General features: G+C 42.6%; 4 protein-coding genes across 5 annotated transcripts in view; 3 read left to right on the forward strand and 1 right to left on the reverse strand.

Moving 5' to 3' along the window:
* Positions 1-4401, forward strand: part of syap1 (synapse associated protein 1) — a 5942-nt gene extending 1541 nt beyond the window's left edge. The window contains exons 2-9 of the mRNA XM_080501541.1: positions 1-23; positions 95-161; positions 932-1005; positions 1086-1225; positions 1305-1447; positions 2556-2602; positions 2713-2863; positions 3490-4401. The exon at positions 1-23 is cut by the window's left edge and continues 96 nt beyond it. Of these exons, the coding sequence (XP_080357667.1) occupies positions 1-23; positions 95-161; positions 932-1005; positions 1086-1225; positions 1305-1447; positions 2556-2602; positions 2713-2863; positions 3490-3620 (776 nt within the window). The 3' untranslated portion in view covers positions 3621-4401. The remainder of the gene's footprint in view (positions 24-94; positions 162-931; positions 1006-1085; positions 1226-1304; positions 1448-2555; positions 2603-2712; positions 2864-3489) is intronic.
* Positions 4402-18233: 13832 nt separating this feature from the next.
* LOC308139222 (adhesion G-protein coupled receptor G5-like) lies at positions 18234-50271 on the forward strand. Of its 2 annotated transcripts, none has more exons than XM_080508572.1 (15): positions 18234-18507; positions 34917-35000; positions 38368-38639; positions 39319-39505; positions 40686-40731; positions 40875-40953; positions 41647-41760; positions 42494-42610; positions 43189-43231; positions 43412-43518; positions 43627-43742; positions 44601-44863; positions 45020-45119; positions 46126-46400; positions 48528-50271. In XM_080508572.1, the coding sequence occupies exons 2-15, from the start codon at positions 34949-34951 to the stop codon at positions 48656-48658; spliced, it is 1902 nt and encodes a 633-aa protein (XP_080364698.1). In that variant the 5' UTR covers positions 18234-18507; positions 34917-34948; the 3' UTR covers positions 48659-50271. The 2 variants fall into 2 exon arrangements, with proteins under 2 accessions (XP_080364698.1, XP_080364699.1); XM_080508573.1 differs by having other exon boundaries at positions 42494-42601.
* A 13315-nt stretch (positions 50272-63586) lies between these two features.
* slc7a6 (solute carrier family 7 member 6) lies at positions 63587-67844 on the forward strand (the record flags this gene model as incomplete). Its single annotated transcript, XM_080501306.1, has 9 exons — positions 63587-63995; positions 64078-64203; positions 66442-66586; positions 66682-66805; positions 66876-66979; positions 67046-67142; positions 67279-67428; positions 67509-67692; positions 67777-67844. 9 exons carry the CDS (start codon positions 63587-63589, stop codon positions 67842-67844), a joined length of 1407 nt encoding a protein of 468 aa, XP_080357432.1.
* A 1388-nt stretch (positions 67845-69232) lies between these two features.
* slc7a6os (solute carrier family 7 member 6 opposite strand) overlaps positions 69233-71859 on the reverse strand; it is a 9510-nt gene continuing 6883 nt past the window's right edge. Inside the window, exons 3-5 of the mRNA XM_080496148.1 lie at positions 70921-71112; positions 70639-70771; positions 69233-69872 (exon numbers count right to left, since the gene is read on the reverse strand). Of these exons, the coding sequence (XP_080352274.1) occupies positions 69742-69872; positions 70639-70771; positions 70921-71112 (456 nt within the window). The 3' untranslated portion in view covers positions 69233-69741. The remainder of the gene's footprint in view (positions 69873-70638; positions 70772-70920; positions 71113-71859) is intronic.

Below are 71859 nucleotides of genomic sequence, written 5' to 3' on the forward strand. Positions count from 1 at the left end.
ACATCGACGGCATCATCGACAAGGCGAGTAGCTCTCTGCACGACACACCTTGACATTTGAACTTTACTCCTTTAGCGTGTGTGTGTGTCTGCAGACGTTTCTCGGAGACTTCCAGAAGGAGCAAGAGAAGTTTGTCCAAGAGAAGAAGGCAAAGAAGTCGGGTAAGAAGTCAGGCACAATAGATACATGGAACCTTTTCACTGTCCTGACTCAGATATACACAGAGATCTAGAATTCTATCAAAACATGATGAAAACTGATGTAGAGTCTTCATCTTCACAGCCTGAGTATGAAGGGAGTCTGTCGTCTCCCTCGCTTGCTCCTCCTCTTAGCTATCAGTGATTTTCCCTTCATGACATCATGTGGAGAAATAACCCTTCCCTCTAGTAGAGGGTATTCACTTTAACCCTACCGCAGGGAGATAAAACCTTATAAAGCTTACTGTTATACTGAATACATTTGGTATAATATCAGAATAGCCTAACAGTTAGTAGGAGCTAGCGTTGGCTGCTTGATCGTAACAAACTAAGTCACGAATTCAGAAACACAATATTTTAAACTCCTCATTTAATGTCGTCTCTCCTTCTGGGTTAGATTCTGGTTGAAACCAGTTGAACGATATGAGTCATAGCGATAAATCCACAGTAAACATTATGGCGCTGTACCAGTGTTTCGGATTAACTGGATTCCCTGTTAGATGGTGACCGGCTCCCTCTGGCCTCCATCCTTGCTGCTCGTAATGACATGTATTAAAATAAGACTCACAAAAGTTATGACACTCGAAAACGTTGTTGTGAAAGCTGTTAAAATGCTCTCGTCAGGACGGCTACGGATTACTGTGGGGTTTATTAAGGTGATGCTAAAAGGTCACCAGTTAACAGGGAAGCCAGTGAATCTGAAACACTCTTGACTGTGTTCTCTTGCTGTGTAGAAGCTGCAGTTCCTCCGTGGGTGGGTTACAACGAGGAGGAGACGATCCAGCAGCAGATCCTGGCTCTCTCTGCAGTCAGTGCACACGCCAACTACTTCCTGTTTCTATCACCATGTCTGCTCCTGACCTCTGACCTCTGACCTGTGCTGGGCAGGACAAGAGGAACTTCCTGCGGGACCCCCCCGCCGGGGTGCAGTTCCTCTTCGACATGGAGCAGATGTACCCGCTGGCTGCAGTGATGCTGGAGGAAGACGAGCTGCTGAACCGCATGCGCTTCGACCTCGTCCCCAAACAGTGGGTGCTGCTCTGACCTTTGACCTCTGACCCCTGCCTGTCTGTTCTGCTGCTCATGTGTGTGTGTGTGTGTTGTCAGAGTGAAAGAGGAGGTGTTCTGGAGGAACTACTTCTACCGCGTGTCTCTGGTGAAGCAGTCGGCTCAGCTCACGGCGCTGGCAGCGCAGCAGCAGGACGGCGACCGAGGGAAGGAGGCTTCACCGGAAGACGTCGTCGTCGCAGGTCGGTGGAGGAACGACGGAGGTTTCAGGGTCTGGGTGACGCTCCGTTTACACGACAGCGTCTCGCGTGAAAGCACAGCGTTTCTGTGTTTTCGTTTCACAAAGGTTTCATGTTTAAATGACAACATTTTGAAAACTGTCCATTTCCACGGCAACGGCTGGAGCACTGAAAATAATGGAGTTAGCATGTTGGGCTTTAGGGGTTGTTAATATTGTGACTGTCAAAATAAAACTACCAATTCCAGGGGAATGTGAACTGGGAGATATGACACGACGGAGGAAACTTTGTTTTTATTGTCCAGCTACTGAGCATGTGCAGTAAGTGAGCAGGATACTAATCCTTTATTTAGACAACTAAAAACACTGAAATTTAAAGACTTAGTGGAGTGTAACCTTCTAAAAACCATGTTTAAAGCTCATCTGGAAATTTTGCCGAACAAATTGCAAAACAGATTCGCCAAGAGAAAAAGTAGATATGAACTGAAAGGAACTGAGGTTTTTACAAAACCCAGGTTTCAATCGGCCGTAATGGAAAAATGGATCTCAGTGGAAGGAGTCGGTCTGTGGAACAGTCTTGATTGTAAAATTAAAACTTCTAAATCCATTGATGCGTTTAAGAAACTTGTTAAATTATCAATGTTACAGAAATACGACACTGCGGAGTAGCAGATCAATCTGATTTATTTATTTTGTGTTTGATGTTTTGGAAAAAAAAACGGCTGCATGTGACACTGAAATAAACTGAACTGGAACTGTAAACGATTTTGTGTTGATACGGGGCAGACATAAGTTTGACTTCTTTCTGCTCCTTTTCATTCATATGAAATGCTGTTATTGCTTTGTTTTAAATGAATTAAATAAATAATAAAATGAAATGAAGCAGGACCAGGAGCGGCATTTCAGAAAAATCTGTGGCATTTACAAAAAGCTTTTGCTCATTTCCATAGAGAGAGATTTGGAGGGTTTTCGAAAAGTTGCGTTTTCAGTGGCTCCGAGCGCCGTTGACGTGTAAACAAACACCCAGAATGCAGCCAAAGTTTTGTTTTCACTCCAAGACGAGGTCTGAGGCTGCTGCTCTGACTGAACGTGAGCCTGTTGTTTGTTTGCAGACGTCAGGCCAGTGACTCCACCCGTTTGTATCGGAGACATACAGCAGGTGAGGAACCAGCATGAGCTCATGACTCGCATCATGCAGATTAGTTACAGGTCAGTATCGTTAAAATGAGAGTAACCTCCGTTTGTCTCCTGTGTGTGTGTGACTCTCAGCCACGTCAGGATGAAGAGGAGATCTCAACGAGTCCCGGACTCTCCGAGTTCATCAGCGATGACTTCGACTCTGCCGCCATCAACCAGGAGGACCTGAGGAACGAGATGAAGCAGCTGCTGGACCAGGAGGACGGAGAGATTTCTGCTGACGGTGCGTCGAAACTCGATACTGTAAACAATCCCAGCAGTCGTGTCTGAGAGCCACTAAAAACACAACTTTCTGAAATACAACCTTCAACGCTTCGTCTGCGTCTGTGGAAACGGCGGGGCGGCGTTATAGAATCCCCCCCACTCTGGAGCCGTGTTAAAAAATAGAACTTTTCCAGGCTCCGTGTTGTTGATGGGGGGAAAAAGAAAAGAATTTCTGAATGCAGTTTTTCTATATATTCTGCAATGGCCTGCACACAGGACTGTTATATCCCACATTTGACTGTAGAGGGCAGAAAAGCCCATTTTACATTTTGTGAGTTTTTCAATGTTCCTCAATGTTTTCTCAGGTTTCGGCTCTATTATTAATTAAAACGTATTTATTGCACATTACTGACCAATAAATGTAAAACATAGAGGCATCCTGGACTTTAACATTATTGCAAATGGCTTGTTTTTTTTGTCTTTTGCTTCTCATGGTTTTATTCTTTAGCGGCCTCCAGTCTAATGTTGGCTTCCTAAATTGGCCCTCAGATATGAAACCTTTGAGATCTGCTGCACTCGCAGCCCAACATGCTGACTGCATAGTGTCTCATGTTTCTGCCATCTCCTCCTCCTCCTCTTCCTCAGACGAGTCTGCCGACTGGGAGAAGGAGCTGCTGGAGGAGCTGGAGAACAGCGGCTTCATCCAGGTGAAGTCGGAGAAGGAGAAGGAGCTGGACCAGGAGGTGGAGGAGATGCTCCAGGCCATCGACGGCTAGAGGAGGCGACGAGCCGTCGGGCTTCAGACATCGATGGCGAAGAGCGGCCGTGACGCTGGGCGGAGATCAGGCCGGTCTGGGATTAATGATGACGTGGTGGAGGTCCAGTTAGAGCGACGCTGTCAGCTGGAGGCAGCGTGTTAGTGAAGTACTCCTCCGTCACTCCTTCTGTCAGTTAGGTTTACTCCTCTTCCTCCTGCTCCTCCTCTTCCTCCTGCTGGAGACTCCCACATCCTCTTCCTCCTCCTGGAGACCCCACATCCTCTTCCTCCTCCTGGAGACCCCACATCCTCTTCCTCCTCCTGGAAACCCCACATCCTCTTCCTCCTCCTGGAGACTCCCACATCCTCTTCCTCCTCCTGGAGACCCCACATCCTCTTCCTCCTCCTGGAGACTCCCACATCCTCTTCCTCCTCCTGGAGACTCCCACATCCTCTTCCTCCTCCTGGAGACCCCACATCCTCTTCCTCCTCCTGGAGACCCCACATCCTCTTCCTCCTCCTGGAAACCCCACATCCTCTTCCTCCTCCTGGAGACTCCCACATCCTCTTCCTCCTCCTGGAGACCCCACATCCTCTTCCTCCTCCTGGAGACCCCACATCCTCTTCCTCCTCCTGGAGACCCCACATCCTCTTCCTCCTCCTGGAGACCCCACATCCTCTTCCTCCTCCTGGAGACTCCCACATCCTCTTCCTCCTCCTGGAGACCCCACATCCTCTTCCTCCTCCTGGAGACCCCACATCCTCTTCCTCCTCCTGGAGACCCCACATCCTCTTCCTCCTCCTGGAAACCCCACATCCTCTTCCTCCTCCTGGAGACTCCCACATCCTCTTCCTCCTCCTGGAGACCCCACATCCTCTTCCTCCTCCTGGAGACTCCCACATCCTCTTCCTCCTCCTGGAGACTCCCACATCCTCTTCCTCCTCCTGGAGACTCCCACATCCTCTTCCTCCTCCTGGAGACCCCACATCCTCTTCCTCCTCCTGGAGACCCCATATTTTATACGTCTCTTTGTTTTTACTGCTCTGTGGAGGGATGTACAGTCGCATCTTAAATATAATCACACTGAAGTTTCATGTAAAATGAAATCTATGTAAATAAAGAGGGATCTAATACTGTCGGCTGTTTACTGACCAACGTTGACACACACACCCACACACACACACACACACACACACCCACACACACACACACACACACACACACACACACACAGTTTTCCTACAGAATTTCTCTGGGTCCACATTCTTTCGTCCTTCAATTGCAACCAGTCATCCAGTGCCTGCAGCTGGAACACTCCCCCGCGGCGTGACGCTGCCGCCGCCATGCTTCCCTGTGGGGACTGTATTGGGCAGGTGATGATGAGCAGTGCCTGGATTTCTCCACACATTCAGATGAGAGTTAAATCCAAATGATGATAGCTATAATCTTATTTTATCCTCATCAGCTTGTAGTTAGCACCTGAAGCTTCCTGTGGACACCCTGAATAAATTCACCTTCGCCCGCGTCCACCGCCTGGGTGGAAGACGACAGGACAACCAGCGCCCGCGGCCCATCGTCGCCAAGTTTGAACATTTCCAACAGAAAGAAGTGGTGAAGAGCCGCGGCAGGGAACTACGAGGGACGCGCTTCAGCGTGAACGACTAGTTCCCGAAGGAGATCTTAGACCGTCGCCGCTTGTTGTTTCCTGTGAGGAAGGATCCCGAGCCGTCATCACAGTGGAGAGGCGCTACGCCAAGGGCCAGCTGCACCGGGGTCCTGCTGTCACCCCCTGGCTCTACTGATGGTCCTCACAAATGAGTAACATCCCCTCTAACACACACACATCACATGTTTACTGAGGTCCAGATAAAGATCTAACGGCAACATTCGTAAGCATCATGATTGATTAAATAAGGCGAAAGTAATTAGTATTATATTGTTAAAATACACGATGCTTGCAATGTTGTTTGAAGCTTGTTTTTTCTTTTAAAAAAAGAAGAAAAAACCTGCAATCCCACAGTGAAATTCATGCCCGGTTACAATGTGGACACGTACTTATAGACACGTGTTTGTACTGTATATGTACAAATATATTGTTTTCTTTTCAAACATGGTGGGTGCAGCTTATGTTAAGTTTTTTATAGTGTAGCCTGTACTGTCTGTGGTCCATATTGACGTGACCATCGACAACATCAACATTTTTCACAATTACGCACTTGAATCATGCAACACGTTATATTACTGTCCAGGCAGAACATTTCCTAAAAACTCAAATCAATGTGTTTCCAGCAAACTGCACCATGATCCTGTCCATTGGATTCACTGCAGCACTTGTTTTAACAACCACACACTATTGCTGTCTCATTCTTTCCTTTTATTGTTTTGGGGTGGAATTATTAAAAGTCTGCCAATATTTAAATAAATATGCAATTACTTACAACATGTATTGTGGTTTATTTTATCTCCCACTACTATAATAAAGCAACCGGTGGATCCACATGCTGCACAAGGTGCCTTTATTTTACACTGACCACCTGCCGCACAAAATTTCTGTACACTCAGCTGAATTGGACCGATGATGATGGTGATGATGAAGTGAGGAAGCACAAGCGAGAAAGGGAGAATAAAACTAAAACAGGCAATCTGAGAAGAAGGCAGCGTTTGTTTGGAACTTCGGTCTCTCATGTGGGGAATAAAAAACAATTTCATGTTGATTTATGTCTCTCTCTGCCAACCGCTCGTTTTCTCTGGTTTCACAGTGGAATCGGATCATTGGGACCCATATCAACAACTTTAAATCGTTGTTGATATGGGTCTGCACAGAATTAAAAATAAATAGATAAATAACAAAACAAACAAGCACGGATCATTTCTCCTCAGCAAAGCACTCATCAAATGTATCAGATGTACATCTCATAACCACAGCGTTGAAGAATGTGGAGTATTTAATTTCACAGATAAAGACAGAGCAACAAAGACACATTTTAATTGTTTTATTCATTCATTAGTAATTGAGAGATGGAAAAATGTCTATCTTCTATTTAGGAGAATGTGAGCTTCACACTGGGAAAGTTGTGTATTTGGAGTACTACCAGACACAGGTCCGAGATCAGTTAATGCTGCCGTGGTTTTGGTGAAAGTTAAAAAATGTACTATGCCTCCAAATAGAAAATTTTCATCACATGGATCATTCTTATTCCCATAAATCAGACTTGTTTCTCATTGAAGCTTGGCGCCTCGGGTCGAGGCCTGGGGCTTTGCGCCCTGTATCCTTCTCTTGTGGGCCCCTCTGGCCGGAGGGGGGGGGGGGGGGGGGGGGGGGGGGGGGGGGGGCCTCTCTGCACGCTGTTTATATTTATATTTATACACACACACACACACACACACTTCCACTCCTCATTGATGAGATTTGCTGCTGATTTTTCTTATTTTCTGCTATTGTTTTGTCAATTATCAAAATCATGTTTTTTTTTTGTTTTGCTTTTATTATCATTGTTGTGATTGTTTTGGTTTTTGCTCTGTTGTTGCTCAGGCTGGTTTAATCTCATGGTAGTTGGAAAATATTTGGATCACTGTGATTGCTGTATTTTAAAAAAGAAAAAAATGTATGTAGCACTCACGAGGGTATTGTATGTATCTCCCTACCAAGTCTATCTCTGTCTTTCCTCTCCTCTCCTCTCCTCTCCTCTCCTCTATCCTTTCACCCCAACCGGTCCACAGAATGCCGCCACCTCTGAGTCTGGTTTCTGCAAAGGTTTCTCCTTGTTGAGGGAGTTTTTCCTTTCCACAGTCGCAAACACACCTGCTTGCTCATGTGGATATGTTGGGCTTTTCTATTTTCTCTATAAAAGCACATTGGAATGACTAATGTATTTAAAAATGTCTTTTTTTTAATGATTAAAAAAAAAAATTATTCATGCCTTGTGTCAGGGTACATGCATACATTATTTGAAGACTGCACACCTTATCATTTCTGGCTTATACTGTACAGTTATGTACAGTTAAATCTGTTCTAGTTTCACATTATTTCAGTGTGCAGTACATAATACAGTGAAATGGAGGGAGTTCATTTACACTCCAGGGATTTCATTTTATAGTTTCCACATCACTGCATGATTTGCAATAAGGACGAGGAAAGGGGAAAAAAAAGATACGAATTAAACCCAAATGATAATAGCATTAATCTTATTTTCTCCTCATCAGGTCATAAAGCAGTTAATGTCATCTGTTTCAGCTCAGACTCTGCAGAACGTCCTCTATGTTCATCAAGTGGTTTTCAAAAAGGCCTCATGAGTTCACGGTGGAGGGGAAATTCTGTTTTTACCGCCCGTACAGCAGTTTGACCACTAGATGGTGGCAGCAGAGCAAAACTGCAGGAATAACGATCAACGTTAAGGAAGCTCATCCAACTTTTCTCTGAAAAAAAGAGAACAGGTTTGTGTTAAAAATCCAGACTTAATTCATCTGAGCGCACTGACCACGTGCATAGAGATCAGCTTGATCAGATTTTCATCACCACAGAGAATCTTTCATTTACATTAAAATCATAAAGGAATCAGAAGTTAAACACTGAAAAAGTGTGTAGAGCCTCCTACCCACCACACACACATGCACGCGCACCCACGCACACATTCCATTAGCTTAAAACAGCCTCAATCACACCTGTTTTTTTTAATTCACATTCACTGTACTGTCCTCTGAACAGTGTTAGATTTACCTCAGAATAGTAATACTTTGACTACAACATTCTACCAAACGTTCTGAAATTATTTTATTTTATTATGTTCTTACAGAACCTCAACAAGTTCAATCATATAAAGATTAAATTACATTTCTGCGTGATGCTGTAGTTAATGAAGCAAAATAATGTTAAAAACCCTGGAATTCACATAATTCACATCACGATTGTATTAAACTTTATGGGTGGAAGATTGAGATGTGCAGTCTCATTCCCAACAGAGAAAACATTTAGTACAAACATACCAATCTACAATACAGACATAAAATAGAGAAGAAGTCGTTTTATAGTCTTTCTATTGCAGGAGAGTCAAACTGGTTTGAATTCAGGGGCCACATGCAGTCTAATTTCATCTTGAGTGGGCCAGACTGGTCAAATAGGACTTTAATAACCTTTCAATTTAAACTGTAGGGTTTTTAATTGTTGTGGTGCAGAGTATATGTGACCATTTCAATTGTGTATATTTTCTCAAAACTGTCAGGTTTGGGTCGGGAGATGTGGACTCAAGAGGCCAAATGCCATGGGTGTTGGTGAAAAAAATGATTTAATAAAAAAATCCCCAAATGAAAGTCCACCTGTTCAAGGGAGTGAAGTCCAAAAAAGAGACGCTGGAGCATAAAAGCACAGAAAAGCCCATTATATACCACCGCCACCTCACACACTGAGGCAGGTGAAACACATCAGGATGGGGAACAGTAATCAGACACACGAAGGAGAAACCAGAGACACAGTTAGAATCTCACAAGCATGAACCCCAACACTAAACCAAACCGTTGCTACATGAAGCTGATTTTAGTGAAGCCTTCTACATGTACAGTGAAATATCCAGTAAAATTCTCCTTTAGCTGTTGCATTCTGGGTGTTTTTACAAACTCGCCTATCTGAAAGGACAGCAATAATATATAATATGTATATAATGGCATAAAATATTTAATACTTCATCACAATGTATGTATGTATGTATGTATGTATGTATGTATGTATGTATGTATGTATGTATGTATGTATGTATGTATGTATGTATGTATGTATGTAAATATGTAAGTAGGTAACCAACCAACTAACTATTGACCCAAACTGCATTAAATTTTCAGGAAAGATTTGTCTTCATACAAGGAGGGATTCCATTACATTTTGAGAGCAATTGGGTCAGAGGTCAAGGTCGAGGTCACAACAAGGTCCAAAAAGTATTTCTGTCATAACGCGGTCAGTTTTAATCCCATTGATGTCAAACCAACGCCGACATGTTTTCAATTCCTCACCGCCTGCATGATGTGCAACATGATGCAGTGATGTCATTGCCCTATTTTGCATTGGTGGGGGGGGGGGGGTCAAAGGTCAGGGGGTTGAAGCAATTCAAACAACAACGACAAACAAAATGGAAGGACTGGTGTGGTGGATCAAATGACTTTGGAATCCATTGGTTTGGTTTCCATGGTGACAAATGTGGCGTTGGTGAAGCTGTGTGTTCTACCAAGTGTCTATTCTATCTTTTGTAGTGAAACCACCAACACACACATGTGGCACAAGCTTGGGCAGTCGACCCCTTTTGATCAACATGTGTTTATAGATGTGAGTTCCTGCAGAGGAAAGTTGTTGGAGGGTGAGTCAGCGTGTCAGGAATGATGGAAGAGAGGTCGGCGTGTTTGGCAGGTAGAAAGTCTGTAATCACGTCAAGTGAGACAAACACCGAACACACACACATCTCTAAAACCTGACGGCAAGGCGAGTCCCAGCTCGTCCTGCGGGAGAGGAAACAGACGTCTGGGTCTGTCTGAGGAGTGTGTGTGTGTGTGTGTGTGTGTGTGTGTGTGTGTGTGTGTGTGTGTGTGTGTGTGTGTGTGTGTGTGTGTGTGTGTGTGTTGTGTGTGTGTGTGTGTGTGTGTGTGTGTGTGTGTGTGTGTGTGTCCATACATTTAGTGGAAGAGAGCGAACACCAATAATCTTGATGAGAAGGTGTGTCACTTCTTTGTGTCTAATCCCCCCCTTGTGGTCACCATGGAGACAGAGCCGGAAAGATGAGGACCGGTGTGTGTGTGTGTGTGTGTGTGTGTGTGGTGTGTGTGTGCGTGCGTGTGTGTGTGTTTTACTGCTTGTGTGTGTGATTAGGGTTTAACAGGGTTTAATAATGCATAGAGAGGAAGTCTCCAGTGTGTTCAGAGTGTCTGGAGCTCATCGACTCACTGGACCATCAAACACACAACGCTGACCGTTTACTGACCCGGTGGGACTCCAGCAGGGAGCCGATGACCTTCGACTGGACATCAGGACTTCTTGATGCAGGTTTCTCACCTGAGCATCCATGTAGAGCCTCTGCTGGAGGTCTTTGGAGTCCAGTTCGCCATCGCCATGGTCCAGAAAACACTTTGAGATCGTTTCATCTCTGTGAGCTGGAAGTTAGTAACTACAAGCAAAGTTTATTCATGAAGTGCTTTTTATAAATATCACAACGTGATTCGCATAAAATGGCAGCACTAAAATAACAAACACATTTTATGAAATACTTATTCATGACATATTCAGGCAAATGAAGACGTACATGTAGATAAATACGTAGAGGTTGCTGAAAGTTGAAGCAAACTGAAGAGAGGGCAATGTTAAACAGGACGACAGCACAGATTGTTCACGTTTAGATATTGTCGTGTCCATGTGCACTAATGTTTAAAGTTGGTAGGAAGCATATTTTATTTTCAAATAACAATTAAAGATCTTTGATTGAACACCCATTGTTTTGTTTTTTTAATTTTGTATTTGCATAGATTTCTGTGTTGTAATCAACATTTTGGATATATTTATTTTTATATGCTGATATGTGAATATCTATATTCTGAAGTGTATTACGTAAGTATACTACATACATTTCAATATATATGTTAATATATTCATCCTCATAAGTTCTGAAGTGTATTGAATACATATGACCTAATTTTGATATAAAAGAGAATATGTTTTCATATATTTTTCAATACATGAAAAGCAGCAACTCTTTATGTATTTTTCAATATATTGTAATATATTAATACAATACATAATTGCATATCCTTTCAACAGAATTTTAAGATGCATGCTTGTTGATGTGTCGTTAATTATGAGTCGTAATCAGGTTGTAATGCCAAGACAGACATGAGCTTTCCAATTAAACAGTAAATCAGAATATGAAATATTTCAATACATTAAAATCAAATATATATTAGAATATATTTTCTTTGCGTAAGGGCAGGCGGGATGGTTCCAGGTTTTTGTGGTCTTCACACCAAATTCTACAGAAATGGAGGCTCCTCAGATGTTCTCGGGTCCAGTTGTGGCCCAGTTGTGGTCCAGTTCTGGTCCAGGTCTGGTCCAGGTCTGGTCCAGGTCTGGTCCAGTTGTGGTCCAGTTCCGGTTCAGTGTGACTTGTAGCTTGAGGTTCCTGCAGGGACTCCTGGTCTGGTCTTCATCAGCTGTTGGAGAAGCTCTCAGATGTTCTTCTGCTCACTGCAGGTTGGAACAGGGTTGTTTGAGTTCCTGTTGTCTTTCTATCTTCTCCAACCAATTTGACCTTTGACCTGCTCTTATCCTGCAAACCGCTGCGCTGAGATCTTTTCTTGTTCTCTACTTTCTCTGGAAACTCTGGAGATGGTCAGAGTGAGAATCCAGCAGATCAGCAGTTTGTCAAAAACTCAGAATGAAGGCTCAAGGACACTGAAATCACCTTTATTGGTCGTGTGTGTGTGTGTGTGTGTGTGTGTGTGTGTGTGTGTGTGTGTGTGTGTGTGTGTGTGTGTGTGTGTGTGTGTGTGTGTGTGTGTGTGTGTGTGTGTGTGTGTGTGTGTGTGTGTGTGTGGTTTTGCTCTTCTTCCACCCTGCAGGTGTTCGTCTGTCAGTTTAACTGCTGTTTGTTCAGTGTTTGACGACCACAACTTCACCTGCTTGGATTATATTCAACTCAGTTTTATTAATGTCAAATGAAACACAGTCACCTCATGAGGAACTTACAGGAAACAGAAGGGGAAAAAAACTAAACAATTCCACATGATCAGCAGAGGAGACGACATCACAAACAGAGCAGTGTTTCATTGAAGCTATTTTTTTAATTTTATTTTCATTCATGCTCTCAATTCCTCCATATTTTCATTTATTGTCACTTTCCTGCTTTCCTTTGTTCACGTGTGGTGATGAGAATCAATAGGAGCAGTCAGGCTGTGAACCCCCCCCCCCCCCCCCCCCCCCACCCCCCCGCCAGAAAAAACGGGAAAAAAAAACCCATCTGCTGAATTAATCAACTCGATCTGCAAATAATGAAGTGCCGGAGGACAAACCCCCACACAGGGAGGGATCCTCATTATTATGAAGATACAGTGCCGTTTAGTCGAACAGTTTAATCCTGCACATGTTTCCTTTAATCACCATTTCTCCTCAAAAATATAAACAGAAAAAAACATGACTGAAAATAGACAAACCGATAATATTTCATTAAACTTTACGAAACGACATGAGGTGATTATTTTTGCAGAGGTTTCTCTGTTTCTTCTTTACTTGTTTTAATGCATTTCTTTCATCTCTTTTAAAGCCTTGATGTTTTTCTTTTTATTAATATATTTCTTTTTAAAGCTCTACTGTATTTTTTTTAACTTACTTTATTTCTTTGTAAAGCATTGTGAATTGACCTGTGTCAATTACAGTACATCACATATGTTCCACAGCAAAGGAAAATTTTAAGTTTTAACTTGACATGTTGTATAAATGCGGAACCTTTTGGAAACGAAGATGCAAAATGGATGCATTTTTACTCGAGCAATTGTGGAAACACACAATTTTTAGAAGAGGAAAACTCAAAAACTATACTTTTTCACTTGCAGTGTTGTTTAAAGTCTACAATTTGCCACATTTTGAAACAAACACAACGGCGACAGATGTTTTCAAGACCTTTCACTGTCATATGCTCCAGAATGTTTTATTAAAATTGGCTTAATGTTGAGATTGCAGTCATTTCACATATATTTGTTTGGTTTTTGTGAAGATTTGTATTTTTATTTCATATAATCTGCACCACAAGAAAGAAAAACGTTTTATCGGTCCGGCCCACTGAAGATGAAGTTGGACTGTATGTGTCGTCTGAACTAAAATGTGTGTGAGACGAACGTGAGCTCGGTCTCTAGACTGCGTCAACCTTCAGTCTGTGTTTTGAAACGTGGATCTGAAGAAACAGAGGCGCCTTGTTGACTCGTCTGAATGGATGAGGGGGAAACTGCACAGTAACCCACACTGAATGAGTGACAGGTGCAGAGCTGATTTAAAACCTCATAAACACCTCGTTTTTTGTTGGTTTTTTTTTTTTTTTTACTGAAAATAAGTTCCCTTTTCACACGTTTTATGATGGTGCTGTAAAGCAGTTTTGACTGTGGTGAATGTGCAACTATTGTGGCTCAGTTTAACAGGCGAGAGGCTCCTGTGAAAAACAGTCGAGTGTCTTTCAGGTTTCCAGTGAGAGTCTGATTCAAACTCAACCCTCGGCACGACATAGAAACATTTAATAAGGTTTTATATGTTTAATGTTTCATTTCTGTGAAACATTAACTTCAATTTGTAAAAAAAAAAAGTGTCCACAATAAGAAAAGACAATATAACGATCCAAGAAATCCATTATTCCTTCAGTATGAAATGTAGAAAGTTGGACATTCTCACAAACCAGAATCAATTTTATCTGAACAGAGGCATATAAGAAGCCAAATCAATCTTTACTTTAAAACTAAGACATTAGAAAATATGAGAGAACTGTGAAACTGAAAGTAACGTGATGCTGCTCCAGACGAATAAAAGCTAAATTACTGTTTTGTACAGAAACGCTGAAGCTTAAGTTGCTTACCAACTACAAAACAGACATTATCTCATATGTGTTTCAGCAGGTTTCTTTTGTCAACTGGAAAATGGAACAGTCTGAACTGGTAAATTCCCACTTGACAGGTAATTGAAGGTGGGAGGAAGGATGAAGGTTAAAGTGACTGTAGTGATTATTAAAGTGCTGCTAAGAGGCTTAGCGTGTGTGTGTGTGTGTGTGTGTGTGTGTGTGTGTGTGTGTGTGTGTGTGTGTGTGTGTGTGTGTGTGTGTGTGTGTGTGTGTGTGTGTGTGTGTGTGTGTGTGTGTGTGTGTGTGTGTGTGTGTGTGTGTGTGTCCAGATAGCTTAACGATGAAGAAAAACCTCCAGAGTCCGTTATGGTTTTGTGCACCGATGGACAATAAGATAACTTTCCTTCTTTATTTCCCCCACATCACTTCTTTTAGCACAAATAAAAGTTGAGAGAAATCATTTTGAAAGTTTTATTGAGGAAATGTGTTGAATAGTCTGGCAGTTGCAGACGTCTTTCTGTGGGTTTAATCATTGACTCACCTGCGGCAGGTGTGTCACCACCATTATTGTGCAGGACTGATTGAAAAGTAACTAGACTTTGACCCCGTTGACCTATGGAATCACAGGAGGGCCAAAATTAAAAGGAAATAAATGTGGAAATACAAAGAGAATCAATAATACAAAAAAATATACAAAGGTAGTCATGTTCTTTTTCTATCTTGTCTTTGTTTATTCCATGTTGTCAATGCTTCTCCTGTTTTGTCTTTGTCTTTTCCATTTGCTTTTTGTCGTTGCATTTCCTGGATGAGTCAAACTGTCTGGAAAAGACAAAAGCAATACAATGCAAATCAGCAGGGCTGTCGGGGGGCTTCCTGTTCAGGGTGACCAGTCATGTTTCCTCTCAAGTCCCAAATGTCGTCTCTCGTTCATCGGTAAACCGAAAGAGTACGACGACGAGTGGACACGCCCACATTACACCAAAAACCAACATAACCAGCAGATTCTGAATCAAATCAAATAATTTTGTTACCAAAACAAAGAAATGATATTTACAATATTGTACAAGAAATAAGAAATGTGTAAAAGGAAAAATAAATTAAATATGTCAAATTTATTCTTAATGCAACAGGGTCATCTATTGGCAGGAACAAAAATTGCTCAACATGGCGTCTTCAAGCAGGAATCATGTGATCATGTATCTACCAACACTTTGAAAAAGTTCCACCTCGAGAGCAGTTTTCACAAAGCTGCGTTTTCAGTGATTTTCTGCACCACGATTGTCTCAACGGACCCCAAAGCGCTACAACAGTTTTACATTTTCACGTGAAGTCGTTGTCATTTAAACTCTTTATGTGTCATTTCAAAGCTGAGAGTCACTACATTATAAAAACTCTTATTATTGGAAAAGTGTTTCCCTCGGTCAGAATATAGCGACAGTCGGGTATTTGCACACAGTTCGTGCAGAAAAGTCCCGTCATTGTGTTTGTCCTGGAGGACTGAAGAGCCTTTGTTCACTCTCCGGTTGCACCACAGACAGAAATTCATTGAAGGAGGGTTTTTACAGCCACAGAGCCGTGGAAACAGCATAAACCTGCGAGGTGAACAAGTTCAGGTCTCCTCACCTCAACCACCATTCAGAGAGAAATCTTATCAGTCTGGAGCAACTGGAACAATGTGACTTACTTATGTGATTACTACTACTACTACTACTACTACTACTACTACTACTACTAATAATAATAATAATAATAATAATGATAATAATAATGATGATGATGATAATAATAATAATAATGTGTTTTATTTTTATAGCCATTTTCAAAATACTGCAAGATTTTATAGTTTCATTATAAAACCAGCAAACATTGAAACAGAGGACATCATAAAACACATTTGATAAAACCCTACTAATCCAGCGTAGCACATTTACATCAAAAGCATGCTCATATTAATCTTTTAAAAAATCGTCTCTCTATATCATAAAACACAACCACAAGGAGTTCTTATGTGGGGCAGCATGGCAGGTTTGATTCCCGTCTCTATGTGTCCACATGCTGAAGTGTCCTTGAGCAAGACACTGAACCCCAAACTCCTCCCATCGGAGTGACGGCGCCTTTGCAAGGCTGCGGCCTCCATTGGTGTGTGAATGTGTGTGTGAATGGGTGAATGTGATTAACAGTCTGAACTGTGATTAATGATAAACCATTTCTTTATTTTAAAGGCATGCTTATCTAATATTCTGCAGCCTGAATAGAAAATAATTGTTTCTTGAGACGAATTTCTTCCATGGATTTAGTGACAAAATGGACATTTGGCTCAATTCCCGTCCTGAACACGTCTGACACGCTTCCCTCTTAATTCAACTACTTCACTCATATAATCAAGCACAATTCTGTTTTTCTCCAAACAAAGTCAGCACGGTTTTATGACCTCGACTGTTTCCTGTGATTATTCTCACAAAGGGAACCAACGACTGTCCTTGAGTTTCAGTTCTGTTTGATGTGACGATCATCAGACACTCCTCTTTCTCTTTCTGTCGTTCATACGGAGGATTTTGAAAACTATTTAATCTGATGATGTGATTTCCACCTTTAAATCCTCCAGCTGCTGCTGATGTGGTCTGTGGGGATGAGTGAAGTTCTGTCTGAGCGGTCCACTGACCTGACGGAAGGAAAAAGCTCAGAAAATTGTTGAAATGTTGCACAACTGAGTGTTTAAAATGACTCTACCTGAAAAAAAAAATCTTTAAATTATATTTCCTATAGAAAATATGACTTCTGCATAGAGAATAAACCAAAACACCAAACAAGACCATCACCACTCATTTCCAACCCTCGGTTTCCTAAATCGATCACCAATGTCAATATGTTTACAAATAAACAGGAATTTGTAGCCATCAAACTGTATTTTTGCCATGAGAAACAGTCTGAAATGTTGTTTTCCAGCGCAAATCGAGATCAAGTGAACAAACAAGATCTTGCTTTGGGATTCTTCAGGTCGCTAAAATGTCAACGAACCAGCGATGTTCTGCCAAATTTAAACGCAAGAAATAGATGTTTGTATGAGTGTAATGACGCGTTTCCTTCAGAAAGGTACAGACAACGTATGATATGTACATCAACCAGTAAAACTGGGTCATAGTTTTGCTTTAATTCTTATTTACTATTTCTATTTTCTCATCAGTAATGTTGGAGTCAAGACGACGGGACCAGGACCAGAGCGTTTCAAGACAAGACCAAGACTTTAAGAGGCCTCGCTTGAGTGAAAACAGAAACACTTGTGTTTAAAACATTGTCTCCAGCACAGTGGGTGTATTATATTGTGTGTATCCGTTTGAATGTTCTCATGCTGATGTGAGAACTTGAAGTTGTCCATATTTAAAGGTTTTCTTTCTCACTGGCCGTGGCTGAACATGGATCATATTGCAGTGAATGTGGCCTCTGGCCTATAAAGCATGACTGTAAATACTTGAAGTGCAGAGCTGGTGAAGTGTGTTGGTGAAGTGAAGTGTCCTGAATGTCGCCTGGATTCAGGAGGGGAACTGTTTGCTCCTCGTTCAGAGCCAGACTGGTTTCTCTTTCTGACACCTTGCACTCTCATTCAGTCAAGCACAGGTTGTACAGCTCAACTGGGAAATCACCAGGACTTCACAATAAAAGCACTACTCTGCAGGAGGGGGGGGCGGGGGCATCCCTCATAGAAAGGTGCTGATTTATACATCTGCTGGATAATGAGGTCAGTAAAAATGCTATTTATTTACATTAATGCATTTGTTGTCATCATTTTATGAAGACAACAGGGCAAAGCACACGACCATAAATGATGAGCACTACGACACAACGTCTTATCACATCATAACATTTATATTTTACTCATTTAAACAACATGTAAATATGTTCCTGAAAACGAGAATTATATTTGACTTCAGGCCGTGTAACGACGCTGAACTGAAGATTGTAGCGAATTGGATGTTTTATTGTGATAGTGCCTCCCGGAAGCACAGGCTTCAGGTCGAACCACAGTGACAGCGACTCATCTCACACTGTCTACCCGAGAACAGCGTCCTGCGCAGCGGCTGCGTCTCGTCCGTCTGCCCGGGGGATTCTTCCACCTGCCGCTGGAGAAAACTTTAAACTCTTAAAAACAATAGAAAACGCATCCTTAGGGGAAAATAGCGACTATCCATTATAGAGTTTATTTTTCGACTTTGTTTCCTTTTTGAATTCCCGGATCGGAGTGTTCCAGCCCGCGGTGTTTCCAGTGCCGGGGAGAGAGAGCGAAGTTACCCGGGAATCAGAGCCTCTCAGCCGGGTACACGCCCCCAGGAGAGCCGCTGAAGGTGAGCCGGAGCACCGCCGCTGTGCCGCCTCCAAACCTCTCAAATATACATTATCATGCAATTAATGCCGTTCATTTCCCTTCTCTTCTAACATTCACGATTCACACATTTTAACATTTAGGTCAATAAAAGGTCACAATTTGATAACAATTTATTGATATTTATCTGAATATACTGATATATTTGTATTGGTTTATTGGTTTTCTGCCGTAAAGCAGCCAGAGCACAATGAGGTGTGGTTAGGTACTAATTAATAATTGATTGTATTTTTCATTCACGTCCACCTTTTTCTATAGGTTGACCTGCATATAATATGAATTTATACATCTATTTGACTTTATTTTAACGCGAGAACCGTCCAAAAGATAGATAAATATTAATTGACTGCTGTAGTTATTTTTAGTTCTTCTCTTTTCCTCCTTTTGTGCTAATTATAATTTTTAAATTGTTATACATTTTGACAGCTTTGTTATGAAAAATAATTAGGACCCCCCCCCCCCCCCCCCAAAAAAAAAAAAAAATACGTTTTTAGAAATATTCTTTTCCAATATGAAGAATTAAAAGAAAAAAATCATTCCGATTTCATCCTTAGAATTCCAACAAAGTGAACAAAGAGACCAAGACAGTTTGTTATTATTTTTCCTTAGATCAAAGAATTTGCTGTTGATGTGTTTCATGTTGAGGCGTCTTTTATATGAAAATGTTTCAAGAGAAAACACATCGTTTTTCCATTTTTCTTTCAGAAATGTTTCTTGTCTCCATGGCAGCATTTTAAAAATGATGTACATTCACACAACAAAGGCAGAAACGCAGAAAGTTTGTGTTTGGCCACTAGTGGCTGCTGTGGTTCGATTTTGTTCATTTTAAAATTTTGTAATGAAATGCAACGAGTTCCTAACATTAACAGGGAGAGGACATTCTCGGAGAATATGGACTGGGAGTCATGACACCACGGCAGAAACATTGTCCTTATGGTCCATCTACTGAGCATGTGCAGAACTTTTCGCCTTCGCCCGTTTACACCACGATGGAGTCAGATCCATTTCTTATAGTTCCACCTTGGGAGCCGTTTTCAATAAGTTGCTTTTTCAGTGACTCCGAGCAGCGTTGTGAGCACAAGCACAAAATACAACAACGATTTTGCGTTTTCATTTGAAACCGGGCCTCAGTTGGACCGGTTTATCTCCGCCTGCCTTATATTTGACACGCCAAGTCAAATATAATTTGTCAAGACAGCTCCGTGTGGTTTTCCTGTTACTTTCTGACGCTTTCTTCTGTACTGGCGTTGTTTCTGCTTATGAGGCGGAAGACGACAGGTTGATCTTGAAAGCCTGAAAAAGGCTTTGTGTACAGCTGTCGCGTGTGGTTTCCTCTGCCGAACAATCAAAAAGCTTCACTCATTTCAAAGAAACTGAGGTGTGAATGTGAAGCGCTGTGCATCGAATGAGGATAAAGGTGAAGCAGCGGAACATGCGAACGAGAAGGGGAATGTTCAGTGGAGGATGTGTGACTCACTGCTGAAGCCTTTCTCCTTTGTGTGGACTTTATTTTTCCATAATGAGGAGAAAAGAAGCCGGTGATGGGCGATCTGATGCTGGCGACCCGCACAAGGGGGGGGGGGCCTTTGCTTTAATAACATGCTGGCTTTGCGTGCCCGTGTGTGTTGTTTTATTGATTTATTCACGGCCCCCGAGGACATATCTGCTGCATTCCACCTGCTCCTTCAATTTCCGAGCGCAGAACCAAGAGATAAAGGGGCAGCGAGCGCACGCAGCGTGGTCTGCGGCGTTATCAGGGGCTATGCGAGGTTCTCACACACTCGTGGCCTCGGGTGCATTCCTCATCCCAGTCTTCCATCTTCAACTTGAAACATTTGTCTCTGCGGCGCTCAGTCCTGCCCTGGCCGTGTGAACTGCAGACCTTTCTTCTCGACCTTCGATTACACTTTGCTGATGACTCGCAGTCTCACCCACTCGCTATGTAAACAGGATAAGAGCACACACACTGTGGGGGGGAGGCTACTTTCAGTTACTAGCTACTTCTCCAAAAAGTACAGGACTCGCTTTAGTGATTGCTCTGGAAAGTACTCTGAGTTTCTCCTCCGCTGGCTCAACTTATTCTGCGTGAGCTGCCCTACGTCAGTTATTGGAGGAAGATGCTCTATAATGTGGATGTTAGAGGATGAAGATGCTCTATAATCTGGATGTTAGATGGAAGAAGATACTCTATAATCTGATGTTAGAAGAGGAAGATGCTCTATAATCTGGATTTTAGAAGGAGGAAGATGCTCTATTATCTGGATGTTAGAGGAGGAAGATGCTCTATAATCTGGATGTTAGAGGAGGAATATGCTCTATTATCTGGATGTTAGTGGATGAAGATGCTCTATTATCTGGATGTTAGAGAGAGGAAGATGCTCTAAAATCTGGATTTTAGAGGATGAAGATGCTCTATAATCTGGATGTTAGAGGAGGAAGATGCTCTATTATCTGGATGTTAGTGGAGGAAGAGGCTCTATAATCTGGATTTTAGAAAGAGGACGATGTTCTATAATCTGGATTATTTATGATCATTTCTTACAGTAAAGAGAAGCCGAACCAAGCAGTGGAGATAAACCACCAAGACGAAGACGGCTCTCTGAAGGGAAATTAAGGGGTTTTTTACTGCTGCGAATGCTAACCACAGTTCCTGTGAATAGACGCTGATGCTAAAGGACATGGCTTTTAGTTACACAACAGTTTGAAGTTAAAATGTTTTTGTTTTTTATGTTATAGTTGCAGTGCGTTTTCTGTTTGTCTGCACTTTAATAAAGCGGCTTCCGTCTCCTGACGAGGCAAAACGTCCCTCCATTTTAACTGCACATGTGCATTAACAATGGAGGATTCAGATTGTTTGTCAGAATTTACCAGCTCTTCTCCAACAACATGAACATTTCCTACTTTCACTACAACATCATCAGTGTAGAGGGAGAACATCTCTGACATACAAGCTGAGTGGACCTCTACCAGTTTGGATTGATGCTTTATTTGTATCATAGAACCAGAATAAAGCATCTAATTAGTGCGTCACATTGCCAGTAAATATAAAATATACAAATAGCTAAACCCTCAAAGGGAAAGCAAACACCACTCAAAAAACCATGTGTGTGTCGTCGTGTGTGGTTGTATTCCAGAAACACACAAGCAATTAGCCTAGCATGCTAACTACATGTTTTCAAACGTTTCTGAAAATGATGCCAAAAATATATATATATATATATATATAAAAAAAAAAAAAGGAAACAGTTCCCAGCAGATCGCTGTCGTGTCAAAAGGATCTGAGTTCGTCTGAGAAATAATACATAACAGGAGTTTAATGAAATAGTGACCGGGCTGCTCCTCGCTGGGTAACGTTAAAGCTAACAGTCGACACAGTGAGAGAATAAAAGACAGTTTCACACATTTTCTCACAGAAATAAGTTGCCGCTTGAAGATAAAAGATAGTTCAGACTCAGCGCAGCTTCTTCATGTTTTTAATTTCCATCATTCCAGTCAGAGGAGCAGAAAACCCCCGACTTATCGGGGGATAACATTGTAGCTCAGTGGCTCTACACACACACACACACACACACACACGCACACACACACACACACACACGTGTGTGTAGGGAGTTTTACTCTAATACCGTCAGTTTGAGTCTGTTACTCGGCTACAACAAGACTCCAAAATACCAGAGACCAGGAAGAAAAGCTCAGCTGTCTTTGCTCCTCATACTTTCTTTTCTTTTTCACCCAGTGTGTGTGTGTGTGTGTGTGTGTGTGCGTGCGTGCGTGCGTGCGTGCGTGCGTGCGTGCGTGCGTGTGTGTGTGTGCATTAAACAGCCTCCGAAGCAGCAGCCCGTGCTCTTTGACCCTCATTCATGCTGGCTGTCACTAAAGCCCGACAACAAAGAGAAGCTTTTGTTCCTGGGGTTCCTCGCCGCTGCCACATTCTTGGCTGCGGTGGAAGTGAACGCTGCGGCGGCAGCCTGAACGTGGGCGCACCATAATCCCGTCTCACGTGCACGCTGCAACTTCTCCCGGAAACTGGGCTCAGTTTCGCCCTGTAATCCAGGTGTGTGATCCAGCAGTAGAAACGCACTGCAAGCTCCCGAGGAGGCGTCCACCTCCCAGCAAAGCATCTCATGCACACTTTATTTCTCATGATCGCCTGATGCAAACTCATAAATGGGGTCTTGGTGGTTCTACCGGCTCCTCTTTTACCAGATTTCCCTCACTGGTTTCTGTGTGCTTCCACGCCGGCAGTGTTTTGGTCGACCTCGTTGAGGTTTTGGTCTTTGGTGAAACTGAACTGGGGGCTGCAGTGAAGAGATGCCCTTGAAACAATCGCCGTCGTCTGCAAACCAAATATCCTGCAGGCCAAGGCCCCGTTGCCACGGCAACATTTTCCGACTCTGTCTCCATTGAAACAGGGAAAACGCAACTTTATCAAAACTCTCAGTCGCCATAGAAATGGAGAGAAAACCTTCAGACTCCATCCCCGTGGAAACAAAGGAAAACGCAACTTTTCAGAAACGCTTCGACGCTCGTCTCCATGGAAACGGGGAAAACGCAACTTTTGGAAAACACTCCGACTCCAATTCCATGGAAACGAGAAACACTCAGCTTTTTGAAAACACGAATGTGCTATTTTTAAAAACACTCCAAAAATCCTTCTACGCATGCATGAGAAGGATTGATTTGTAACAATGAAAGCTATTCCTGCCGTTAACTCATGTATTTAACAGCACTTCTCTATTAAAGTACATTTGCTTCAGTATCGTCTGGATCACATGGAGACTCATGTTGTTTTCTTGCAAACAACAGATGCCGAGTGCTGAGTGCCTTCTAAAAATAGCCACGGTATCATTTTCATTACTGTCATTAAAGAAATAAAATCAAATCTGTCATTCAAAAAGAGCTTAGAGAAGCCTTATATATTGGTCGATATCATTTCTTTATCGTCTAAATAATGTGTTTGTTCAGCGTTTATGGATGTGTGGTCGAGTTTTCATTTTAATACTATCAAAACTATTGGAAGGCTAAAATGTGTCACTGTTGTTTCAGGGGAAGTTAACACTTAAACGTTTTTGGATGTGATGTGGATAAGTGACAGCTTAGTAGTGAAAACTGAACACAGGTTTCTTGCTATAAAAATGTTTTTTTTTTTCCTTCCTACAGCCGTTTATACTTGCTCATGTCAATGTGTTGTGTTTTTCTGTAAAAGTGCCCTGAAATGACTAGTCAGTGCTATATAAATAAAGTTGAATTGAATTGAGTAGACGTGCACTCGGAGCTGCCTGGACAGAAATACTTTTCCAAAACAGCCATTCCAGATTTCTAGAATAACATTATGGTAATTCAAGGTTCAAGGTGTTTTTATTGTTATATCACCAGTAAAAGCCAGGTTTCACAGTGAATGAAATTCTTATTTTGCCGTCTACCCTGGAGCCGACATACATAAATAAGTAAGTATATACACAAAAAAAGAATAAAAATATAAAATAAAATAAAACAGAGCAGCGCAAAAATATTAGTGAGAAAGTGAGATGTGCAAATGTAAACATGTCAGCAGCTGTTCAAAAGTCTGATGGCAACGGGGAAGAAAGAGTTTTTCAGTCCGTTGGTTTTGCTTTTCAAGCTTCTGAACCTCCGGCCTGAGGGCAGAGGCGTGAACAGTCTGTGTTGTGGATGGGTGGGGCCTTTTAGTACGGAGGCAGCTCTACTGTGGACCCTGTGCTGGTAGATGCTCTGCAGAGAGGCAGTGGTGTTCTGGTGATCCTCTCTGCAGGCGACTGCGGTCCGCCACAGTAGTGTTGCCGTACCAGGCTGTGATGCAGCTGGTTAAGGTGTCTCAACCACACAGCTGTAGAAGTTCCTGAGTATCCTGGGAGACATGCCGAATTTCTTCAGCCTCCTCAGGAAGTACAGCCGTTGTTGGGCCCTCTTGACCACCTGTGTGGTGTTGAATGTCCAGGTGAGGTCCTCGCTGATGTGGACACCCAGGTATTTGAAGCTGCTCACCCTCTCCACCTCAAGCTCCCGGATAGACAGTGGACGGTGAGGTCTCCTCTCCTTCCTCCGGTCCACTATCATCTCCTTTGTCTTCTCTGTGTTAAGGGAGAGGTTGTTGTCCTCACACCAAGCCACTAGACCAGCCACCTCCCTCCTGTAAGCCGCTTCATCGTCCCCTGTGATGCGTCCAATCACAGCGGTGTCATCTGCAAACTTCAGGATGATGTTGTCCTTGTGGGAGGCGACACAGTCATGTGTGAACAAGGTGTAGAGGATGGGGCTGAGGACACATTCCTGAGGGGTGCCAGTGTTGGTGATGATGCTGGCTGAAGTCCTGTTTCCAATCCTGCCAGTCAGGAAGTCTAGGAGCCAGTCACAGAGGGAGGGTTGCAGTCCGAGTGTGTGTAGTTTGTGTGTGAGTTTGTGGGGGATGACCGTGTTAAATGCTGAGCTGTAGTCCACAAAGAGTATCCTGATGTCGGAGTCTCTGTTTTCCAGATGAGAGAGGGAATAGTGGTATCGCCCAGGAAAATGTGAGGAAGGTTTAACGGTATTAAAATGTGGATACTGCCCAACTCCAGTGTACTGTGCTATGGGAAATTACATTTCTGCAGTTTTTGTATGAATGAACATGATTTTCAAAAGGTTGCCATCTAAATGCAAGACGTTTCTGAAATGAAAACACAAAAACTATGAATTTCCACTTGAAACCTTGTGACCGAGATGTGGCATATACTGTGGGCTTCAAGGTTGAGCTGAGAAGCCTCCCAAAGCCCAGATCCCCAGACAGATTCCACTCCATGATGGAAATATATAAAATGATGGTGGAGTCTTATCTCCATAGAGTTTTATAATGTGGGAGTTGACTCATCGTTCTGCGTCTGTCACCGTCGTCTGTGACACGTCAGTGTGTCTGTGGCAGCAAGACGAGAGGAGGTCGGTGAGTCACGCGTCGGCAGCGACGGGCTCGAGCGGGAACTTTGTACCGAAACACACTGCGCTCTTTATTTCAGGGTCCCGAAAACGAGGAAATCACACTTATATCACCTCACCATCATCCTCCTCCTGTGTGTGAGGGGGAGAGTTTCACTTTGAGTGTGTTCGACCCCATTTTGGTTTTTGAGGGAGTTTTTATTAAGCTTTTATCTCAGTCACGCACACACACACACACACACACACACACACACACACACACACACACACACACACAAATACGCACCCGCTGGGAAGTGAAAGAATGGGGGAATTCTTGCTCTGAATGGCTGCCTGGTGGCTGCAGCACTAACAATAGTGAGGGAGTGGGAGGTTCCGCAGAGTTAGTTTACATCATGTGCCAGTTCAGCACGCTGGGAAAAACACAAGTGAATAAATATTCTGTCATAAGCCACACACACCCCTGTGTGTGTGTGTGTGTGTGTGTGTGTGTGTGTGTGTGTGTGTGTGTGTGTGTGTGTGTGTGTCTCTCGAGGCATGTCGTGTGAATTCCTCGGCGCTCCGAATACTCAGATCCTCATGTCGAGTCTTGTGAAGTCGTGTGTCATCGTTTCATCACCAAAACCTCCAGGGTCTGGTGGTTTGGTGGAAACTCGTCTGGAGGATGTGAAAACGAAAAGGGCTCTCTGAAAACGCAACTATTTTTGAAAATGCTCACCGTCTGTCTGCATGACGGCGACGGAAGACTGGGCAGAACATCGATTGAAACTATTTATGCAATCTGAAGCTAAAAAAGATTTTTTTATTTAGCAAATTCAAGTGACAATATATCTGATGGCTGCAGTCATTTTTTTTTTGGTGTATTGAGAAAATCATTTTTAATGAATTTAGCCCATTTAGCCCGGCCCTACGGCGATGGAAACGTCACTCCTGGTCCGCGTCACCACGCCCGGAGTAAATAGTTCTTCTGCACATGCTCAGTGGGGGGACAATGAGAACGCTGGCGACCTGAAGAGAGCCATTCAGCTGCTGAGAAGAGAGCGTGTGCGGGGGCGTGGATGATCCGGTTTCATGTTAAATGTTGGTGTGCTGCAGGCCGGATTCTGAGAACCAGTCCTGTTGGTTTGGCGCCGCCGCTAACGGTCCTCTGTCCGCCTCCGGAACAGAAGCCCCCTGCAGACCGGAACCAGATAGAAACGGTGGCGCTGCTCTCTATGAAGGAATAAATTAAGATGTTCTATTGTATCATGGATTCGAGATCGGATTTAGTTTTTCGTGTCACACAGTGATCATCAGTGATCATCAGTGATCATCACGACAAAGGAAGTGAAGACAGGACAGTGCAAGGTGATATATAATAGAGAATTTGAAAGTCGGAGGCAAACGGTAAAGTGTGGTGACTTGCAAAAGTTAAGAAGGTTCAGCGTTGTAGGTATTGTATAAATAACAAAAGACAATATAGTGTTTTTGGACAAAGCTTGTAATAAAAAGGTTTTTAAATGATGACATTAGATTAGATAGGCCTGTATTGATCGTTGTGTCTGGTTCCCTCCACTAAATTAGACTTCCAGCAACACTGCAGTAGTGGACAGGATGCAGTGTCAAGTGAAGGAGTAGATTAAAAGGTTCGGTCTTCATGTATTAAATCTTCTTTACTGGTCGTATTGATCGTTACGTTATCAGGGTGCAGCAGCAGGATGAGGTTGAAAACACACAGTGAAACTCCGTCTGCTTCTGTCTGCAGGAGTCTGGTGCTTTTTATTTGGTGCTGGTGAAGCAGCTCCATCGGCCATCTGAGGTTAGACCACCTTGTTTAACCCGTGATTTCAGAGCAGTGGCTATTTGCGTTCAAACGGAGCATTAATGCTCCTTTGTGGCGTCGTATCAGCAGGATTCAGTTCTCACTTCGCTGTTCCCTTCCTGTAAGTCGGACCCAGCGGTGCAGCGCAGCCTGGAAAACAAGGCAGCGCTCAGGTGTCCAACAGGACGCCATGTAGGCCAAGAAGCTTCCAGCAAGTTCCCACATGTCCACACGCAGCAGACACGGGGCTGATCCACGGTTGAAGCCGGTCAGACCAACCAGAGGAACAGCAATAAATCTGCTGCAGGCACAAAACTAATGCTCCAACTGTCAGGGTGGAGAAGAAGCAGGACCTCGGCAAGTCATGAGCTCAGCACACAGTCACTTTATCTGATTAAAAGTCTGACTGGAGCACGTTTGACCATTTAAAGAAAATCTATGAATGGGGAATTGAAATGTTACATGTTGACCAAATGGATTTACAGTGTTAGGATATCGTAATACATTCAGTGATAGTGCATCCATTCCAAAAAGATTGGGTTTCTTTATCGGGATTTATCTTCATGGTCGTACTTTTTTTTGAAACTCTGCTCTTGGTCCTGGTCACACGGTTGTAGTAATGACGTAGTTCTGCACATGCTCAGTAGATGGACAATAAGAACAAAGTTTCCTCCAGAGGGTCGTGACTCCCAGTTCATATTCTCCTGAGACTTGGTACTTTTATTTTGACACTCACCGTAATAACAATCCAACTTGGTCGTCTGTCCACTAGAATGTCTGTGTTCTCCTGCTCATGTTTAGAGTGGGATGTTCTGTGCTGCATGTGTGTGGTTTCATTACAAAAACAAATAACAGCACCAACTAGTGGCCCAACATGAAAATAGGCTGTCTCCATGGAGGGGTGCAACTTTTCAAAAACACGACAACAGATGTTATTGCACATTGTTTTTAGTATTTTTTCATGTTTCCGTGTAAACAAGCATCGTTTTCAATATGTTGCCGTGTAAATGTGAAACTTTTCTGAAACAAAAATGATCCGTCTTCTCTTCAAACGTTGTTAAATCAGCTCCAGGAATTGGAACAGAACTTACACAAGAAGAAGAAAGTGTCCTTTATATCCTCCCGGGGGAAAATTCCTTCTCTACATTGAACTCATCCTATTGATAGTCAACCTGAACTCCACCTGCCAGGAGCTTCAGGGTCATCCCACGGCGGTGACACGTTCTCTGTGGGATTTGAACCGGTGAACTTTTGATCCCAGGGCTGCTTCTCTGACCCCCCGAGGCCGACTCTGCCCCCGAACAACGAGCAGTGAACGTTTCATGACAGCACAAATACGTACAAGTTCACATTAACGGCGGAAATATCTGAGGAAAATTCTCCACCCTGACACCGAGCAGTTCCTTAGTCAAAACCTGCCGCTGATTTTTAAATGATCCTCTAAAATTTCACCTGATTGAATCAGAATACACATGTGCTGTTATTTTCCTCATATTATGAGTTTTTCCTCGGTGACATTATGAGTTACCAGGCGCTGCTCTGGGACGTGTGTCGTATCACTGAATTCTTGAGGCTGCACTTTCCTGCAGACCTGTCGGATGCCATGTAATTACTGGCAGCAGCCGCCCTGCTGCGGAGTTAACGCTTACACTCAATCACAAGTTTAATTTTAGACATCAAGTCGTCTGCATTTCTCTTGTTTATGCCTGTAAATACAGTCATTTTGAGACTTGCGGCCTTTGATCCACCCTGCACATGAACGCCTCCTGTGTACTCACACTTTAGCACAGGAACCACACCAGCATGTGAGTTTCACTGCTTTTCTGGTGAAATAAGGAAACCACGGCTCTGAAGCCACACACAACTCTTGTGCTCCATCTTGTCACTTTCACAGAATTACGTTTTAGATTAATCAGGCAATCTTAAAAAAGCATTTTCATCAAGATGTTGAATGTGTTGAGTTTTAAACTTGTACCTCTAAATCCAAATGTCTCTCAGAAAAAAAAAATGTTTTTTATTAATATTTTCATGTGTAGACAAATGAGCGAAACCTCATAATAAAAAAAATTCATTCAAATAACTACTAGTACAGGTAAAACCGCAAAAGTGGCAAAAAGGGAAACAAAACTGTTAAAGCAGGAAAAATAACTAAAATGGGTTAAAATGGACAAAATGAGCAAAAACAACCTGAACAATTAAAATAATTGAAAGCAGTTCAAACCAGTTAAAGAGGCACAAACAAACTAAACAACTAAAACAGTGGAAAATTATTCAAATGAAAAGAAAAGTTTATCATATTTTTTTGGTTTGTTTTGGGGTTTTTTTTGGTTAAAATGGTTGAAAATTATTAAAATGGCTAAAAAAAGGCTCAAACAAATTTTTTTTATTTAAATGGTTAAAAAGAAGAGCTTAACTATTTTAAGGGAGCTGAAAACGGCTGGGGTTGAGTTACGCGGACATCACTCGTGCTGCCTTGCATACCTGCGGACGACCTTGCTGACGCATAATGTCAGGTAATACTCACCAGATCTTATTGGGGTTTTTTTTTTTGAGTACGAGTACTCCGTACAGTATCAGTGTATCCTACCTTTTAGTTGTTTTATCTTTAGGAGTGATTTCAACCAATGTATGGAAACTCCCTCGAGAACAGGGGTCGGCAACCCGCAGCTCCGGAGCTCCTTGAGCCTCGGTCGCACTGCAGTTCATCCTGGAGCGGGGTGGTATGGGAGGTAAGGCAAAAGGTGGTATGGGAGGTAAGGCAAAGCGCACCAGAGCCAATTGCGTTGCGCAGTCCCGCTACAAAGAGAGTGGTAAAATGTAGGCGGGTCGTGAACGACGCAGCGATGTAACATCATTACGCAACAATAATGGATGAAGAACGTAGAAGTGTGGCTGCAGGTCATGACAGCGACTCAACTGGTATCTGAAGCTGGGAGCTTCCTGTACCTTTCACAGTAAAACCGCGGCGCTGCAGAGCGCCGACAGTTCCAGGAGGTTCATTACAGACTTGTTGAGAGTGACAGAACATTCTAGTGAATTACACAACAACTACAGGACAATAAAGACACAACACTCACACTCGTGGTTCTAACAATCCAGATCTCCCACATTTATCTTCCATTTTAATAATATGTCGCAATAAAGGAGCTGAGAGCTGCAATGCATTATGGGAGTTTCTGTTTGTCGTGTTTTAAATGTAATTATTGGGGGTTATGTTAGGTTTGTAGTGTTGGTAATAATTGTGTTGTGTTTTTGTTGCTTAGTTCATGTAGTTTAGTTTATTAGTTGTAAGTCGTCAACCAGCAGTGAAGAAGGTTTTGTGTGTCGTGTCCTCCTGGCATGGTCTTCCTGTGGGACTGTCAAAATAAAAGACTGATGTGCACGTCTATTGTAAAGTATAAGCATTTTCTCTAGCGTGCTTCTTTGACGTTACTCACCATAATGTCACAGTGATATTGTGAGTGACAATGTAGGCATGTGTGTGCATCTGTGAGTTGGAGTGTGCACTGGGATGTGTGTCTCTCTGGGTGTTGTGTTCAGTGGGAAACGGGACCAAATGGCTCTTTGAGCATTAAAGGTTGCCGACCCCTGCTCTAGTGGCAAGTGAGGGCAAATCAAACATGGATATTTTATATTATTTACCGTTTGAAAAATGGATACAATTAATGAAAAATGCTTACAATAGTAAAATTGAGAAACAACAATTGCTATAATTGTTGCAAATAGTTAAAAAGTAGGAAAATGGGGGGAAAGAAACTAGCTGAAATGGTTGAAAGTGGCAAAAATAACAGCAACATTTTACTAAAATAGCTAAAATTACCAAAGCGGCTAAAATCATGACAACAACAACAAAAATACATAAAAGATGTTAAAACAGACAGCAAAGATGGAAACAAGCAAAATAAATAGAATAATGACTTGAACAGCTAAACGTGGGAATATAATGTTTGTGGTTCTTAAAATACATAAATTGGAACATGAACCGCTTTTGTTTATATTGAGAGATGTACATTTATTAGCTTTGTTCCTTTTAAAGTAAACCAATTGTTTAAAAAATAATAAAACCAGGAAGTATTTTCTCTCACACTGGTCACTCTGCATTTTACGTGTGTGCGTGCGTGCGTGTGTGCGTGTGTGTGTGTGTGTGTGTCAGTTCCTTCATGATGAACCACTCAGAGCATTGAATTTGTTTCTCTTCTCCCTCAACGATGTCACTCGTGTTTGAAAAAGGGGAAATATCAAACCACAGTATTACATCATGTGAAGTACAGTTTCACACCTCTGAGTAGTTGAACCGGAGTACAGAAAAGGGCGTATGATGTTCTTCACATGCAGTTTTTTTCAGTTCACAATGATTTTTTTTCACAGCTTATACACTTCTGCATTTTGATGATCCTCCTGAGGAGAATTTCAGATTGGTAATACCACATGAAGTAGATGGATGGATGGATGGACGGAATTACTTTGTGCTAAAGCTCTTTTTAAACTGGTACAAATCTCTGGTAAAAATAGAAATATTGATTTAGATGTGCACATTGATCGAAACAGATCGTCCAGATTGGTTCTGAAAATGGAATTAAAATCAGTATTTGTCTTTAAATGTAAGATAAAGTAAAAAGCTGTCAGAAAGCAGTGATTGCACATTCAGAGTGCAGCTCTGGAAACATGTTCGAGAAAGAAAGTCGACTAAAGAATGAAGAAGAGCTCTTTAAATTATGTGTTGCTGTGTGTGTGTGTGTGTGTGTGGGGGGGGGGGGGGGGGCAGACAGGAGGAGGTGATGAAACCCTCAGTTTTCTGCCTCTGCTTGTTTGTTGTATATAAACATCAACAGCTTGGAAGCTCACATAAATAGTTTTAACGCCCCCGTCTGTCAGCAGCTCCAGTTCCAAGATACACCATCTGAAACGGCCTGTAGAGAGATTCCACAGGCCAACCGTGCTACCAAACTACCATAGTAAGAAGATTCCTCTGGAACCGTGGTACCAAACTACCATAATAAGAGGATTCCTCTGGAACTGTGGTACCAAACTATCATAGTAAGAGGATTCCTCTGGAACTGTGGTACCAAACTATCATAGTAAGAAGATTCCTCTGGAACCATGCTACCAAACTATCATAGTAAGAGGATTCCTCTGGAACCGTGGTACCAAACTACCATAATAAGAGGATTCCTCTGGAACTGTGGTACCAAACTATCATAGTAAGAGGATTCCTCTGGAACTGTGGTACCAAACTATCATAGTAAGAAGATTCCTCTGGAACCATGCTACCAAACTATCATAGTAAGAAGATTCCTCTGGAACCGTGGTACTAAACTACCATAATAAGAAGATACTTCTGGAACCGTGGTACCAAACTACCATAGCAAGAGGATTCCTCTGGAACTGTGGTACCAAACTACCATAGTAAGAGGATTCCTCTGGAACTGTGGTACCAAACTATCATAGTAAGAGGATTCCTCTGGAACTGTGGTACCAAACTATCATAGTAAGAAGATTCCTCTGGAACCATGCTACCAAACTATCATAGTAAGAAGATTCCTCTGGAACCGTGGTACTAAACTACCATAATAAGAAGATACTTCTGGAACCGTGGTACCAAACTACCATAGCAAGAGGATTCCTCTGGAACTGTGGTACCAAACTACCATAGTAAGAGGATTCCTCTGGAACTGTGGTACCAAACTATCATAGTAAGAGGATTCCTCTGGAACTGTGGTACCAAACTATCATAGTAAGAAGATTCCTCTGGAACCATGCTACCAAACTATCATAGTAAGAAGATTCCTCTGGAACCGTGGTACTAAACTACCATAATAAGAAGATACTTCTGGAACCGTGGTACCAAACTACCATAGCAAGAGGATTCCTCTGGAACTGTGGTACCAAACTACCATAGTAAGAAGATTCCTCTGGAACCGTGGTACTAAACTACCATAATAAGAGGATTCCTCTGGAACTGTGGTACCAAAACTTTGTAGTAAGAGGATTTCCCTAGAACCGTGGTACCAGTCTACCATAGAAAGAGGATTTCTCTTGAACCGTGGTACCAAAACTTTATAGAAAGATGATTTCTCTAGAACCGTGGTACCAGTCTACCATAGAAAGAGGATTCCTCTCGAACTATGGTACCTAAAGTACCATAGAAAGAGGATTCCTCTCGAACTGTGGTACCAAACCACAATGAAGACACGAGTAGAACCAGGTTGAGTTGAAAACTACCTATTCTTATTTTGTGTGTGCGTGTGTGTGGTCCTCCAGTATCAGGTGTGTGTTTCAGAGTTATAAATAACTCCAGTCGTCCCGACACCTCTCCGTCCTCCAGTCTGCACACACACACACACACACACACACACACACACACACACACACACACACACACACACACACACACACACACACACACTTCTCCTCCGTCTTTCAGACTGTCTGTCTTTTTATCTGTCTGTCTTTGTGTCTGTGGTTCTCCGGTTCCTGCCTGTCTGGTGAGAACGACCTTGTTCTCTTTCTCTTCCTGTAGAATCCTCCTGCTGTCACGTACAGCCAACAGTGAAGTCACACACACACACACACACACACACACACACACACACACACACACACACACACACTTGGTGTTTCTGTTTTTCTTTTTGGTTGAAACTGAAGTAAGGTTTGTGGCTAATTGACACGTGGCAGTCTGCACATGACTTGTCAGACATCTGTCGATTTACCATTATTTGTTTTGCACAATTTCATGTCACCACTCATTTCCCAACACGATTCACAATGTGACAAACGACACGTAAACTATTAGAATAGAAAGATGTCAAAGTATATGAAAGAAAAATATAAAAACAATTGTTAGAAGAATTTGACTTCACCTTTTTTCATAATAAATATAAATATATACAAGTATAACACTTATTAATGGCATAAAAATCTGATGTGGGATGAATATAAATATGCATATGATGTAAAAACGTCCAAAATCCTGGTCAGACTTTTATTTATACTTGTATGTACTTTTCTTTCATTCTGTTTGTATTTTGACCTTCAAAGTGGTTTTATGGTGTTTGTGGTATTTCTCTTGCCAATAATTAACACGACGCAGTGGATTATTAATGATGAATCACTCTGTTTTTCATGTATAAAACCTGTTATGTTGAATTATCTGAGCAGGGGTGTTGTAGTGACGTGTATATGACAGGGAACAATAAATTATCTATGTTATGCGGCTCTGCCATAATGTTTGCTGCCTTTTTTTCTGAGGCAGCTGTGAGAGAAGAAGACGGTAAATCAGTTGGTGTGTAAATAAAGGAGTGTGTGTGTGTGTGTGTGTGTGTGTGTGTGTGTGTGTGTGTGTGTGTGTGTGTGTGTGTGTGTGTGTGTGTGTGTGTGTGTGTGTGTGTGCGTGCGCGCGTGCGCAGGGGAAGACTGTTTCCATTGATAAGAGCTCATAAAGGTCCGTGTGTGTATTTTGGGTCTAGCTGGTTTGTATTGATAGAGAGCAGAGTTCAGATAAGAGAGCAGGCGTCCGTTTAAGAATAGTATCATTAAAGAAATGTTTTACTTGGGATGTGTGTGAATACTGGAGAAATGTTTTCGGTCTGCGCCCGTGTCTCTGCTCACACATGAACCATTTGTTCCTGTTTTCTCACCAGACTTGTCGGCCTCTGCGCTGCAGCGGTTATCGATGGCTGAGAACATGAGGCTGACCTTCCTCCTGATCGTCCTGCTCTCCGCTGGTGAGACCTCCTCCTCTTCCTCGCTCACAACCGTTCTCAACACTTCCATTGTATTGTCTATACCAGTGTTTTTCAACCACTGTGCCGTGGCACACTGGTGTTCCGCGAGATATAGTCAAGTGTGCCGTGGGAAATTATCCAATTTCACATTTTTTCTAAAAAAAACCATTTGTTCTCACAGCCGCTGTCAGCTGTGAGAGCAGTGAGCAGAATAATCATGTATAAATACTCTTCGCCACTAGATGGCAGCACAGAACTTTGCTGGTGAAATGGAAACTGACAGACGTCAGTCTGGTTAATCTCCACCTGCTGCTCCCATCTTGTATCAAAGTACTGTGTCAGTGACAGTGATGGAGAAGGTTTTGAAAAGGAAGAATGTGAACCAGGATCTCAGCTCTTCATCCATCAGGTCCAGGTTTCACACTCAGTGAGTCACAATTAACAAAAGAAATTGGGAAATACTTTTTTCTGTATTTATTTGATTCCTGTTGATAAAGCTTTGATGAGAATGACTTTATATTGTTAATAGAGGCTACATAGTTTAAAATTTTAACATTTTCGTGTGGTGGTGTGCCTCGAGATTGTTCCAAAGAAAAAAGTGTGCCTTGGCTCAAAAAGGTTGAAAAACACTGGTGTATAACTCCTCTTTGTGAATAGTGCTGTTTTTAATGTCCTTTTGTTTTTTCTTTTATAATAGTCACTGTTAAGCCTTGTCCATATTGTTTTTCAATTCTATTCTATTCTATAACTTATATTATTTGCATTTTAAGCACCTGGTGTGATTAATTTTACTTGACCTGGGAAAACTTAATGATCTAATTTTTTATGTTGAAAATGATCAAAATATAGTTTATTTTCCATTAATGACTTGACATTATGAACAATCTATTAATAGAAAATAAATTAATGTTTGGTATTTATGATTAGGGATGAACCTTAGTTAAAAAAAGTTGCATTCTCACATCAAAAACATTAAATAATATTCATTAACAAGAATAAGAGAATAAGAAATTATATATATATACACACACACACACACACACACACACACACAGTATACGTGTGTGTGTATTTGTACATTTGTTGAAAAATGTTTCAACAACAAAAGATTATAACAGCAACAAACTATTGTTGGTGTTGAGCTCGTACAGCCTGCAAAAGTTCAATTAATTCCATCGTGTAATCGTGTATCTTATCAAAACCATGGACATTGTGGTAAAAATATGTTCTTTATAGGGTAAAAAAGACAATTATTGAGTATTTGGTACCTTTATTCAGATTCAAAACTATAATTATATTGGCTACAAACATGCATGTGTTTGTTAGATTTGGCTTGTAATTGAAATGTTGAGGGTGATATTTAGTGATTCTGAAGGAAATAAATCAATCACTATAAAAATGAAGTATTGAGAACATGGTTCCTTTACAAGTCAGGCTATTTGCTGTAAACGTCACATCTATAGTATGAGTGAGAGAAAACTTTGTGCTGACGCTTGAGGAAGGGTCCACTTTGGCTGCTCGGGGGTTTTTCAGGGTCACTGAAGAATCGGGACGTTTCCTCGAAGCCGTGAACTCTTAAACTGATGATTCACATCCGTGGGCGTAACGAGCAGCTTCTCAACTTGAACAAACCTCTTCAGAGGTCGACGCCGTTCGTCCGTGTCGTTACCGTGGCCACCAGAGCTCGCCGACGCTGACCCACTGTCACGGTCACTGCCGGAGGTTTGCTTCAAGTGAGACGTTCCACGTACAGGAACTCTTGTTTGGTTTGCTACGCTCCACATCCACAAATACAAATGAATACCGAGAATCAATAACAGGAAAATGGCTGAAGCTCGATGGCCCATCTATTAGTGAGCGACGTGATACTGCCTACAAAGTTTCTGGTGAGAATCTCTTCTTCAATCAGGCTTCAAAAGACAAAATCTGATCAAATCTGGAAGAACTGGAAAAGATATAGTCTCCCAAAGTCACCATTCTTTGTTTCATTGTTGTTGTTGTTGTTGTTACATTACCCATTTTGATTGCTAATTTTTGCAATTGCTTAATTTGTAAAGTATGCAAAGTGCAACCTTTATTTCCTCTCTCATATAGCATTAAACACACCATGATCTGTTGTGCATGTTCTGCATTTGCTTTAATCATTTTATTTTGTTTATTAAAAACAATACATGCAACCGTGTGCTGGAAGAGACTGAAGAAGAACTGACATTAATTTCAGTCATCGATTGCAATAAACTCTTCCCATGATTGACCACAATTCCATTTCCATAAAAGAACCAAGTTAAGACTCTGCTGAGACGGCCTTTCTACTGAAAACACGTCGCTTTTGCGGCTTTTGTTTCAGAAACGTTTCGTGTTCACACTGCAACGTTTTGGAAACGATATCCGCCGACGTGTAAACAACAGAAATAATGTCGCGTTACGTACCGTTCCATTCACTGCTAAATAAATAAGACTGAAAGAATAAATAGCATCTATAAGAAGCACTTAACGTGAAAAAGTCAGTCAAAAATATTCCTGAGTCCTATTAAGGGTGAAATATTGTTTATTTTTTTATGCACTTAAACAAAAGTTGAAATTTCTTCAATAATGGGACATTTCTGTGACGATGCAGTTGAGGTCCAAACAAAAGGCACAGGAGACAAAACTCCACCGTTAGAGGATCAAATCCTGACTCGCTCACTTTCTTTTTCTTCTCCAAAATAAACAAAAATCTTCACGAAAATTGTGAAAACAACAAAATCATGTGTAAACACCTCAAAAATGTTTTTTTTTGTTCCAAAAAGTTGCGTTTTCCACCATTTCCACAGAGGAGGAACCAGAGTGGGTTTTTTTTTTTTAATTAACACCTTTCCCTCCGTTTCCATAGAGACGGAGTCAGAGTATTTTAGAAAACTTGTTTTTCAGAAAGTTTAGGGTGTTTTGGGGCTCCAAAGCGCCGGTGTTGTGTAAACAAACACTCAAAACTCGACCTATGTTTTCTGTTTTCACTTGAAAACTTGGTTGCAACATGATGATAATAGTCTAATAAATAATAATAGATCAATGACAGGATGCAGAACCGCAGTGTCTGTTAGTTTTGCGGTTGATTCATTATTTAAACAACCAGCTCACGTTCACACAGAGGGAAAAGCTTCTGAGGCGACAGTGGAGAAGAAAAAGTTTTCAGCAGGAAGAATCCAGCAGCAGGTCCAGACTCGTACTGCTGCCGTCAGAGGAAGAGCAACAAACAAGCTGAACCAGTAAAGTGATCCCTGGTCTGAAACCAGCTGGACGCTCGTCACAAACCCTCACTGATCCTGCAGAAAGCGTCTCGGTCCTGTTCCCTCGGAACGACCCGGTTCTGATGTGCTCCTCCCTCCAGCCTCCAGTGAAAACGACCTGTTCCTGCACTTCTGCGGGACGTGGCGTCACGGCGGCGGCGGCGGCGGCCTGAGCCTGAACGTCAGCTTGTCGCCGGGCTGCGCCGGACTCTCCGTGGCGGCCGACCGGCGCTCCCTGTCGGTCCGGGGTCGGATCACGGCGCGGTGCCGGAGGGACGACGTGGTTCCTCTGGGAACCTTCGGCCTGCGGTCGGAGGGCGAGTCGGACTTCTGCGTGTTCTGGGAGCCTCTGCTGGACACGCTCAAGCTGCAGGTACAACGTCTGGATTCATTCCTCTTCTACATCTTGTTCTCCAGCTGGGCTCGACGCTCCACACGGCAGGAAGAAAGTACATTCATTTGTACGATTTCAAGAAAAAGCGCAAAAACTTGGTTGCGTTGTTGGCGGTCCATTTACATGACAACAGCGCCACCCTGTGGCCTGGCATGCTAACTACACCGTTTTCAGTGTTTCTGCCGTTTTGCATGGAAACGGACATCGTTTGCAAGACGCTGCCGAATAAATGCAAAGCATTTCTGAAATGACAAGGCAAGAACGTTGAGGTTTTTAACTTGAAGCGCTGCCGTGGAAACGAGGCCTCAGACACTTTAGAAGGAAACACTTTGTGGTGTTGAATAACAGTAGTGACACATTTTATCAAGACATTGATCTGCTACTGCAGACATTTCCTGCTCAGGGTGCAGTAATCACTAATTTACCATTATTGCAATAATAAGATGATATATATATATATATATATATATATATATATATATATATATATATATATATATATATATATATGAGTGTGATTACAACTTCGGAATGGGCTTGCAGCTCAGACAACGTTATAATGCTGCATCCTCAGTGTTTTCACAGGTCACATGATAAAACGTGTGTGTGTGTGTGCGTGCGTGCGTGCGTGCGTGTGTGTGTGTGTTCTGTGGGGCAGATCGGGGGTAAGAACTTGACTCTGTGCTGGCCGGCCCGTCCCAGAGACTCCTGCTGTACTGACCTGTCTCACGGCTCCAACTCGCCTGAAGCGGAGTTCGGCATCAAGGACGGAAAGATCCGGGGGGATCTGGTCTCCGGTGGGACGCGGGCGGCTTACAACTTCAACGGCAATTTCACCGACTGCAGTAAGAATCAATGCTCACCGCTCATCACAGGAGAAATGGATCATTTAATGTCGTTATTGTTGGACTTTTTCACTTTTTAAAGTGATCAAAATGATTCTTATTTACTAATCTGATGCAGAAAATGCAGGAATGCAGGCAGCAGATTGAGCTTTCAGTTCAATCTCCCAAAACACTGCAGTCCACGTTGAAACAGAAGCTTTTTAGTCACTTTTTCATTCATTTCACCCATTCACATGAAAACCAGCTATGTGCTGTTGTTTGTTTTTCTAATGAAGCCAATATAACAAGGATACGGTCTGATCGTGAACAATGGGAGGGCGACCAAGTCGGACTGTTCTCCTACTGAGCATGTGCAGAACAATGATTTACTCCTGCCATGGTGCACTTAAACACAACTCAAAAAGTTGTGTTTAAGTGGCTCCGAGCACCGTTGTCATGTAAACAGACATGGTGTGTGTGTGCGTGCGTGCGAGTGTGTGGAGGAGGAAGTTATCAAACAAGAAAGAAAAAAAATGCAATACGACGCAATATAATTTCTCACAAAGTCAAAATGTAAAGTTGAACACAGAAAATGTAATGAAGTGTACAAGCAGGAGTGGTGTTGGGCCAGCTGAGGAGACGTCTCTGACTGACACGTTTCAGAAGACAAACAATCGTAAACAACACAGATGTTTTCAGACGCTGTAAATCACATTGTGTCATTTATTAACATACACTCCCGTCAGCCCTCGCTGCTTCCTGGGAGTAGATCAGCTTCTACACACACACACACACCCACACACACATTCACATTCGGGTCCAGTAGATCAGGAAACACAAACTTAATTTGCAAATAAAACACTTTGTTTGTTAGAATATGAGATGCTAATATCACGCCTGTGTTTGTGTTTATACTTGCAGCCTTTTAGTAGATCAGCGCCTGTTTAAAATGTGTCTCAACTAGAAAGAAATTCTTCTTTTTCCCACATTGAAACTCCTGAGTGTTGATGTCCAACAGTGTAATATTTTGTTTGCAAAAAAATGAGCCTGAATGTGACTTTATTCACGTATCGGGTGAATATATGTAAATCCAGTTACTGTAACTTTCATTGGTTTGATATATCACAACATGTTATTAAGTTATTAAAAGGTTCAAATCGACAGAAACTACAAATCTGTTCTTTTGTTTTTTTTCTTTCAGAGGCATTATGTAATCAGGCGAGAGGCGGAGCTCCGAACGGCAACATGTAATCAACTGTTTTTACCTCCAAGACCTCGCCTGAGGGAAACGTCCTGATTACTGATGTGAACTGAATTAATCAAAGCTCGTAAACAGGATGGTGTGTGTGTGTGTGTGTGTGTGTGTGTGTGTGTGTGTGTGTGTGTGCAGGCTGAACTGGGCGGGGCACCCGTGTGCTCAGAGGTTGGAGGTGGAGACGAAGGAGTCCGGAAACAACGTCACATCTCCTGTAAGAGAAAGACACAAATATTCCAGTTAACATGTTTTTCCTCCCGGCCGGCAGGCGAGCCCAACGATCATCACAGAGAGACAGATAATTCATATTTTCTTTAATTGTTAATTATATCTTCTTTTTTTTTTTTTGGAGGGGGGGGTGTCAGATAATTACAACTACATTGTATTTTAGTAGATAATCATAATATTTTTATTTTTTTTATTTTTTTTTCCCTCAGAGAGAGACAAAAAACAAAATAAAAACACTTTTATTATAAAGATAATTACAATTAAAAAAAATTCAGACAAATAAACATTTTTCTTTCTGACATACAGATAATCCCAATAATCGTATTTATTTATATATGTATTTTTTATTTTTCTATTTATTTAAATTAATTATTTATATTATTTTATTCTTCAATTTTTGTAGAGCGAGATAACCACCATCATTTTCTTTCTTTCTTTCATGTAGTTAGCATGTTGGGCTACAGGTTGTTTTTGTAATGTCGTGGCTCCGACACGTCGTGTCGTTTAAACTGGGCCTCAGTGCAGCTCATGTGTGCCGTCTACTGTTCTTACACAATATTTATAAAAGATGCATTTTGATAAACAACTGTAGTTATTGTTGTACTGGAGTCTTGGAGTGACGCTCTGATGGAGCAGTGGTGCCACATCTTGAAGAGCTCTGCTTGTTCTCCTGCTCCAGTTGTCTGGCGGTGGAGTTCCTGCCGTCAGCGTCCAGCTGCCTCCTGCTTTGACCGTCGCAGCCGGAGGAGACAAGGTGTCCATCTCCTTCCACACCAACAACAGCATGTTCCAGGTGAGCGGTGGTGGCGCTCTGGAGCTCTGGAGCTGCAGAGGTCCAGAGCTATAGAGCTCCAGAGCTATAGAGCTCCAGAGCTATAGAGCTGCAGAGGTCCAGAGTTCTGTAGCTCCAGAGCTATAGCGTTCCAGAGCTATAGAGTTCCAGAGCTGTAGCGTTCCAGAGCTATAGAGTTCCAGAGCTATAGCGTTCCAGAGCTATAGAGTTCCAGAGCTATAGAGTTCCAGAGCTATAGCGTTCCAGAGCTATAGAGTTCCAGAGCTATAGAGTTCCAGAGCTATAGCGTTCCAGAGGTATAGCGTTCCAGAGCTATAGAGTTCCAGAGCTATAGAGTTTCAGAGCTATAGCATTCCAGAGGTATAGCGTTCCAGAGCTATAGAGTTCCAGAGCTATAGAGTTCCAGAGGTATAGCGTTCCAGAGCTATAGAGTTCCAGAGGTATAGCGTTCCAGAGCTATAGCATTCCAGAGCTATAGCGTTCCAGAGCTATAGAGTTCAAGAGCTATAGCGTTCCAGAGCTGTGGCATTCCAGAGCTATAGAGTTCCAGAGCTGTAGCGTTCCAGAGCTGTAGCATTCCAGAGCTATAGCGTTCCAGAGCTATAGAGTTCCAGAGCTATAGAGTTCCAGAGCTATAGAGTTCAAGAGCTATAGAGTTCCAGAGCTATAGAGTTCAAGAGCTATAGCGTTCCAGAGCTATAGAGTTCCAGAGCTCAACGTCTGTCTGTTCCAGGATGGCTACTCGGACCTGCAGGTGCTCAGAGACGTGGTGGAGATCACCGTGGAAAACACAATCATCTCCAACCTTCAGGAGCCCGTCAGGATCACCTTCACACACCAGGTGGTACCAGTGAGTCCAGAACCTCCACTGCTGCTCTCACTTCAGTCTGGAACGACACTTGAAGGAACATCAGAGTTCAGTCTGAGAGTTCTACTCTGAGAGTTCTACTCTGAGAGTTCTCCAACTCTGAGAGTTCTACTCTGAGAGTTCTACTACTCTGAGAGTTCTACTCATTCTGTTCCCTCCTCAGCGTTTACAGACAACTAAAGAGCATCATTCATTCTCTGTACTCGTTCTACTGCTTTGAGAAAACAACTTGCAGAAGAAAAGAACTAGGCTGGTCCTAGTATATATATATATATATATATATATATATATATATATGATATTTGTTTGTCTTTACTCTGCTGCTCAATAATTCAGTTTTATTATGATATAATGTATTATTGTTCTACTGTTGTCTATTCATACTCTCCATTCATCGATTTGTTTCACTCAACAGTCTGAAGTGTGTGTGTGTGTGTGTGTGTGTGTGTGTGTGTGTGTGTGTGTGTGTGTGTGTGTGTGTGTGTGTGTGTGTGTGTGTGTGTGTGTGTGTGTGTGTGTGTGTAGAGTTATTTATTGACAATCCTCTGGTCTCTCTTCAGAACACTCACTCCAGGAGGTGTGTGTCGTGGGACACCAGGAGAGGTGAGAGCAGCTCCTCAGTGACACAGCGTCGCTTCTCATGGCTGACATGACTCAGTGTGTGTGTGTGTGTGTGTGTGTGTGTGTGTGTGTGTGTGTGTGTGTGTGTGTGTGTGTGTGTGTGTGTGTGTGTGTGTGTGTGTGTGTGTGTGTGTGTGTGTGTGTGTATGTGTGTGTGTGCAGACCCCTGGATGGTGAACTGGTTGGTTGACGGCTGTGAGACGGTCCAGACAGGAGACACACACACCGACTGTCTGTGTAACCACCTGACGTACTTTACCGTGCTGCTGGTGAGACACACACACACACACACACACACACACACACACACACACACACACACACACACACACACACACACACACACCCCCAGCGTGCTCATGGTGGTCCTCTGACAGGAGCTGGAGCCTGGCCCGGTGCGCCACCTGCTGGCCCTGACGGCCATCACGTCTCTGGGCTGCGCCGTGTCGTTCATCAGCTGTGTGGCGCTCAGCGTTCACCTCTGCAGGAAAAGGTCCGCAATAAACGGTTTTCACTGATTAAAAGACTTCATCTATTTAAACCATTTTAACTTTTATCCTTTAAAACAAAATTTTGTTTGAGTTTATTGAAGTTTTTATCTCCCGCCCTTTAAATCCATTGTGAACCATTGTATCTACTCTTCTAGCTTTTATAATTATTTTTGCATTTTAGTTTAGCTTCCCTCTTAATATTTTTGCAAATTTAGTTGTTGTACTTGTGCCATTTATTTTTGCTGTTTTATCCTCTTTTTTTAATCCATTATAGCTCTTTAATTAACTGATTTTAGCTCCTCTCCCTCCCTTCAGCGGGTTTGAATAGTTTTAGCTGTTTTATCTGTGTTGCTTTAGTTTTAACAGCTTAGTTTTAACAGCTTAATGTTTTTCGGCTGTTTTAACTTTTGAAATATTATGACTCTTTAGCCTTTTTTGTTGTTTTATCTATTGCTTTAATTTGAACAGTTCAGCCCATTTTAACAGTATTATTCCTTTTAGAACCATTGAGCGATATTCATTCAGCTGATCTTATTTATATAATCCAGTTTCGCTGTTTAATTGGCATTTTAGCATTTGTAAGCTGTTTGAGAGCTATTATTAATATTTTAGCTCTTCTACCACTAACTCTTTTACCTCTTTTACATTTTATTCACTGTTTCATTAGTTGTGGCTGTTAAATCCACATCAGCTTTCAACCTATTCCAGCTGTTTTTGTTCTTGATCATTTCCAGTCTCGTTGTTTTTATGGACTTTTCCTCCACGTGTGTCTCATGCTGGTGAAGCTGCTACAGATTTATTGATCCAGTCAATCCAGCAGTGTGACCTCTGACCTCTGACCTCTGCCCCCCCCCTCTCAGGAAGCGGCCCAATGAGCAGTCGGCCCTCATCCACCTGGGTCTGTGTGTGTCGGTGGGAGCGCTCAGCCTGCTCTTCTTCCTCACGGGGGTGCTGGCCAACGTGGGGGGTCCGGGGGTGTGTGTGTGGGTGGGGGCGCTGCTGCACTACGCCATGCTCTGCTCCTTCGCCTGGATGGGCATCGAGGTCTTCCACACCTTCTGGCTGGTCTACATGGTGTTCAGCCCGCCGCCACGGCCCTACATCTGGACCCTGCTGGGCTTCGGTCAGTCTGTGTGTGTGTGCGTGTGTGTGTGTGTGTGTGTGTGTGTGTGTGTGTGTGTGTGTGTGTGTGTGTGTGTGTGTGTGTGTGTGTGTGTGTGTGTGTGTGTGTGTGTGTGTGTGTGTGTTTTGGTGGGGGTCTGACGTGTTTCCTCCCCAGGCCTCCCCGCTCTGCCCGTCGCCGTCCTGGCGGCGCTCGGAAACATTTACGGCCTGGCCAAGGTGAAGGGAGCGGACGACCCAGATTCGCCGTATCACATGTGAGAGTTCAGGTCCCCGTTTCCATGACAACGTGTCCTTGGAGAAACGCATCGTCTTTCATCTCAGAGAGGTTTTGCGTTCACACAAGAAGGCTTCGCAAACGATGCCTGTTTCCACTGAAACAGCAGAAACACTGAAAAAGATGCAGTTTCCATGTTGGACCACTAGTGGCCGCCGTCGGTTGTTTTTGTTATGAAATTACACACGATAACAATGAACTCTAAACATTAACAATGGGAGAGCACAGACATTTGATTTGAACACAAACTTAACATACAATGTTTTTTTATTATTGAATCTTCAGTGAAAAGTACTTGAAAACGATTATATTCTTTATACTGTTTGTGTTTTTTTTCCAACTCATTCCATTACTGTGATCAGACAAACGTTAACATCAAAAATAATGAAAACATTTGATGCTCTTGTTGTTTTAGTGGTGAAAAATACACACATATGCTGAAAATATTAGATTGATGACATTTTGTTTACAAATCCGTTGAATAAATAGTTGTAGATTTTTGCATTTTCAAATTAAATATTATATCTTTTGTCATTTTAGCACTTCTTTTATGTGTGCTCATTAAGAGGCCTAATGTCCAATATGTATTTAGGAAACTGAGTCATTGTTAAGGACTTTTTTTCTGTTTGTACATGATTTTGTTAGGTAGGGTTTTTTTTCTTTTTAATTGTTTGTGAAAACTTTTGATTATATTTGAGGAAATAGTAAGTGAGTGACCCCAGATTCAAACCTCTAATGGTCTAGTTTTTGCAGCTTTTGTTTGAACCTCGGCTGTATCTTCACAGAAATGTCCTTCTTAAAGAAAACTTTAACTTTTATTTATAGTTCCTCTACTAGAATCCACAAGGGACAAATACATAACGTAGGACCTAATTTTAGTTGTTCGCTGTTCATCTCTAATACGTTGTCAAAACCTTTGTAGAATGTAGAAAGGAAGCATTCTCTCTTGAGACTTGGGGGATTAAAAAGGCGTGTGTGTGCTGCAGGTGCTGGTTGACGACGTCTCCAGACTCCAAACTGGCTCACCTGGTCATCAACTGGTCGGTGGTGGGCGTGCTGGTGCTGTCGGGCTCGGCCATGCTCTTCCTGGTCTACAGGGAGATCCGCACCCGGGAGGAGTGGAAGCAGAGCGGCGTGGCCTTCCTCAGCATCTGGGGCCTGAGCGTCCTCTTCGGCACCGCCTGGGTCCTGCCCATGATGACCTTCGGCCCGGCCACCGACTTCATCCGCTTCCTCGCCTGCATCCTCACCTCTTTCCAAGGTCCCACACTCATTTCTGTGCTTTGAAAACACTGTGTGCACATGTTTTTAACAACATGTTTTTAACAACATGTTTTTAACAACCGAATGGTGGAGATTTGTCCTGGACTTCTTGAAAGTCCAAATCTTTGAATATTAAAGTATAAAACTGAAACTAGGAACCGCATTCCACATGAGAGGAGCCTGAGAGCTGAAAGCTCCGCTAATAACCTGCAGGGGGCAGCACTCTGAGAACCAAGTGTGGGACTTGGGACATGTTCTCGTTCCCCTGTTTGATCCAAGCGATCTCTGGTCCCCTTGAAAACATGGGTCTCGGTTCCTTTACAAACGATCTTTCTGGAGGACGTGTCATAGTGCGCAGTGCATTCTGGGTAGTCAACAAAACAAAGCTAACTGCACAAATCAGAAGAAGCAGACGAAGAAATAAAAAGTTGGAAAATATCTCGACAGCAGACGTAGAATAATGAGGAAGACTCATTAATATCTGATCTGAAGACTTTGTATTGCAGTTGTTTGTGGCTAAACTCATTAGCTACAAGCTAATTAGCCTAGCCACCGCGGGCTATAGCGGAGGGACTTCCTCCTTCGGTCCGGTCCAATCAATAAGCCATGTTTCTTCTTCACTTCCTCTCTGGTCAGTGTCCCTTTCAGGTGACAGCGCCTCCACCCAGCAGCTGGTGTTATTGCGTCACCTTTTCCAGGCGGTTTGATCCGGCCTCTAAAGTGAATGTGACGCCACCTGAACCAAATGAAGGGGTGAAAATTATTGGCTCCCTTTCCCAAGTGAACCGAGTCCCGGACTATCAAATACGAAAGGTCTTCGTAACAGGTCTTCAACACATGATGGAGTTGCTTGTTAACGAGGATTTTAAATGCCATTCTAGTTTTAACAGAAAACCAAAGAAGAGAAGTTTACAAATGGATTAATTTCTCAGCATCACATTGAGTCAACGTGGTCAAGATTTTAGAGACTTTCCAGGTGACAGAAAGTAGTCCTGCTGATTTGTATAATGTGACAGTTGAAGGATCAGTCCTGGTCCAGAGTAACTCCAGGTTCCTCACATTGGTACTGGAGGTCAAAGTCAAACCTCCAGTGTTACAAGAAGTTTACATCATTTCTCTCTATAGAACAACTCGTGTTTTATCAGAGTTCACAAGCAGAAACGTACAGCTTTGGTTCGGGTCATTTTTTGCGTTTCTAACGTTTCCAAATAAATGGACATCCTTTTCAAAATGTTGCCAGGTAAACAGGAAACTTTTCCGAAACAAAAAAACGATGCGTTTTCACTTGGAGCGTTGTTGTGTCAACATGGTCGAGCTTCTAGTTTTAACAAGTGGATCAATATCATCTGGTTTCACTGATCAATAGATGTGTGTATCATCTACACCAGTGTTTTTCAACCTTTTTGAGCCAAGGCACACTTTTTTCTTTGGAAAAATCTGGCGGCACACCACCACCTGCAAATGTTAAAATGTGAAACTCTGTAGCCTCTATTAACAATATAAAGTCATTCTCATCAAAGTTTTATCAACAGGAATCAAATATATACAGAAAAAAAGTATTTCCCAATTTCATTTTTACATTTTTACTCACTGAGTGTGAAACCTGGACCTGATGAATGAAGAGCTGAGATCCTGGTTCACATTCTTCCTTTTCAAAAACTTCTCCATCACTGTCACTGACACAGTACTTTGATACAAGATGGGAGCAAGTGGTGGTGATTTACCAGACTGCCGTCTGTCAGTTTCGATTTCAACGGAAAGTTCTGTGCTGCCATCTAGTGGTGAAGAGTATTTATACATGATTATTCTGCAACACACTGCTCTCACAGCTGACAACGGCTCTGAGAGCAAATGATTTTTAGAAAAAAATGTGAAATTGGATAATTTCCCACGGCACACCTGACTAGATCTCGCGGAAACACCAGTGTGCCGCGGCACAGTGGTTGAAAAACACTGATCTACACAGCAATGGGAGGTGATGGCGTGTTTCCAGATAATATTCCCTACAGGGAGCATGTATAATGTGATAAGTATAGGACCTAGCAGGGAACCCTGTGGAACTCCATGATGGACTTCAGTCTGAGCTTCATGGACCTGAATGTTGACGGTGTTTTTCTGGCTGCAGGGTTCCTCCTCATGCTGAGGTTCCTCCTGCTGGACTGGATGAGGAAGCAGGCCAGCACCTCGGTTCTGGGCAGCAGCAGCAGCAGCGGATCCACGCGGCAGCACATGCTGCAGGCGCAGGAGAAGAGCTAGAGGCAGGGGGCGCTGCTGGAACCACAAAAAAAAAACACTGTCAACTGTGCAAACCCAGACGGACTGTGTGGGAACGTCTGCTCTGATCAGCTCGTCCTCCCGGGACACCGACTTCACTGTAAAATATGAAATGCTGGAAGTGTTTAAATCAGGACAAAAAGGGACTAAATACTTGATACTGCGATTACTCAGGAGCTGTGAATACCGGCCTGGAGCCGGCTTCACAGGAAACTCAGAAGGGAAAGAATCTGAAAGTTAAAGATAAAATTTAAGCTTTGATTCCAGTCTGGGATGAAAATAGACGACTGGAGGTTCATGTGCTGTAAAGTAGTTTTGTGCATAAAGAGAAAATATATATTATTATTATTATTACTGAAGCGCTCCTCAAACCTTAGATAAGCTTTTTATTTGTGATTTTCTATTTTTTTTTATTACAGCTCATTTCTTTTATACGGTAGCACTTTAGTATTGTTCTGTTAAAACGGTGTATTTATAGAACCTGTGTTTTCCTCAAAGAAACTTCAGTTTATGTTCAGTCCTGCTCACCGGTATTGGAAACCCGGAAGTTTATTTCAAGGGACTGAAGCTGATTTGGGAATTTTTATCCATTTTATTTTGGAGCATGTTTATCCAATCAGATGTAGAAGGAACGGAAGTCACACTCAGAATATTCTGGTTCAAAATGGATTCCCTCCAGCTTCGAGGAAAACTCCTCTCACTTTGACCAGAGAACCTTTCTTTGGACAACAATCCACTGCCGTTTCTCTGTCATACAGGAAGTCACATGATCTTTATAACTTCCTGTGTAGAGTTGCAGGACACAATAAAAATTCTGTTTATATGTCTGTTTGTAAATTGTATAAAGTCACTAAAAGTGTCAATCTTATGTAGTTACACAACCGGTTAATTATGTTGTGAAATCTGCCGACGACTTCACTCAGAATCAATTCCTGAAGCAATGGAGACGATGTGACACTTTGCAGATTAACGTTAATGTTTGTTTGTAAAGTTTCTTGTAAATCTATTTCAAAATATAAGAACCAACAAGGCTTACTTGCTGTATAAAGGTCACATGACTTCTGGTGTCGTGTGGAGAAGTAGCGGCGCTTCTTGTCTGCAGAAAGGTACAGCTTGACTTTGAGGCTCACTCCTCTCACACTTATACGTGGCTACTCGTCACGTCTACTCGTTTTTTCACATTACAGCAGTATAGTTGTGCTCTTCTGTACCTGATATCTGTTGTGAACAGAGTAACTCTGAAGCCTCTTTGGTGTTTTCTAGTTAGTAGTCTGTCTGTCCTTAAATCGGCTCCCAAGTGTGCCGCAGTGTCGCCCCCTGGAGTTGGAAACATGTACTGAAGACGCGAGTTATTAGAAAAGGAGTGTGTTTTCTGTTTGTGATTTTTAGTTTAGTGCTCAAGACATGTCAGACATGTCAAATAGAGGCTGAATGACCAAACTGTCTTTGAATTATGAGGTCCAATCGTCATTCCATGTTCTTATCCTGTGTTCTTTATCTCTTCATGTGAGCTTTTAGATACTGTGATGTTTGCACTTTTCTGTTTTCCAGACTTGGATTCTTGTGTATGTTGAGGATTAATAAACATTGTTGTTGTAGAGGAAAGCGGTGGTGTGTGAGCTCTGTGTTTTCCTGCCTTCTTATCAGAGTTTCCTCCCCTGTGGTTTGGTGTTGTTGTACTATACTCTCTCACACACAAACACACACAGCTCCAGTAAAGACCCGCCCTCCAGTCCGGCTCTGCACAGGCTTTAACAGATCCAGACTCCTGAATGTCCACTTTCTCTCCCGATGAACTGGGAGTCTACGTGTTCATTGCTCCGTTAATTTAAGCCTCGTGGTTTTAAAAAGTCCAGTCATTCCCTCTGTTTCACAAAATAAGAAGGAATCACCAATAAACATACTAAAACCCTTTTTAAAATGTCCCCATCAGAAACCAAGAGAATATGTTTCTTTAAGGAGACGTCCCTCTTCCGTTTGGACAGTGTCCTTACTTTTTGAGACTGGGCTTTGTAGAAAATGAGTATTTCTCAAAGGAAAGCCTTCAGTCAAGTGTGTGCAGGAAGTAGAGCAGTGGGCCAAGGACACAACCCTGAGCTGCCCCAGTTTTATTTTAAGTTCTGATTCATATAGATAAAAAGCATTATCAGCAGTTTTTATTCGAACAATGTCACACAGTAAGTGAAAACCACTACATTTCCATCAATTATTAAAAAATGATTTCTTTCCACAGAATGAAAATGAATCGTCTTGTTTCTTCAGGTGTTTTTTTTTTTTTAGGAATATCTTGAACAAAATGTTTCATCTTGTGTGCAACATTTTTATATTCATTTTCAGAAGAAGAAAAGTGGAGAAAAAATGGCAACAGAAAAAAAAAGAAATCCCATCAGTCCACAAAAACAAAAAACTCTTTAAAGTGTACTGATTGGTAAATAATACAAATACTGAGAAACTATTACCGTATATATTTCTGATTCGATGTGATAAAAAAGAAAAATATTTCAATATTATGATGACAAATAAAGCCAATTTCTTGGCACTTTTCATAAAAAGACCATTTAAATTAAAAGTCTAAACCTTTCTTAGTTTTTTTTAATGTCTGAATGCAACGTAATAGATAGTTTTGTGTCACAAAGTAAAACTATGTATGAAAGTTTATGAAAGGTTTAGTCTTTTTTCAATTCAATTCCAATGTTTTATATATATATATATAAATATATATATATATTTTTTTTTAATCATATCTAAAGCAAATACAATAGAGTCATTTTAAGATTAATTTACAGAGAAATAAAAACAACAATACAAGTAGAGCTAATAGAGGAGACAGTGTAATGAAAATTAGCCTTTAAACAGGAAGAAACCTGCAGAAACAGACTGGGAGGTCACAGCAAACAACACTCACAACCACTGAAAACACAATTCTTGGAAAATAGCTCTCAGGGTGGAACTTTTTGAAAACATCCTGGTCCTGCCGGCTGTGGCGCAATAGTAGGATAAAGACATCCAGGAGGAATGAGCGGCAGCTTGACTCAGGCTGGTCGGAGCTTTCTTGGATGAGTTGGTTGCACGTTTGCCACAACAAATGTGTTGCAGGACCTGGAGACTGCACCGCCTCAAAAGGAAACTGAGAACATTGTGAGTGTCTGCTGAAGTAGATCTGTGTGGTGAACAAATCCCGTTGTGCTAATTGGCATTTCTTCATTAGAATTCAACAAACCATCAGAATTCTGTACACAAAACATCTGCAGAAAGACAGACACAGCTGGATATGCATATTTTTAAGAGGCAGTTAAGTGGTGATATTGAATTATTTTTCCTTTTTTTCTCTTCTTTCATCATTATGTAGGATTTCTTTTAAAATCAGTTTTGTATTGTACCATTTTGAGTGAGTCCAGATTTCTTTTTCAACCTTTCAGTGTTGGAGTTGTAATAATAAGGAAAAGATATCAAATAAACCATCTGGCTTCTTTCTTTTATTGCTTGAATATTGTCTTTTAATATGTGTTTTTGGTCTTTATAACTTTGCTACTGAATAATACTAAAACTAAGATTCAACCAGCAAATGAAATGACTAAAGTTATGACACCTGGACGATGTAATGTGCAGAAGAAACTTGGAAATTCTGTATAACACATTCATTTCACACGGTACTGACAGCAGACAGTGGTAACTAGTTCTTCTGCTATTTTAATTGATCCAAAACCTCATGAATTCCACCTGTTTTACACACTTTGGGTATCAGGTGAGCGTGGTCTAGCTTTACATACAGTAAGTAGGTCTTTATTATTACTATATATAGGTATATTGCTATATGTCGGTAGTAATTATTATTACTATATTTAGAAACCATAATATTAATCAGAAATCTGCACCTTGGAAAAAAAATGCAAACTATTACATAATTTTTCAGTCATCCAATCAAACACAAGAACCTTTTGTAATGGAAAAATATACGATTTAGCTTGTAACATGTAAGAAAATAGTCATAAAAGAGAAACCAGTTCCATATTATTATTATTATTATTATTATTATTATTATTATGACTATTATGATTATTATTATTATCATTAGTGTCTTAAAATGCTGATCGTAGATCATTTCACTGTGGTTCATGTCTGAAAAGTCCTCACTAAGGGAATTCCTGTGTGGTTCAGTGCTCTGTGAGATAAAGTCGGGGTAGTAAAGAGTGACCGTCTCCCGGTATGTCCTCCCTGAACCCGAGGCCTCCGGCCCTCACATGGCGGTGGCACGCTGGTGGAGCGTCACTGCCCTCCGGCCCGCCCTCCTCACAGCACCTCTCTAATTACATGTGTGTTCTTCACACGCTGGCAGGACCGCAAAGAAAAACTCTCCTCGGCTCATCGGGCAGTTTGTATGGCGCCCCTGAGTGGCCACAGAGGAAAAATAATAATAACTCAAGGTAACAAGTCGTTCCCTCAAGTTAATAACGTGAGGGAACCAGATCCTTTAATTCGTGGCCATGTGGCTGTAACTGAAGTGAAATGACTGCAGGCTGAGGTCTGTATGCGGACAGCAGGGGGCGCTCCGCTACGAGACGTCCCACTGTTACTTCTTCTGCACAGAACGTCTTTATAATGAAGCGATACTTTTGATTACAAAACACTCCAAAGTACATAGTACTGTAAATGAAAGCTTGAGTTACCTGCCATAAAATGTGCCTTTTAATGGCGTTTCATGTGAAACAGAACTTTTGTTGCAGCCGATCAGGGCGTGTTTCCGTAGGTTTCCATTGTAAATGGCTGTAGAGCTGCGTTCTACCTTTGTACACCTCCATTCCTCCAGGATGTTGAAGCATCTGATTCAGACACATCCAGAAATAAAGTGGCGGATAGGCTACATGTTTCGGCAGGGCAGATTTTGGAGCTGCAGAGATTTACTGTACATCTTCTCTTTTTGGGCCAAGATTAATTATATATGTCTGTAATTCACAAGGTTTAATTAGAAAACACTAATATCTAATGTGGTATGCATGGTCTGATCTCAAAATGAATGAAACAAAATGAATGCAAAGGAACCTGGTAATAAGTCATTCCCTCAAGTTAATAACGTGAGGGAACGAGTTACAATCTCGTGGCCACAGATTAAATTATTTCATTCATTTGCATTAATGACTCGAAGGAAGAACTTATCTTGTTCCCTCGTGTTATTAACTTGAGGGAACGACTTATTATCTTGCTCCCATGCGCTGTTCTTAAGGTAGCAACTTATTATCTTACTCCCATAGATCCCCCCCCCCCCCCCCCCACATGGCCGCTCCAGGGCTTCGTATGTTTGATTTCTCACTTTAGTATTTGAAAATTTCGAATAAGAAGAGATAAAGTGTTTCAAGTGAAAACCCCTCATTATTGAATTTTTTTGTTTCAGAAAACAACCTTTACAACGACATTTTGAAAAGGAAGACAGTATGTGGAAAGCAAAGTCTGCGTTTCAGCAGAGCTCAGCGTTGGACAAAAGTCGACCATAAGAAAATGATCAACTGTCTTTAATGACCCTTTTAAAATATCTATTGCGGCTGCTAATTACTCTTCCAACATGGTAGTTATTTTTTTTAACTTCCGGTAGTGATGACGTCACTCGTAGCGGGCTTTTCAAAGAAATAAAAGGCATCGTATTTGTTTCCTTCAAAAAAACAAACAAATACTTTTTAATATAAATCTCAAAGTGTGCGTGTGCCTGTGTGTGCGTGTGTGTGTGTGTGTGTGTGTGTGTGTGTGTGTGTGTGTGTGTGTGTGTGTGTGTGTGTGTGTGACACACACACTGTATGGACACTGTACATGCGTCACGTGACGCGGCTCTCCGCTGTTTACTGACGCTGATGCGTTTTTGTGCGCGCACACCGCAGCCGGCCGCCGGTCAAGAAACCCCGCAGCGGAGCCGCAAGCAGCACAGGTAGGACCGCAGACACCCCCTCCCTCCCGGAGCTCCCTCTGCCGGGGGGAGGGGGGGGCTCCATGTTTGTTTCAGACAGCATCGAGCTGAATCACTGAAGAAACGAGACAAAAGGGAAAAAAACGCGTCCGCGGCGCGTCAAGCTGCCGCAGTCAGGCTGCGCAGGCGCTCACAGTGAAGGCTGCTTTTCCGAAATATAAAACTGCTCAAACTGCGTTATAAGTACCGTCTTTCGGATAAAACAGAAAGAACTGCTGATGTATATATTTTACTGAGAGCAAATGATGTAGGACCGCGTGTCCTGCTGCCGTGAAGGTCAAAACCATTAAAAGCCGAAAGAACCCGTCCATTGTTTACACGTCTTATCTTCATCTACTTTATGTCTCCAATGTTACCAAGTGTACACTTACGTTATCTTTCACCTTATTGAACTCGTACAAAAATAGTAAATAACAGAAGAAGAAAAAACATTATAGTCCTGCCCATTTCTTTCAACACTCTATTTATATTAGAAAACATTCCGTTCCTACTAATAAGTCAAATGTTTAGAGTTCATATGAGAATGAACTGCCTGGAGAATGTTTTCATCACAACAAATCCCTTTGTAGATAAAAAAAAATGTATTATCTGTTGATTTGTGTATATTCTGCTTTTAATCTCAGTATTATTGACAGATCTTTACATAAACCTCAAATCATAATCAAGCTATATGTTTAAACTAAATGAACAGTCAGCAGACTTGTGGCTTTATTGTGGAGGTCTGAACAGGAAGTTGTATTAGTCTTCTGTAACATGACACTGGGCCTTTTTTTCTTTTTTTATTATAGGAAAGCCGGCTGCTGTGTGATGGACATGTTTCTGTCTACCATGCTTGTTATTCACCATCAAATGTTGAATTTTTAAATCAATAGCTCCAGCTTTTAATAAATTAGATGAGTCTTAATTTCCCTCACAAAAGCAGGACTGACAGGTCTTCACGATGATTTTAATGTGACATAGTTTTGCTCTTTCCCTTAATTTTAGTCCTCGCTGTTCTACTTTAATATTAATAACTTGTATTTAGAACCAAAACACCATAAATTAAAACATAAAAACGACATAAAAAGTCCTCTTCAGGTTGACCTTTTTTTGACTGTGTTGACAATGTTGGCCACGCCCCTAAATCACTGTCATCTCCATGGCAACCCAACTACAAAAGATGAGCACGCTATAGCGTTGTCACTAATGATGACTTGTATATTGAAAATCAGAAAAATTACACCTCCTATTAGTTTTGATGAGTTTTAATTCTCGTGTTTTTTCATAAAGTTAATCCATAATGAGCGTTAAAAGCAAGCGTTACGCCAAAGCTGTTCCTCGCGTTGTCACTCACAAAGTACTTTGAAATCATTATCAATTAAACAATTGTTTTTCTGATACATTTATGACAAGTAAGTTAATGTTAGCGACAATGCTAAGTACATAAAACTTTGATGATACTTGCGGGAGGTGTATCAGAGGATATCTTGGAATTAGTTTGGATAACTTTTATTTGTGATGTTCACTCACAAAGTTACTCCACAATGCCATGTAAAATCTATCATTACAGCAAAGGGAATATAAGGTGGCCTTAGCATTATCGCTAACGAAGTAGCACCTAACAGGCAAAAAGTACACTCAAGATAAGAGTAATTACACAAAAATACTCTGAAACCTTTAGAAATCGAAGCAAAGATATTTGTAAACTCATGTTTTTTTCCTGGTACATTTCTAGTAAGTAAGTTTGCCTCAATGCTAAGGTGACCCTAGCTAACAAATGAGTAGCCAATGAACAGTACGAGTGAGATTAAGAGTCACATACTGCAGCGCCCTCTAGGATAGCCAAAGCACCCCCAAGAAATGTAAAAAAAAAAATTCAGTGGTTTATTTAGATTTTCTTATGTGTGAAGATTATAAGTTGTTGCCTGGTTACTTAATAAATACACCAATAAAACATATTATTATTTTAAAAATACCAAAAATCACATATTTATGTATTTTTTTAAACTAAGAAGCAGTGTAATGTGATTCAGCCAATCGCTGCAGCGCATGCTTTAACCTTTGAACTTACAACTTCCTGTTATTACGAGAGCATTTTTCCTGGTAACTGACTAGCAGTAATGAAACATGGGGGGAAAAAGTGACAAAATCACTGACGCCTTCGCTCTAATCCACAACAACCGATGTATCGTTTTATTCTGACATCTCATGGTGAGGGATGAGTATTGTCTACTTGGTGTTTGAGATCTGAAATCTGACTCCTGGTTCTCTCTATGTCGCGCTTATTAATATGCCATTAGATCCATTGAAGACAATGTTTGTCTTTCAGTGGAGGTTTTTGATGACTGACAGCAGGATTTAGTGTCTTTGTGTGTGAGGCTGAAATGAAAACGTGCTGTGTTTTGCTTCTTGCTGCTGTCGAGGCTCCATCAGTGACATTCTTGTGTTAAAGTTTACAAGTGGCAGACTTGTAAACCTTTCATCTTAATCACTTTGGCTAAATACCTTGAATATTGTGTTAAACAGCGGAGCTTTTAAGGTATATTCACGACTGTTACGTTGGCGGTGCGGTACGCATGTTGTCGGCGTTGCAGTAGAAAATAAACCAGCGATCCTAAACTCCACAGCACCGTCACTGAAAGATGGAGCTCCCCCAAAGCTGGATGATCTGTGAACCTTTCTCACTTGTCTGGTTTATTACAATCACTTTTGCACTGTCATGTGTTCAAACTGTGCAGTTTCTACAATGCACAATATATTTATTATTAATATCTTGGTGATCTCAGTCACTGTTCCTCTGATGCCTCCACCATGCAGCAGTAATGCTGGATTCTTCTCTCTAGGCTTTATTTGATGGTCAATAAACAAACAGATGCTCTGCATTTCCACAGAGGTCTACTTTGGTTTCAGGTGTCCAATGTTCTCCCAGACATGGTGGTTCTACCTGCTGTCTTCTCGTCTCTTTCTTTCAGTAGTGTGGTCCCTCCCTCCTCCCTGGGGTTTCACCTCGGCTCGCCGTTTCTCTCCATGTCCTGGTTTGAACCTTCTCACGCTTGTGAGTGAGTTGGATTGTATTTATTGAAGAGTTTCTGCAGCTCTCAGACTCGTCTTTGAGAAAAGCACACAGGTTGAATCTCACTTTATGATGGAAAAGCAGAAATGATTGATTCTTTCTGGACATTCAAGCTCAGGTGAGTCTGATCTCATTTTGGGGAGAATTGTAGAATTATAATCTATGTCAGAAAAAAAATAAACCTGTAATGTACATGGTGTCTGAATTTGTAGCAAGGGAATAGAATAGTTCTTCTTCACTAAATGTGTACATTTCCTGAATATTCTAATTCATTTAAATTGTGTTATTTGTGGTAATATGTGACAATGATGCATTTTTATACTGACTAAACAGTGTGGTCATGTAATGTATGAACACTATACTAACATACCTTGAGCCAACATACGTTACACCAGCATACAAGATTTTACACCAATACATTGTTCCAAAATACATTATATTATACCAACATACATTATTTTATACCAACGCACATCATACCAGCATACATTATATTTTACCATCATACATTTTCATGTACTTGTCTTCTCTGCTATTTATATTTTAAGAACATTTTAGTGTTATTTCGACACTGAAAACTTGTTTTCTGAACTGCAGCCAGGACACACTTGTGAAAGATTATTAATCTCAGTGTGGTTCTCCTGAGTAAATAAAGGAAAATGAAATACATGATTTCAACATACATTATAATCAGTGTTGCCACAGTTACTTTAAAAAAAACTAATCCGATACTGATTACTAGTTACTCCTTTAAAAGTAACTTAGTTAGATTGCAAGCTACTCTTTTAGTTACTTTCAGCAGCTGCCGACACCCCCCATCGTCTGAACATAAAAATTACAACCCGTTTTGACAAAAACTCCAAGAGGGTCTGGCTGCAGAATCTCCACTGTCAGACAGGAAGGGCTCATTCAAAATAAAATGCGACAATTCAAAATAAAAGGGAACAGAATGAAATGCCGAAATGCTGGTGGGAAATTGAGAATGTGTTTGTTAGTCAACAACACAACACTAAAAGCTACTTTCTTGAATGTAGTACAATATATATCTTTTTAGCCTTTTTATCTATTTCATGTGTTGCCATCATAAGGATCACTATGTTGTGTTTAGCTATTGATAATGATGAATAATTATCAAAGATAGTTATTCATTATGTTATTGAAATTTAATCTGACCTGTATCAGAACCTCGGAGCTCCACCTGTCTTAACAGGAAATGATAGCCAATTCAGTTATATCAGTCTCATAAGATATACTAAACAGTTAATGAGGAATTTGAATTGATAGTTAAATTAATTACAATTACCAGAATTAACAGTAAAGATTGAAGGATTTTGGAGTTCTTGACACAGAAGAGGTCGACATTTCATTCACCGTTGTGCACATTAATAAAACAGCAAGTATGATTCCAAAAATTATATTTATTAACAATGAAAACAGATAAACACATATTCTAACTACCTATATACAGCTTGGTGTGTGTAGGTGTGTGTGTGTGTGTGTGTGGAGAGAGAAAGAGAAAGAGAGAAAAGAGAGAGAGAGAGACAGAGAGAGAGAGGTGGAGGGAGTGTGTATGTGAGACGTGTGATGGAACTACAAAACAAGATGGCGGATCACAAGAAACTACATTCAAATGGAGGTTATCAGAGAGCAGGAAGTCTGTCCTGGGTCTCCACCATGTGCTGGAGAACAACTGGGAGTTGATGTGAATGAGACTTGATTTGTAAAACGTCAGGAGTCGTCAGATGGTGTTCAGTTACTGTGTGATGTTGTCTTTGATGTGATATGTGTAGGATTGTGAGTTAACTAGTTAGTAAAGCAAAGATTAGCATGCAGACCCTGTGTCTGTGGCAGAGCTAACGGTTTACTGGTTGATAACTGCTCCTAATATCATAATCAAAAGAACTCAATCACCGTAACAGAATCAACACATCTTCCTGAAGTTAGACAGTTCTATCATAGCATCAGGTTTAACTAATGTCAAGTAATGCCCAGTTGTTGTTACCACTTCCTTGAAGGAGTTCAGTTGTTGTCCTGCTGGAGGGAAGCTGGTGTCTTCTCCTGTAGTTAGCACCTCCTGCTAACTGTGGTTGCTGATTCTGCAGGCCGAGGAGAAGAAGATGAAGTTGACGATTCAGGAGTCTTTCTTTGCAGCTCCTGGTTGTTCCTTTTGTCCAGACTGAGGAGCTGGTCCCTCAGGTCTGTAATGGTTTTCCTGCTTGTTCAGGAAAAACACAAAGAAGTTCTGTGAGGCGTCATTTCCCTGGTCCCGTCCTGGAGGAACTGGTTGGTTTTCCCTGGTTGATGGGAGATCAGTCTCTGGGTGCTGGTCTCTGGATCAGGAGAAGGTCTGACCCTCGTGGTCTGGTCAGCAGAGGAGTTGAGGAGTGAAGGCCCCTGGTTGCAGGCCTCTGGTGTTAGCTGTATGCTAATGCTGGGTGAGTTGAGCTGCTGGAATGCAGCTCCTCCCGGGTGTTCACAGGAGAAGACTCGCTGCATGACTCTCTGCAAGACTCGCTGCAAGACTGCTTTCTGCAGGCTTTTGTTGAAAGTTTGTGGATTTGAAGGTGTCAAATCTTGAGAGCTTCAACCAATCAGTCACTGGCTGAGTTCATGGGGGAAGTGTGTTGTGAGCAGAAAGCGGGGGAGGTTCTGCTGTGACAGACGGTCCCCCCACTGGGTGTGATGGTCAAGCACATTCCTGCGTCCGAATTCATATGTCATGACTGTGTATCACGACAAATGAAAATTGTCTTTCCTTAGAAATGAACAAACTTTCTGTGGTCCTGTGAGATCCCAACACATGTTGGCACGTCACAGAGATCAACCACAAAAATGATTTCCTCCTATGGAATACATGGCAAATGTAGACACATACCCATATAAAATATTAATTAAAATATCAGAGAAAATTTAAAGCAGCCACTTTTATCAATCGCTACTGGATAGATATTACACCTGCATTTGATTTATGTTAATTTATTTACTACAACTGATTAAGGTTGAGCTATTTTTAACAACTTTAGACGTTAATCTAAACTACAGTAATGCATCATGTTGCTTTACATTATATGTTGATACTTTGGCTGTCCTGTGAGAACCACGCTTCTTTAAAACGTTCACAAGCTGAGAAAAACCTGTTTTCTATTTCATTACAATGCATGAGATACTTTGTGAAGGTTTTATCGCTTGCTGTAGTTTATACAAACTGTTTCACCCATCGGCTCTACGAACAGTTACTTTACATTATGTACTGAAAAAAGACAAACCTTGGGTGCTTTATTGATAGCCACCGTTAGCATTACTTAGCTTTAAAATGACACGTAACCTAAACAACTGGTGTAACACGCTGTTATTATCATCATCAATGTATGTTAGTTTACGGCAGGTATGTAAACGGCGAACACACGCAAGAAACCGTACATTTATAACTTTTCCGGGAAATTTCAAAGTCGCAACTTACCGCTAATATGTAGCTTGTTCCTGCGCATTCGGATTAAATATGTCATCATTTCCTGTCTGACAGTGGAGGAAGCCTCACAGTGGAGGTCCTGCAGCCAGACCCCTCTCATAAACTCTGCTGATGCCTGCCTCCTGCACCTGCTGATACATATTTAACCTTTGACCATCATTCTTTGTTGTATTTATATCTGACTCATGCTTTTATTATCACATTTTTACTATTACTGCTTTGTTTAACCAGAGATGTAGTTGTTGTCTGTTGTTGCACTATGCATTTATTTATTTGCACTGCCTGCTTTATGTGGCTTTAATTGCCCCCTCCTGGACTAATAAAGTCTTTCATTGGTTGATTGATTAATGGGGAGGGCTTATTGCAATGTTAAGGTTTATTGATGACAATGTTTGGTTCCAATTCTTTTGTGTTCCCTGAACGCATCGTTAGAGCGAGTTGGCCTGTGATTGGCTGAGAGTGGAGAAAGGGTCAGGTGACTGCATGCACTCTGTGTCAGTGTCCATGGTGAACAGAAGAGTAGCTGGTTCTGTTTAGTAATAAAGCGGCTTTGCAGACAAGAAACGTGTCTTATTGGACGCTACAATAGTAACGCACAGTGACTTGGATAAGTAACTTTAATCTGATTACTGGTTTGGAAATAGTAACACGTTAGATTACTCTTTACTGAAAAAAGTGGTGATATGAGAGTAATGCATTACCAATTAACGTGTTACCAGCACCACTGGTTATACTATACCAACATACGTTACACCAACATACATTAAACTAGTGGATAAAGAAGTGAAGCTGTTGGAGCAGAAACATATTGTACCCTCCCTTCCTCCTGGTCTGGTTGGTTAGGTAGACAGCCGTCTTCATACGTTGTGAGTTCACACCACGATTTATTATCTTCATATGAAAAAAAACTGTAAAACTGAGAATACATAAAAGCACAGCAAGTAACAACGTACATTAAAATACCTGCTAGCTTAATGCTAACTTGTGTGGGAAAACCCATTGGTATGCGAACCGTTAGCATCGCCATTACAGAAGCTTACTCACACAAACTAAACTGAGCAACATTTCTCTTACTTAAACAATAACACAAATGGTAATCACTTCAGTGCTTACAGACATATGTTGTTCTCTGAAAATAGGAACAATAAAAGAAACTAGCTGCTGAGAGCACAAAACAGGAAGTAACTAAAGATGCCCGCAGGCTCAAAACACGTAAAAAAAACTGCAACCAAGGCATAACTGCGAGGCGCCTCCTGCTGGTACATGGCTGCTAGAATAGTGGCAGCACAGAGCACGAAGTTCGTGTTGAATGTCTGCAGCTTCTGTTTATGGTTTTTTACAGCCACTCAAGTGGATCAGAAGCTTCTCAGGACATCACACACACGTTAGGTCTTCTTCGGGGTTGTCAACTGACATATTTCACAGGCCGACAGTTGACACAGACACACAAAGACTCACACCCTCAGCACCTTCTGCTGCATGCGTGAGTCTCTGGGTGTTGCTGAGTCATGAAGCGGCTGCGACCCACTGATGAGTCAGCTGAACAGCTGGAGGGATTCTGCACCACAAACACATGACACATGTTTGTCACATGCACATGGAGGCAGCATGCAGGCAGCAGCAGGTTCCCTCATTTCTGTTTCTGGTAATGTTCTATATGAGGCAACACACGATAACAACTATATAAACGTCTGCTAAGAGAAACAATGACCTCACAGACACACAAACGGCCCACAAATTGACACAAAAAACTGTAAGAGACTTAAAGTTACTATGATAATACAAATCAATGAGGAAAAGCATCCCAAAGAGATCAAGAATATTCACTCAGATGAAGGAACAAGCCATATAGAACCATAGAAAAGCTCTGAATCACTATGAATAAACAGTCACTGCATCCGTTGTTGACAGAAACAAAACTGATTCATAACATTGATGAACATTGACAGAGAAAGGCCCTGAAAAACAACAGACTTGTTCACACAAATGCACAAAATGACTACGGAAAGTCAAAACTACCACAAAATGTTCTATGGGGGGGGGAAAGGCATGAATACGATTCACTAGAAGAATGACCCAAAAAAGTAATCACAAAAAGAATGACCAAAAAGAATCACATTTTGTCCACAGGAACACAAACTACTACAAAAAGACACATGCTGACCATAAAGAGACTGAAAAAGTCCAAATGTCTTGATGATTTTCTTTCAGATGCAGACTCGTTCTTCCTCGTCCCGATCATCTCCCTCCCACTGGTCTTACTCTTGAAGTGAAACGTGAGAGCTTCCTGCTGACTCTGTGTGGCAGGTCGATCCAGACGAGGAGCTGCAGGACGGTCGATCGGCCGGTTCAGCCATGGACGACCGCGATGACCCGCACAGGTCGAACAGCGGCGCCAGCACCTTCGCCCAGCCTCATGACCCCCCCAAAGAGAGCATGCAGCTGAAGAAGGAGATCTCTCTGCTGAACGGCATCAGCCTGATCGTGGGAAACATGATCGGCTCCGGCATCTTCGTCTCGCCGAAGGGCGTGCTCATCTACAGCGCGTCCTATGGACTGTCGCTGGTCATCTGGGCCATCGGGGGCCTGTTCTCAGTGGTGGGGGCCCTCTGCTACGCCGAACTGGGCACCACCATCACCAAATCAGGGGCTTCGTACGCGTACATCCTGGAGTCGTTCGGCGGCTTCATCGCCTTTATCCGTCTGTGGACGTCTCTGCTGATCATCGAGCCCACCAGCCAGGCCGTCATCGCCATCACCTTCGCGAACTACCTGGTGCAGCCGCTCTTCCCCACCTGCGAGCCACCGTACACGGCGTCCAGGCTCATCGCCGCCGCCTGCCTCTGTAAGTCCTCCTCTCGCGGCGCTCGTCCCCGCCGCCCGGCCGCTCAGGTTCCTCACAGGCTGAAGCTTTACTTCCTCCTCAGGCCTTCTCACCTTCATCAACGCCGCCTACGTCAAGTGGGGCACGCGCGTGCAGGACATCTTCACCTACGCGAAGGTAGCGGCGCTAATCGTCATCATCATCACCGGCATCATCAAGCTGTGCCAGGGTGAGAGGAGTCACATGACATACCGAATGCTAGTGATGGCCAAATGAAGCATTGTGAACCACTGTCTATGAAGCCGCTAGATGGCGCTGACTGTTGAACGATGGTTTGAAAGCACACGTCAATCTTCAAAACAACAGTACCAACAGTGCCAAGTTGGGCACTCCAGGGTCCTGCCAAACAAAATGCCGACTGACTTGACTGACCAGCCCGCTAATCACTATTAGTCATATTCTAATCATATTTAGCTTGTAACCTTGCTACTGCATGAGCGCCACAGCTCATTAAAATGTCGTGATGCACCTGAACGCATCACTCAAAGTGGTCAGGTCCTGCAATCAAAACCAGACCAACATGGCGCTCGGACAAAAACTCTCTCTTATTACTGAAACAGTTCAGAGAAATGCATTTCTGACAGCACCGGAGGCGAGAAATAAACTGTGCAGTCGAAAAGTTAAAATGCCGCTTCACAGACGTGTGGCTGCTGTGAGGGGGCGTGGCCTGCGAGTTCAGCAGCATCTTATCGGAGAATGAACAGTCCTGCAGAAAAAGCTTTTTTTTTTCCGGCAGCCGGCTGACGTCACTGCCGTATTTTCTTCTTGTTCTTATGGGTTCAAAAAGGGAGTCTGCAGGAGCTTTGAGGCTTCATGAAGCTTTGTTTGGCCATCAATACCGAATACGTTCAGACACACCCAACAACTCACACTGATTGCTTTGCATTGGCCTCATTTGTTTACATATAAGTTGACAGATAGTGAAACAATAGATCAAAACAAATGAGCTCCTTCAATTAACTAAAGCTGTCAAACATGGTAGAATCAGATGTCATCATTTCTCTCATTTCAGGAGAAGATTCCAAGTGAATCATTTCTTTGGGTTTTGTGTGTCTGTTTACACAGCAACGGCACTCGGAGCCACTTAAAACACAACTTTTTGAAAATGCTCTGATTCCATCATTGTGCAAATTGGGGAAAACACAACTTTTTGAAAGCACTTGTAGATGGTGGAGATAGTACTACTGTGAATGAGCACCACAGCCATAGTAACTAGTTGTTCTGCACATGCTCAGTAGCTCGACATGTGTCATGACTTCCAGTCCACATTCTCCTGGGACTTGGTCATTTTATTTTGACATTCACCGTAATAACAATCATACTTGGTAGTTTTATTTTGACAGTCACCGTAATAACAATCCAACTTGGTCGTCTGTCCACGAGAATGTCCGTGTTCTCCTGTTCATGTTTAGAGCAGATTGTTCTCTGCAGCATGTGTGTGTGCTTTCACTACAAAAACCAACATGAAAACTATGGAATTTTTTGTGTTTCTGCCATTTCCGTGTCAACAGACATGGTCTTCATGACGTTGCCATGTAAATGTGAAACCTTTCTGAAATGAAACCGCAAAAACGACGCGTTTTCACTTCAAACATTGAGCCACAAATATCTATTTCTCCCCGTCGTTCTTAAAAAGTTTCCCGTCCACATGGGAAACACTGTGTGTCCACGCAACATGAAAACTACTCAAAACAATGTAGTACATTGTTTTGAGCCTTTAGGTGGCGCTGTAACGCTGCCACCGAAATACACCAAAAAATAGCGAAGAAGATACAGAGCATTGCAAAAATTGAGAAATGGCGAAATCTAATATCGAGCGTTATTAAAGCATCAGCAGCTTCTGCAGCTCGACCTGGAGCAGGTAGTCCGCCATTGTTCTTGTTAAGTGACGTTGCGGAGAAGGTCGCAGGGTCGAGAGGTGGGGCGATGACGTTACCAATTTCGGCTCCTGTGTGTCTTGCCCTTCCACATCTCAAAACCGAGGAGGCATTTTAACATTTCTCCACTGTGGAACCCATTTTTGGAAACAGTTTTCAGGCTCGTTTAATGCCGCGCCTTGCGGATAGTCGGGGAAACACGAAGAGGTTACAGGAAATGGCGTTGTCATGTAAACGGGTCCTGTTACAACTGTAAATCATCAGCATAACAATAAACTCCTAAAGAACACAAGATTACTTTCTATAACTGCACCAATTTTGGAAATCAACCGGGGTCCCAGTATAGATCCTTGAGGAACTCCATGTTTAACAACACAAGATTGAGTTGAAAAACACCTGGAGCACCTGACCTGAAACACCAGGAGCATTTAGTTCAGAAGTAACAGCTTACGAAACATTTGTTTAAAAAAAAAAAGAAGCCATTTCTTGAGTTTGATGTGATGGAGTCTGTCTGCCTCTCTCCGCTGCAGGCTACACGGGCAACTTTGAGTCGTCCTTCCAGGGCTCGTCCACAGATCCCGGCAACATCGCCCTGGCGCTGTACTCCGCCCTCTTCTCTTACTCCGGCTGGGACACCCTCAACTTCGTCACCGAGGAAATCAAAAACCCAGAGAGGTTATTTCTTCATTCTTTAGCTTTCTCTCAGTAGACATGGTGAACAGAATACTCCAGCCGTCATGAATCGATGACCGACTGACGTATTGTTCCAGGAACCTTCCCCTGGCCATCGCCATCTCCATGCCCATCGTCACCATCATCTACATCCTCACCAACGTGGCCTACTACGCAGTTCTGGACGTCAGTGCGATAATAGCCAGCGATGCGGTGGCCGTGGTGAGTGAACCTACCTCACAAATGTTGGACCCTAACGTTCAGGAGTTGACTTTGCGTGTGTGGCGTTCAGACGTTTGCAGATCATACCCTGGGCGTGATGAGCTGGACCATCCCCATCGCCGTGGCTCTGTCCTGCTACGGAGGCCTCAACGCCTCCATCATCGCTGCTTCCAGGTAGAGAACATCAACACCTTCAGCTTATCTTTGCGTGAAAACCTGACGCGTGTGTCTTGTGCTCAGGTTGTTCTTCGTGGGTTCTCGTGAGGGTCACCTCCCCGACGCTCTGTCCATGATCCACATCCAGAGGTTCACTCCCATCCCCGCTCTGCTCTTTAATGTATGGAAACCTATCTGAATCATCTTCTACTTCCTTTCTACTCTATATTAGTGGATCAGAATACATTTCTGTTTCTAAATTTACCATGAGCTCAATGTTTTCTCTTTCGTTCTTCCTTCATCCATCCACCCTCCAGTGTGTCATGTCGCTCATCTACCTGACGGTGGAGGACGTCTTCCAGCTCATCAACTACTACAGCTTCAGTTACTGGTTCTTTATGGGTCTGTCCATCGCCGGCCAGATCTACCTCCGCATTAAGGAACCGCTCAGACCCAGACCCCTGAAGGTACCACCCATCCATCCATTTATTCATCCGTCAATCCCTCCCTCCCTCCATGAACCAGTGTTTTTATCTTCCCCCTGCAGTTGACCCTGCTGTACCCAGTGCTGTTCTGCCTGTGCACCGTCTTCCTGGTGGCCGTTCCGCTCTACAGCGACACCATCAACTCCCTGATCGGTATCGCCATCGCCCTGTCCGGCGTCCCCGTCTACTTCCTGGGCGTCCATCTGCCCGAGTCCAAGCGGCCGCCGATCATCACCAAGCTACTGCGTGAGTGTGACCCGGCTCAGGGTTCGGCTCGGCTCGTGGTTTCCGGGTTTTCTCAGAGCTTTTTCCCTCCACGTGTGTCTGCAGGTTCTCTGACTCACCTGACTCAGCACACCTGCTACTGCGTGCTCACAGAGATGGACAAGAGTCAGTAGCCCCGCCCACTGCCAGCCAGAGCGCTGAAGCTCGGTACCTCAGGAGCTCCACACACTGTGCTGAACACCACACTGCCTGTCACGCCACTGCAGGGACGCCACCCACACCGACTGCTCCATCTCCTCCATACATCTGGCCCACATGTGACTGAGTGAAGAAACCAAACAGGAAACCAGCAGGTTGATTCTGTCTGCTGCTGCTGCATCGAGACGGCCACTGTTTCCAAGACAGCTCTATCCTGCCATCTCCCAGGAGGAAATAAACAAGTCCAAGTTTTGAGGTTGCAATAAGAAAATATGAACTTTATAGATGAGGTTGAAAAGTAATTCATAAGATTTAATCTACATGATTTCATGATCAAATATCAGATTTTCTTCATACTATGACCTCCAACATGCCGACACATTCAAATGTTGAGGGCGTGTTGTAAATCACTGACCAATCAGCAGACGGCTCCTCAAAATCCTCAGATCCATAGACCCGTTCTATGGATCCGAGTACCCCAAAGGAAGGGCGATGGAAAAGCATCAACCTTTGGAGCAGTTGCTTCTTTAAAATCCCAAATTCTTGTGGTGGAAACCCAAACCTTAACTGACTATACCAGTCCACTCCTGCACTTTCTGTACGGTGGGAACGGGGCTTATGTGCAGTTTGTATGTTCGCCTTGGCCTTATCATAGTAGCCTGTATATGTGAATGGGAGCAATTCTAGCCTCTCGGCACCCCCCCACCCACCTTTTTTTTTTTTTTTTTTTTTTAGAGATTATATCTGAAAAGTGGAAAAGAAACTTCTGCTCTGGTCTAAATTACATACGTCAACTTTATATATATATAGCACTTTATAAACAACCAGAGCTGAAACAAAGTGTCGTCAGATCCTTCCAGGACCACCGATATCGTCACCTGCCTTCACTCAGGCCTCGTTTACACGTTTTCAAGTGAAAACACAAAACCTTTGTAGCGTTTTGGGAGCCTGTTTATGCAATACTCAGTCACTGAAAACCTTTTTGAAAACGCTCCGACCTCGCCTCCAGAAACCGTTTGAAAACACTACCAGTGATACAGATGACTTTAAGGTACATTATGTAAAAGCCATGTGATGCCACTTTAATCCACCGGGGGGCAGCAGTGAACCGTTTGAATTTCTTGTCAATGCGTTTGTAGTTTCTGCTGATTTTACTCTCAATCTGCGATGTTGACGACTCAAGGCTGGATCATTTATGAGAACGGACCTGCTGGGGCGAGCTGGTTAGCATGCCAACTTCTGTGCAACATGAATGTTGTTCTTCAACATCCGAATTAAAAAAATATTAAACACTACCTTTAACGGTTTGTTCTTTACATTTCAGGATAGAATTTTTACGCAATGTAAAAGAATTTCCAGCATGTTATTTTCAAAGCTTTCCTTTTATTTTTTATACACATCTACATATTTACAAAAAAAAAAAAAAAAATCCATCAAGCATCCGAGAGAGAACCGGTGGAGGATGTCAGAACTTAACTGTCACACTCACAACAGAAAACTGGTGCAGAAAAACTACCACGCTTAGTATACACACACACACACACACCCACACACACACACACGCACGCAAACACTCTAAACTCTGCAGCCGCACGCATCTCGCTAACAGAACGAAGCAACACTTTCTAATGCAAGTCCACAAACAGCCACGCACAAAGTCACTCCACCACAGAAAGAAAACAAACACCAGCGCCCCCTACGGCCGGAGTGAGAAACACTTTGGCACAGAAAACATTTCTTTGTAATCGATGAGTCGGATGTGGAGGATAAAAATATTGTCGTCTTCTGGACGACACAGAGGTGCGCAGAGTGTGAGAGTGGGGTGGGTTGGGTGGGGGCCAGATCCACACGGGGGGGTGGGCGGGTGGGGTGTCAATCTGAGTCATATTTGTCTCCTTCATCCTCGCCGTCATCGTCGCCGTGGCAACCCAGCTCGTGAAGCACCTCCCTCTGGTAGCACTGCCAGCTCCTCCTGCTGTACGAGTGCTCCTCCTCCCAGTAGCCTGCACACGCACGCACGCACACACACACACACACACACACACACACACACACACACACACACACACACACACACACACACACACACACACACACACACACACACACACACACACACACACACACACACACACACACACACACACACACACACACACACACACAAAATACAGGTCTACTTTATTAAATTTAAGATTCCCATCATTCACACTGGGTGCAACTTTATAAGCAGCAGTTGTAGCTAGCCGAGGCAGCGGTCATTAGCCGCAGCTAGCCGAGGGGGCGGTCATTAGCCGCAGCTAGCCGAGGGGGCGGTCATTAGCCGCAGTTAGCCGAGGGGGCGGTCATTAGCCGCAGCTAGCCGAGGGGGCGGTCATTAGCCGCAGTTAGCCGAGGGGGCGGTCATTAGCCGCAGTTAGCCGAGGGGGCGGTCATTAGCCGCAGTTAGCCGAGGGGGCGGTCATTAGCCGCAGTTAGCCGAGGGGGCGGTCATTAGCCGCAGTTAGCCGAGGGGGCGGTCATTAGCCGCAGTTAGCCGAGGGGGCGGTCATTAGCTGCAGTTAGCTGAGGCAGCTGTAGTTGCAAATTCAAGTCAATCCAAGCAGTTTCTTAACGCGTTTATCCATTTAAACTATTTCATTCATTCGGTTGCTAACACTTTGAACGTTCTTAAGCCCTTCTCGTAGTTTGTTCTGGTCCCACTGCTCCTGGTGTGTGTAGTTCAAGTGACCAATTTAAAAACTAAAAGGTTAGAAAACGAGGCCGTACCGCCATAGCGCTCCTCTCGCTCGCTGTCCGAGCCACTCTCCTCATCGGGGTAGTCGTTCCTCCAGTTGGCCTCCTCGTTCTCGTCGTCCTCGTCTTCGTAGACCTCCTCCTCGTGGACCACCAGGTCGGGAACCTGAGGGGGAGGAACACACCTTCACGCTGAAGCCTCCAGCGAGGACTCCCGCTTCATGTGTGCTTCCAGACTTTCCGTCCGTGACTTCATCCACTCACTCCGACGTCAGCACTCATTCATCTGAGCGTCCATCATCCATCCACACAAACCAGTTCTCCCTCGTCGGCGTAGGCCCTGACGGACAGGATGTCCTGGATCCAGCCCGGCGCGGCCGTCTCCTGGTAGTACAGGTCGTACACGTAGTCGTCGTCCTGCCGGCGCTCTTCGCCCGATATGCTGAGCTGCTCGCGCAGCATCTTGGTGTTGTTGCAGAGGATGACCTCAGGGTCCGACGGCTGCAGCTGTGGCGAGACCGGGACCATAAGAGACCATCAGAGACCATCAGAGACCATTAGAGACCATCAGAGACCATCAGAGACCATCAGAGACCATCAGAGACCATCAGACACCTGTCAGGGACCCTGAAGCTCTTGGGATCTGAACAGGACATAGTTGATGGAAGGAAACAACTTGGAAATCTACTGTCAATGTTAAAGTCACAGACACACTTGTATATATTCATCTTCTAACCAACACTGGGACTATTCAGCACAGGGACGTCAAACGTAAAACACGTGATTAGATTTTCTAACTGCACTGAGACCGTGTCAGTGTCAGTGAAGCTGCAGTCACAGCTGGCTGCCTTGTTGCTATTGAATTAGCTTCAAACCGGCCTCAAGACGTCACCGTTTTAAACCTCCAGCTCACCGAGAACTGCACTGCCAGCAACATCACTACAAGGAACTGCAGCTCCTCTGTGCTGTAGCAGCAGAGTCACACCTCCGTGAATCTGCGTCCTAATCTCCCTGAAAATAGTCCCAATCATTCGTGCTGCGTTAGAGCTGGAAAAATTGCAGTTTGCGTTACGTTGCTAAATAAATTCTCCAGGAATTAATAAAGTGATTGAGGTTTTAAAGATAGAAAAGGTTTATTATGAGACGATGACGTCACTCAGACCCACACAAAAATAGTTTGTACTGCTTCCTTTTCTGACTTTATACCAACCTCAAGTTGCATTTTGAGAGAATACATGCAAACAGTCCAACATG

The sequence above is a fragment of the Blennius ocellaris genome (genome assembly GCF_963422515.1).
Source record: "Blennius ocellaris genome assembly, chromosome: 1".
Classification (NCBI taxonomy): Eukaryota; Metazoa; Chordata; class Actinopteri; order Blenniiformes; family Blenniidae; genus Blennius; species Blennius ocellaris.

Bases quoted from the DNA above. Each gene is read 5' to 3' on its own strand.
- LOC308139222 (XM_080508572.1), top strand. From the start codon at position 34,949: ATGGCTGAGAACATGAGGCTGACCTTCCTCCTGATCGTCCTGCTCTCC. The intron at 40,954-41,646 runs GTAAGAGAAAGA...CTCCTGCTCCAG, and splicing joins GAAACAACGTCACATCTCCT to TTGTCTGGCGGTGGAGTTCC. The intron at 43,232-43,411 runs GTGAGAGCAGCT...GTGTGTGTGCAG, and splicing joins GTCGTGGGACACCAGGAGAG to ACCCCTGGATGGTGAACTGG.